Source organism: Dermacentor andersoni, chromosome 1 (assembly GCF_023375885.2).
Source record: "Dermacentor andersoni chromosome 1, qqDerAnde1_hic_scaffold, whole genome shotgun sequence".
Classification (NCBI taxonomy): domain Eukaryota; kingdom Metazoa; phylum Arthropoda; class Arachnida; order Ixodida; family Ixodidae; genus Dermacentor; species Dermacentor andersoni.
The window spans coordinates 122,327,818-122,396,840 of NC_092814.1; the positions used below are offsets into that span (position 1 = coordinate 122,327,818).

Sequence of the window (69,023 nt, forward strand, 5' to 3'; positions counted from 1 at the left end):
TACAGTGTTACGATAATTATGCGTCAAGTCAATGGTGACAAATATAAAGAACGTAAGTATATCGAATACAGTTAAGAAATGTAGAACATAAGATGTAAAATTAGTGATGAACAGTTATGCGCGTATTATTTCCTCGACCAACATTAGAAAATTTTCTAAAGTCGGAGTGCTTGTGACTGAATGGTCCACTTGGTTGAACTCTCTGACTGAACGATTAACATAGGAGTATTTAGAACAGTTTGAATTGGGTCTGTGTTCAACAAGGATATGAGGATGTTTGTGACGTGTAGGTCTTGTACGTGATAAAGAGATAAGTTTATGTGTCAATGTTTACATTGCCATGGTTTAACTTATACAGAAACTTCAGTCGGGATAGTTTAGCTCGATTTTGTAAGGTTAACACACGAGCTTGCTTTAGTAGACTAGTTGGTGAGTCAGTTAGGTTGTATTTATTAATAATAAACCTTAATTAACTTTCTCTGCACCCCCTCCAGTCTGTCAATAAGTTCGTTAATGAAAGGAAACCAAACAATATTAGCGTACTCAAGGATTGATTGAACAATCATGCGATAAAAGCCGACAGCTTTGTGGCGGGTTGTGCCTCGTGAAGGCGTCTTCTGAGGAAGAAAAGTCGCTTTGGTGCAGTCGATGTAATGTTTTCAACACGTGCATTCCATCGGAGATCATGGGATAACGTTAAACCCAAGTATTTATGCTCTAGAACCCTAATCAGAGGCGTGTCATTAATGATGTATAGGTGAAGTCAGATATTCGTTTCTTTCTAGTTATTGTTAATGTTGCCGATTTTAATGCGACTTCAATGCGCATCATCCGCTATGGGGAAGCTTAAAGATGGGTTGTCGAGGAAGACGTGTACTATCCTTCGCGTCGGACCATGAGCTCTGCTGCCTAAATGATGGCAGTCCCACTTTTCTGCGGGGATTGACGTACAGCAGCTGTTTGGACTTTTGTTTCAAGATGCCTCAGTGTCAGTCTGAAATGGTTTACGGGCAACGAAACGCATGGTAGGGACCACATTCCAACATATGTTAAAATCGACGGCATACGCAAGTCACACTCTACAAGAGTTCTTCATCACATTGACTGGCCTAAATACACCTTGCTCATGGAGAAGAATTGCCAAGAGATCCAGGACTGTCTACCTGGCAACATCGAGAAGCTAATTAACGCCGCTGCTCAAGAAGCCACAAGAGCTTTTAGGCCTATTCCTAAGTTTTCTGAATTTGAAGCAGAATTGGAGCGGCTTCGAGCAATCCGCCGTCGCGCGGAACGAAGGTACAGGCGCACCAAGTCCATCTGCGACCTAAGGGAGGCGAGACGCATACAGAAGAAGATCCAGCGTCGGATCAACTCCCTGCAGTCTCTAAGATAGAAAACCTTCTGTGATTCCCTTGATCCGCATAAACCCCTGTCACATATATGGAGAACGGTGCGTGGTCTTCGAACATCACCGCAACAACGCCACCCCTTCAAATGACTGGCTCTCTACCAAGGTCGCAGAGAGACTGACGTAGCGGAGGACTTCTGTTTCAAGGTTGCTGGTCTACCGCCATCGTTCGCTACACGTGATCCCCGTGATGTTCCAATCTCGCGGGATTCTCGTATGGACAATCTGTTTTCCATCGAGGAGTTGCAGGCGGCGTTGGCAGCTTGCAGACGTTCCTCATCGCCCGGGCCTGACGGGGTGACATATGCAGCTCTTGGAAACCTCGGTCAAACAGCCCGGCATGCACTTCTAGACGTGTACAATAATTCATGGCGTGAAGGAGAAGTTCCTTCTGCATGGAAGTCCAGCCGCCTTGTGCCTTTGCTCAAGCCAGGTAAATCACCCCTAGACGTGGCGTCTTATCGTCCCATTGCTCTGGCCAGTTGTCTAGGAAAGGTGATGGAGCGGATGGTGCTGACGCGTCTAGAATGGTATCTAGAACAGAAGTTATACCCTGACGCTATGGTAGGCTTTCGACGCGGACGCTCTTCTGTAGACAACGTCGTAGATCTTGTCTCGTCTGTACAGCACAAAAAAGCCTAACGAGGCTGTCAGCGGCGATGTTCCTGGATGTTAAAGGCGTTTATGACAACGTAACCCATCGAGCCATCCTGGACGCCTTGGGCGATGTCGGCCTAGGCGGCCTTGTTTTTCGTTGGATATTCGGCTTCTTGAAGGACAGGTCATTCTTTGTGCAAACAGAGGATGGTGCGTCATCACAACACAACACCTACCGTGGCGTACCACAAGGCGGAGTCTTGAGCCGCACTCTATTTAACCTCGTCCTCATCGACCTGGTTCATACCCTACCGCCATCCGTCCATGTGTCGATCTATGGAGACGATATATGCATTTGGTCATCAGGAGCGACGCGTCCCCAAGTGCGCGCCAGACTTCAAAAAGCGGCCACACTAAATCAGGTTATCTTCGAGCGCGAGGTCTAGAGGTGTCCTCCGAGAAGTGCTCTATGGTCGCTTTCACGCGCAAAGCAATGAAACCGTACGTTGTCAGAATTAATGGACAGCCGATTGCCTACGAGAAGACGCACCGCTTTCTAGGAGTGATAATAGATCGAGACCTCTCCTGGAGTCCACATATCTCATACCTAAAAAGGAAATTAGTCATGGTAACCCACGTGCTCAGATTTCTTGCGCGAAAGCCATGGGGTGCGTCTGTGAGTGCGATGCTCCAACTCTATAACGCACTGTTCCTCGGTCTCCTGCGCTGTAGCTTACCTGTACTGGGTGGGACCGGTAAGACCAACCTCCGTGCCCTCCAGTCTGTACAAGCTCAAGCTCTGAGAATTTGCCTTGGTCTTCCACGATGTGCATCGACGGCAGCTACAATAGCCATCGCGCATGACCACCCCATCAATACGTATCTTCAAGTCGACGCTTTAAGGATGCATACCAGGCACTTCGCCCGACTTCCATCTCATCATCTCGCCTCCCTTCCTGCCGCTCGACCTCGTTCAGCGTTTAGCAAGATTATTGCCGCCAATCATGGAACTTTACCGTCGAACTTCACGCCTGCAGCACGACCATCTCTACCACTGTGGTACCTCCATCGACTCCAGGCTCTTCTTGTTATTCCCGGTATCAAAAAGAAAACGGAGATGTCATCTTTCGCCCTCAAACAAACCGTGCTTTCATTCCTACATGACAAGCACAAAGAACGCATCCACGTTTACGCGGACGGTTCTGTCTCGTCTAACAGTTCAGCTGGAGCAGTAGTAATTCCCGCAGAGTCTGTCACCCTCAAGTTCAAGACGTCTCACATTACATCTTCGACGGCTGCAGAACTCGGAGCTATCCGTGCTGCTCTGGAGTTTATTGGTCACAAATCATCACATTCATGGTCATCTTATGTGTCTCGAAGGCAGCTCTCCAGTCTCTGATTTCCCCTTTCAATCACGGACCAAATGAGCAACTAGTCGCAGACATCCGACTACTTCACCATCACGCAATAAACAAGGGGCACAACATCATCTACTACTGGATACCGGGTCCCTGCGGAATTTCGGGAAATGACAGTGCGGATGACGCCGCCGGTCGGCCCACGATGGCGCCCATGTTATACCCATACCGCTGTCACGAACAGATGCAGCGACAAGTCTTCGCTCCCTCGCACGCGAGCTTACGCTAACTCTGTGGAACACCAGTGAATTAACGAACACACGTCTTCACAGATTGGATCCAAGTTTTCAACTCCGTCTTCCACCAGGGTTGCCACGAGCGGAAGCAACACTTCTGTGCCGCCTATGGCTCGGCGTGGCATTCACGAACTCCTATTCATTCCCCATTGGAATGGCCGACAGCCCTACTTTCGACACCTGCGGCGGCGAGGAGACAATTGTGCACCTCCTTTATGACTGTCCCTGTTACAAAGTGCCAAGAACAGTGCTCGTGACCACGCTCGAAAAACTGGACAATCGCCCCTTTATAGAGGAAAAAGCTCTAGGACACTGGTCCAGACGGACTTCGGCACTCAAGGCCTTAAGGGCTTTGCTGAAGTTTTTAAGGACACGCGAATTGTGCGACCGTCTTTGAGTGTTGTAGCGCGTAGTATCGCGTTCCTGTGTGAATTTTCCGGTTTTGTTTTTTTTCCCTCGTCTTCTTCTTTCTCCTTTTATTCCCATTACCCCTTTCCCCGGCACAGGGTAGCCAGACGGTACTTACACTGGCTAACCTCCCTGTCTTTCCTGCCCTTTGTCTCCTCCTCCTATGTGCATATATATAGTCATCTGCCACTCCTGTCACCAAATGAAAACAGACTTTAGAGCATTAGTTAGGATTTCGTGGTCATCATTTCAATTAATTTCACGATAAAAGATGCGATTGTCCGCAAAAAGACGGATATTTACGTGACACCTAGCAAGCAAGTCATTCATTTAAATGAGGAATAAAACAGGTCCCAGGACGCTAATCTGGGGTGCACCGGAAGGTACAGGAGCTAAACTAGAAACACCATTATTAATTTGAATGAACTGTGAGCGGTTAGCGAGGTAATTCTCAATCCATTCAACAACAGTACCTTCACCTAATATGGAATGAATTTTTTTATGTTTTGCGCGGTATGTGGTCGAAGGCCTTTGAAAAGTCAAGTAAAATTCGGTCTGTCTGTTGTCCGTTGTCTACACATTGAGATATGTCATATATTAGTTCTATAAGTTGCGTGACTGTCGAAAGTCCCCTGCAGAAACCATGCTGGCAGGGTGATAGTATAGATTATTCGTCTAGGTATGTGTTTTAGGACTATATGTTCAAGAAGCTTGCATACAGGCAAAGTTAGTGAAATAGGTCTAAAACTGAACACCTCAGACGCGTTTCCAGATTTATGAAGTGGGACAACCTTGGCAATTTTCCGATGTGCAGGAAAGGTACTCGTCGTTAAAGATTTGTTAAAATTTAGGCACAGATCTTTAGCGGTCCGTTCCGCATATCCTTTAAGAAATAAGTTCGGTATATTGTCTGGCCCAACATCTTTTTTTTTTTTTTTATGTCAATGTTCAGTAGAAGGTTTATTACGCCTGCTTCAGCGATTTTAAGTCGAGCGATATGTCTACGGACGCACGGCTCTACGTGCGGAAGACTCCCGTCATCGATATTAAATACCAATTGTAAATAAGGGTTAAACGAAGTCACGGTGTTTCGGTTGTCGGCACTCGCAGTTCTAGGGCCGTCATGCTTCGTAGGGTTAAGGTAATTCGAAAATTTCTTAGGCGCGCTCTTCAAAAAATTAGGAAGAATGTTGGCGAAGTAGTTAGCTTTAGCGTCCTTAATTTTATACCTCATAGCACGGCCAGAAAATGCAAATCCCTAACAAAATCAGAGAGACCATTACGGTGGCAACAATCGCAAGAAACGTGCACCCCGATTACAACCGAGGTAGAAGAAAGGCAAGAGCCGAGGCTCTGCTCCGTTCATTCGGCAGGGAGAGAAACGCGCGCTTTGTCGACGCAGCCGAATATGCGAAGGGCCAAAAATACACCGCCCTAGTCATAGACGCAGAGTCAAAAAACAGAGCCACATGCAGTGTATACACCAAACACTCGGAAATAGCGGAGGAAATAGCGATTGCGCTGGCCCTCATAGAACAGGAATGCGAAGTCGTACTAAGTGACTCGCAAACGGCAGTAAAGAATTACGCCAAAGGTCGAATTTCCAAGGAAGCCCTCTCCATTCTGGCCAAAGCGGGCAGATCCAAAACCACGAGCTCGAGGATCATATGGTTCCCCGCGCACGTCACCACGGAAGGCGACGCACTCCCGAACCTAAACGAGACGGCTAACCGGACGGCGCGAAACATGACCCGCCGCGCCGAACAGGGCAACGCCTCTCGCACAATAGCGAACGCTTCTCGAGCAGCACGGGACAGGCTCACCAGATACAACGACATAACCAGTGCATATTTGAACGCCAGAAGGATATACCCACCACCGAGTCCCAAATTGAACAAGAGGCAGGCCGTCGCCTGGCGACAACTCCAGACGAACACCTTCCCTAATCCATTCCGTCTGAAACGTATCTTCCCAGATAAGCATCAGGACGACACGTGCAAATTGTGCCAGGAAGGACCAGCAACACTCAAACACATGCTGTGGGAGTGCAATGTAGTTATAGGAGGGATGGCAGTTACTCCGGAGACCCTGTCGTCGAGGTGGGCCGCCGCTCTGCGCAGCTCAGACCTCGGAATCTAGACGTGTGCAGTCCAGCAAGCCCGTTAGGCGGCGTTGAGGCAGGGCCTTGACGTTCCCCCGTGGGAGGCCTGAGCCCAGGTCGCGTTAAACTTTGCCGGGCGTACAAGAAAGTTGTATCCATCCATCCATGCATCCATCCATCCATCCATCCATCCATCCATCCATCCATCCATCCATCCATCCATCCATCCATCCACTGAAAATGACTTCACTGAGCCTATATCGAGTTGTGTGCACGGTATTAGGATCGGCCTGCAGCTATTTCAGCCCGCTGCACGTGTTTCGATCCAACCGGGGTGGTGGCGCACTTCAGAGAACTGCGGATAACCGGCAGCCACGCGGCGAGGGGTCAGCTCAGGGGAGTTCTCGAGGGGTGGTAATTGGCGGAACCTGCCCATGCGCTTTTCGAGACACCAGACAATGTGCAGCGGCGGAGGCCGCTGTGCGAGGTCCGCTCTGGAATTTAGAGGCGCCGGCAAGGGTCGGGCGTGACCAGCTGACTACGGGGACGCGGGACAATGGATACCACGACGACTGCGCTGCAAAGGTTGTCTGTCCTCGGAGAGAGCACTGAAACCTGTGCGGCATGTGTGTGTGTAAAACCCCTACCCCTTTCTCTCAAAGGCGACCACGAGGACTTTCTACGATGACGTCGAACGACGACGTCGAACGATGACGTCGAACGGAGTGGTTATAAGCGGCTGTTTTGGGCTGCTAGGGTGTGTTCGTCGTCGTGCTCTGTGCTAGAAATGTACTCGTGATCTGTGTGCTCGATTGCTGTATGCGTCGTCTTGCGTGCACCATTTGGGAGCCACGCTAGACTGTGTAAATGTATCCTCATGTTCAAATGTCAATAATGTAAATAAATCCTGCTCGCCTAGTCCTGTCGCCCCAAGTTCCTCCGATCGTCCTACAAGCCCGACTCCAAATCTTACAAATGGCGGCAGCGGCGAGATCGTCGCCAAATCTTACAACGGGCTTTACTTTTAGCCTTTTTCGTAGTCTATTTACTTTTCGTTTTGCTTGGATAATTTTGCGTCTAATCCGCGGATTTACCCGCCGTGGTTGCTCAGTGGCTATGGTGTTAGGCTGCTGAGCACAAGGTCGCGGGATCGAATCCCGGCCACAGCAGCTGCATTTCGATGGAGGCGAAATGCAAAAACACCCGTGTGCTTAGATTTAGGTGCGCTTTAAAGAACCCCAGGCGGTCGAAACTTCCGCAGTCCTCCACTACGGCGTGCCTCATAATCAGAAAGTGGTTCTGGCACGTAAAACCCCATAATGTTTTTTTACAAGGATTAGCTGGGTTTAACTTTTTTGCCTTATTTGGCACGTACTTCCGAGTGCACAAAAATAAGATGTCATTGAATTGATTCAAGGGGGCGTCAATGTCCATAGAGGCAAGATCAGAAAATAGTTCAAACAAAGCATATTCAAAACTGAGGGGGTCCATTATACTGACATCATCAGCATTAGAAAAGTTAAGTTCCTGCGTGTTTTCGGAGTATGTGTAGAATCTTCTATGTGCAAGTGCACTCATGTAGAGGAGTCAACAAATACATTTATTTATTTATTTATTTATTCATTTATTTATTTATTTATTTATTTATTTATTTATTTATTTATTGGTTTATTAATTGATTGATTGGCTTAAACGTCTCAACGTGGACAGCGGCTGTGATAAACGCCATAGTCGAGGGCTTCGGATTAATTTTGATTGCCTGCGTTTCCTTAACGTGCACCCGATGCTGAGTACATAAAGGTTTTTACTTTGCGCCTCCATCACAATGCGGGGGGCCGCGCCTGGCTATTGTTACGTCATGGGAGGCATTCTGCGAGCGATTCAACGATTGTGGTTGGCCGAGAAGAAGAACAGTGAATTTTCCCGACAAGAGAAGGGGGAAAAAGAAGCGCTTAAAATGTGGATCGTGAGTATTGTGGGGGTGTGCTCCTATGTGTGCTCCTACTTGTGCTCCTACTTGTGCTCATGCTCATGCTCGTACTGGCACTCGTGCTTGTACATGTAAACTCTCACCATGCAAATTTGTAGATGAACCCTTTTTCTCATCTCTTGGACGTCGCTCCGTACCTCGCCCGGCACCTAGCACATCACCAGCCGTGGAAATGTAATGGCCGCTCGGACACCGAGTAGCAACAACTGTAAGAAAGCGGTGGGATACGCTACCCTGGGTCCTAACGGTCCGGAGCGATGTCCAAGAGATGAGAAAAAGGGTTAATTTACAACTTTACTATCGAAAGCTGCTGTTGCGCAGCTTTTTGTTCCTTGCCCCCTTGCAATTTTTAATTCTTTTCTCTCTCTGCAAAAGAAAGAAGGGAAAATGCGAAATAAAGCCGAAAGTTAAACCCGCGACGCCATGCTCAATAGCCGAGCGCCATGACTACTGAGCCACCACCGCGCGGGTGATGTGCTCATATAAGGGTGTAAGCATACGTGCATGCAACTTGTATTCGGAAGTTGACCACAGAAACAATTGGAGTCGGATACGAGAGATCATCATGCCACTTTTCAGTGGCTTCCAGGCCACTGAGGCGTCACTTTTAACGAACAAGCCGATGACACTGCTCGGTCACGGTAAGAGCAACCGAGAAGGGTGGTTCTTATCCTGCTGCTCAAGTAAATATATTTACTTGAGTAGCAGGATAAGAACCACTCTTCTCGGTTGCAATCGTTCGGATTAGAAGGTGGTGGGTATAAGGGTCATGGGGAGCTGAGTGAAGATCTCTTTTGCAGTGCATTTCTGTTCCGGCCGACCTATATGTATTCCTCCTTTCTTTGTTGGCTCTCCATTTCTCTGAACATGCTCGAACGATCCGAGCCGCAAGCTTGCGAAAGGGCGCGCACAATGTCGGGTGCGTGTGTGTCTCGGGAATAGTCGAAATGCGCCAGCCGGACGCCAAGGCACCGTAGCTTTTGGATCAGATCTTCTTACTAGTATCCGATCAGTCACGTATTATAATTCAGCCTTTTCAAGTCGAGTACTTGAAGAGGAGGAAATTACTTGAGCGGATAGCCGATGAAAAAGTTACAGTAAGCTTTTTTAGGGTACATATTGCAATTGAGGAATTTCCGCCGGGCAGTCCATTTCATTGTTATGCCGAGGCTAGCCCGTATCATCATATCCGTTCTCAGAATGAGCTACGAAATGCATTGACGTTTCACTTACTATGTTCCCAAGAAGTCTCCCTCGCACACGGCGGAACAAAGCTGCAATAAGTGCGAAGCTAATGCATTTGGCCGCACATTTGCTGGAAGTACGACTCAAAACTGGTGCTAGTATCAGAATCTCTTGTTAAATGAATATGACTTCATTGCTACCAGGTTTAAATTTCGCCAGTGCAACATGTGCCCTAGAGTAAACAATTAAATGAATAATTCTCGCAAGTTTTTTTAATCTGCGAACAATCCACACATGGGCGATTTGTCGTGCCCTCGAGTATTATCCGCTCCTAACCTAACCTAACCTAACCTAACCTAACGCACCCAAAGAGCCTGTGACGTGCTATGTGGTTTACAGATATGGGCCGGCCGTGGCATGCGATGCATTCATTTGCAAAATATAAATGGAATATCGGTGACGCGGAGTCGGAACGTATGCAGCGGAAGAGGTGCGCCTTAAGGCACCTCCCACCTGGCAAATATTTGAGATCGGCCCACCTCACCCATTCCCTCCGCCTTTTTCTCTATACCTGATCGAGGAGCCCTGCCGGTGCATTTGTCTGTTCAAAGTGGCGAACGTTCTTCCGACGTTGGTAAATGGCGCCACGCTTTAGCAGGAGCCCGACTCTGCCAACTCCGGTATTCACGCCTTTCCGTCAAGGTGTCGCCCCATTCCATTGCGCGCCGCTTCTGGTGCTGCATAGGCGCGAGTTTCGAATAGGGATGCAACAGCTGTTTTAAATCAGGCTACAATGCGTATAGTCGTGCTGTTTAAAAAAAAAATTAAATTACGCGGTTTTACGTGCCAAAACCACTTTCTGATTATGAGGCACGCCGTAGTGGGGGACTCCGGAAATTTCGACCACCTGGGGTTCTTTAACGTGCACCTAAATTTAAGTACACGGCTGTTTTCGCATTTCGCCCCCAATGTGCCGTTTATTTTAGCTGTATTTCAGGAATAATAAAGCAAAAAAATATATATTGTGTGGCTAATGGAACCTTGCATTTATCAATCACAAAATCGGCTGTTCGATGCGTTGACGGCTTACCAATGTCTTTTTATATTTACGTAATTGAAGGGGCCCTCGTAGAAGAGAAATACGAGACATTTATTTAAGGATGGATAGAGAGATCTGTGCCTGAGGTCTGCTCTTGTAGCCTAGCGCTCGACGAGAAACGGGATAAAAAGACGGGAGTGAGCGGTGACCTTGAGCGCGCGTAGTGAGTGCGAATAAATGCAAACAAGTGCGAATCAAGGCCCGGGCTAGGAGGCACGCCTCGCTCGTGTCAGGTCTTTCTTTTGGCGTACTCATAACTACTGCCGCAGACCGCAGAGCATCAGACGTCGTGACATCTTGGTCGGCCAGCGCGAATTGAGATTTGCGCAGTAATGTGCACGCCACAGCCGCCAAAACACTTGTTTGGTGGCGATAGCGTTGTGCTCCAAAGCATGAGGTCGCGGACGCGATACGCACATTTCCGTGGAAATGGATCGTGTGCCGATTTTTGGGTGCAAGATAAACGCCTTAGGTTGATGGTGAAAATTAAACAAGAGGCTTTCGCTACGGCGTGCGTTGTGGCCCCTCGATTGCCTTAGAACCTTGGAGAGAGAAAGAGAGAGAAAGAGAGAGAAAGAGAGAGAAAGAGGGCTCTTTATTTAAAAGCACTGAGGTTTGCCGGCGTAGAAGAATCCGCCTACATGCTCCTCAGCAAGGGAGAGGGGAGAGAAAGGCCCTAAAAGCAGGGCAGAAGAAAGTGAAAATAATAACATTAATAACTCCACTTCATATCTTTTTATACCTACTTTTCATACGATGTACGTAGTCCTATGGACAGCTAGAGTTTTGAGAGGAAGCCAATTGATTGAAGGTAATCAAACAAGAAATCAAGTGCTTGTTGCATTGATGGAGAGTGCCACGGATCTATAGTATGTGCCATAGTGTCAAAGGGCCTTGAGTGAGTGAGTGAGTGAGTGAGTGAGTGAGTGAGTGAGTGAGTGAGTGAGTGAGTGAGTGAGTGAGTGAGTGAGTGAGTGAGTGAGTGAGTGAGTGAGTGAGTGAGTGAGTGAGCGAGTGAGTGAGTGAGTGAGTGAGTGAGTGTCAGCGAGCCAGTCAAATAACGATAGCGACTGCATGGACACAATAAACGGCGCGCGGACTGTCTGCCGCAGTAATACTTTATTACTGCTGCGCGACATGAAGCATTTCCGGTTTCTTACGACCCTCCGTAGAGCATTACGTAGCGTGTGGCATTCATGCAGTTCCAGAGAGCGTATTCGGTGTCGTTCTTGTCCGCATCCTGCAAAGTCAAAAAAAAGAACAGAGAGAAATCATTTCAGTATGCCGCCATTAGGCCTCTCCGGTTTTCTTTACATCCCCCGTACACCTGAAAACAGCCTCCAAAGAGTAACTAGTATGTTGCGTATCACAGCGATAGCTTTCTTTGTACTTCGCGCACTTTGGATGGTTGAACGGACGGTGTTCTCGCACGATAAACTGGAGAGATTAACAGGAGTAAGGAGGAGGAGGGTAGAAGAGTGGAGAAGGAAGAACAGGTGCAGGGAAAGAGATAGAGGGGTTCCCGATTGGCTGGCGTCAACGCCAGCAGCCAAGCACGGCGTAAGGTCACCGAAATCGCAAGAGGCTGGCTCCTCATCGGCGTGCGCGTGGTGTGAGTCAGCAGATGTCGCGCATTAGGGTAGAGACTTGGGGAGAGTTGGTCGTGGTTCATGGCGGCGTTGTTTGCGTTGCGCACGAAAGTAGGAAAGGAAGACGAGCAAAGACTCGTCTCTGTCCTTCCTTTCCTGCTTACGTGCGCTACGCAAACACTGGCCGTTATGAAGATATCGCGTACACGGTATAGTGTGATATCTTATTTCATCGTGTCACCACTGTTATCCAGTTATCGCTCGACGCAAGACGCGCCTCTGTCGAAATTTTGTGAATATTGTCACCGATGCTGTGCCGAAAAAGTATTGTCTAAACCTACAGCAAGCTTGCGGTTCGCTGTGAATCATGGGATGGCATGGAGATTCACAGCAGGGTCATCCATAAGAAGCTGTCGATGACTTTCGAAATCATCCTACGATGGTTGCTGCCACATTTTTTTTACCGATTGATAAGGTATGATGGAATGAAATGGTGACAATGAAATAAAAGAAAATTATACGATTTAAACACCAGAACGCATGCGTTTTATTTATTTCTGGTTTATGTCATAAATATACTTCGAAAGCGTGCAAGTATATCAACGAAAAATGTGTGGCAAAGGCCTTCTCACTCGCAAGTTACGAAGTTCACTTCAATATTTGCCACCAAGTTTAGTTCGGAGGGAAAAAAAAAATAAATTATGGGGTTTTACGTGCCAAAACCACTTTCTGATTTTGAGGCACGCCGTAGTGGAGGACTCCGGAAATTTCGACCACCTGGGGTTCTTTAACGTGCACCTAAATCTAAGTACACGGGTGTTTTCGCATTTCGCCCCCATCGAAATGCGGCCGCCGTAGCCGGTATTTGAACCCGCGACCTCGTGCTCAGCAGCCTAACACCATAGCCACTGAGCAACCACGGCGGGCAGTTCGGAGGGAAGAATGAAAGACGTGGAACGCCCGCAAGTCATTCAAGTCCATCCAATAGACCATGGCTTTCTCCTTTCGATTAGTATAGAGTGCGTACGCCACCTTGAACCGTCCATCTCACTAGATCTCTCCTGCTGCCTCATCCCATTCCAAACGTACGTGCCAACTAGGGCTCTCCACCGTCACGAATTTTTACGACAAAATAATCTCAGATTCTGTTCAATTAAGGTGAATAACGCTCCCCATAACATTTATGCTGAAAAGAAAATCATACTTGCATGGCGTTTGTTTAAATGAAACACTCGGTGCCTGAACAGGCTATCCTACAGAAATCTGTGAAAAATCAGTCTCCTTGTACGTCGCTCTGCACTGCATCTTATATGATATAGGCATCGTCTTTTATGTTATAAGCTTAATGAAAAGTATATTTTGCTTGTCATGAAGATTAAATAAAGGAATGTAAACCTAAGTGTTTGGCACTCGTACTTAAAAGGTCGATCCTGCTGAGGTGATAATGTACTCATCACTGTCCGACGGCGCCCGGTTGCGCAGTCCCGGGTGCCGTCCCGTTAGAGGAATATTCAAAAGTGATAAAAGCGGTAGCCCTGGCCCAATGCGACCCTGTGCGCAAGCAAAAGGGCACGCCTTTGTCTGCTGTGCTCCGAGTGGCATCTCGGCATTCGTTTGCTTCCGCTCTGATTGTGTGCTTTCATGTGGTACTCTCAAATTGCTGCCTATATTGTCACGTGGCAGGGTGCCAGTGTTTTAGAGTGTTAATTGTACGATAGTGAGCACTCGGCCAACAAATTGGTTATCTGTCTGCGGTAAAAACAGAGCCACCACGACCTAGAAACCCTTATGCGATCTTGTGACTCATTCGCAAAACATCGCGCTGAGTGAGTTAAGCTATACGATCTACGCAATCTTGCAATGCGAGTATTAAAAATGTTCGATGCGCTTAGATAAAAAATATGTTCAATACAATACTTGACCTGCACCTGTATTTAATCGAGGCTGTAGCCTTATTTCGTAAAACGATAGCCTTTATTCGCCTCATTGGGCAAATCTGGTCAAAACGTATACTTAGGCTAGTTGGTTCATTATGGCAGGAAAATGTGCCAGAGAACACGAGAGACAAGCAAGGTGGGAGACCGAGACGATTACAAGGCGCACACTAACAAATGCGAGTTTATTTCTTTATCATTGCAGAATAAATGCTGGTTTACGTGAAATAAATTGACGATGCACATCAGCAGAAGTACCAAAAAAAAACCTATTGCGCGTACATACAACATTTTGATAGGAACCACACATCCTGCTCTGATAACATAAACAAGGCATGCAGACACAAGATTCGAACAACCGTTTTACCTTGAGAGCTTCCACAATTTCTCTAATCAGCAGATCTGCATGAAACGCTATCTCTTCCAACAAAGGCGCGCAACCGCAGTCTCTACGACGTAAAATTTCGATGTCCAGAGATTACCTTTCGTGCACTGTATTTATGCTCTTTCAACCTGTCGTTTGGCCTACATATATCGCGCCGCATGACAAAGGAATTGCGTGCGCCAATTTTTCTGCAAAGGACACAAATCTGTCGCTACGTTGCTTGGTGCACTGAGGATTGCTCCTTTTTTGAAGACAATGTCTTCTTTGGCGAGTTACTGCCACTTTTCCATTTTGGGTGTGCCTATTTCTAGCCTCTAGCCTTTTTCGTGGGTCAATCCGGAACCTAGTGCAGTCTAAAAAAATGTGACAAAATTGATGACAATGACTGATAATGGTGAACCATATAATTTATTCTGAGAGCCCGCTGATGACGACTTTTTGATGATAATTAGGAGAATTATGATGTGAATTAGGAGAATGATGATGATGATGATGATGATGATGATGATGATGATGATGATGATGACGACGACGACGACGACGACGACGACGACGACGACGGTTATTATTATTATTGTCATGACGAAGACTATGGCGATGATGATGTCTGATGACAAAAAGTTGGAAAGCGATTCAACCTCCACTAGGCGTCAATCAAATGTCGCTCCAGCGCGGCTCTCACAATAAATTGTACGCTTCATACACGCAATTCTCACCCCCAACTCTTTCAGGAAGACATTGGCCCAAACAATGAAACATTCCTTTCCTTCGGCCACTTCCTAACCTTACGTGAGGCCTCCTTACAGCGAAGGACCGATGGAGAAAGCAAGCGTACTCTGGAAGCTCCCTTCGCCCGTCCTCACGTAAGCAACGGTTGCAGCTCGCCTGGGTTCGAGAGGATCTCTTAAAAGCTTTACGCGAACACCATTATTTAATTAAAGAATGGTGCATCGTCGCATAATATTTAAATTGAAGTGCTAATAGAGAGACGCGTACACGCTTTCTTCTATTTTACTGAACGTAAAAGAGTACCACATTATAGCGCAAAACTTGATGTGCTCCAGCAACGCTCGCACGCCGGCGTCGTGCAACGCCTAGCAACGCCACTCATGCCGTACGTGTGGCAGCAACGAACATGCCTGGCAAGACGTACCCTGCTCACATTGGATTGGATTGGAGACAACTTTATTTATGCCTGCAGTTGGGCGCGCGCGCGCCCCGACGAGGGCCTACGTCATCCTCGAAGTCGCCGTTACTCGGCGCGGGCCTCCGCTCGCCGTTGCCGGCTCGCTGGGTCCGTGCCTTTCGAGCGCCTCGAGGACCTGCTGGACGGCCCATAGCTGATCGTCTCGGTCGTAGCCCTTTGCGGCTGCCTCAAGCCGCGGTGGGAGTGTTCTTGATTTTGAATCTTCTGGATATTTGACGCAGTCCCACAACATGTGCGTGTAGTCTGCAGTCTCCCTCCGACAGACTCTGCACGTATCTGTCGGATATGTCTCGGGGTACATACGATTCATCAGTCTCGGTCTCGGTAGCGATCCGGTCTGGAGCTGTCTCAGCACTACCCCCTCCGCTCGACTCAGTCTCGGGTGCGGGGGTGGGAGAGTCCTGCGAGCCAGGCGGTAGGCCTTCGTGATTTCACTGTAATCCGTCATGCGGTCCTTGGTTCCGAACCACGTCGGACGGTCTGTCGCCGGGGCGCGGTTGGTTAGCGCTCGCGCCACTGCGTGTGCCGTCTCGTTATGGTTCACATTGCGTCCCGACGCGTCGCCCGCGTGCGCCGGGAACCACTTGAGTCGTACTTTTCGTTCTTTTAGTTTGAACGCTCGCAGTACGCGCTCAGCCTCCCTGCAGATTTGGCCTTTGGCGAAGTTTCGCACCGCCTGTCTGGAGTCGCTCAGCACCTTGTGGCAGTCTGCGTCGGCGATGGCCAGGGCGATGGCTACCTCCTCCGCTTGTTCCGCTCCGGCGCTTCTCACTCTCGCTGCCGTCCTCGTGGCGCCGGTTGACGCCTCTATAACGACCGCTGTGAAGGCGTTCCGTTGGTATTCGGCCGCGTCCACGTACCGCGCGTGTTCGTCGTTGGCATGCTGGTCAATGAGAGCCTTGGTCCTCGCCGCTCTTCTTCCCTTGTTGAACTCGGGATTCATGTTCTTCGGTATGTGGTTGATTCTGGTCTGGCGTCGGACCTCTTCGGGGACGGGGAGCTTCAGCTCCACCTCGTTCGAGCGTCTAATTCCCAGATCGTCCAGTATCTTCCTCCCGGCTTTGGTCATGGACAGCCGCTCCAGTTGAGAAGTCCGTTGCGCTTCGGCTATTTCTTCGAGCGTATTGTGTAATCCGAGTTGTAACAAGCGGTTCGTGCTCGTGGACTCGAACAGGCCCAGCGCCGTCTTGTACGCTCTTCTGATGAGCACGTTGATTTTGTTTCGTTCGTGTTGCAACCATCTGTGGTAGGCTGCAACGTACGCGACGTGGCTCCGACGTGGCTCCGAATCCACAATATACCGGCATTCCCATGCATACCACAGCGCAGCAGCGCCAGATTTCCCTCTAGGTAATGTAGTGAGAAACTCTATGCCTGCTCATGCATCTCCGCAGGCGGGCGACAGCGCGCATGCGCAAGCAAACGTCATGTGGCTAAGCAGTGACGTGAAGTGTTGGTTCATGGTCAGGAGCGGCGTAAGGACGCATGAAGGTAGCTTCGGAGCTACCTTACGCTGAGGAAGGACCAAGGAAACCTTCACTGAGGGCCCCTCAGTAAGCAAGCTTTCAGAGTGACATAAGGTGGCCTCACCGCAATGAAGCCATCCTTACTGAGGTAAGGAATATTTCGTTGTCTGGCCCATTGTCCTTCATCGATTTCAACTAGAGGTTGAATCGCCTTCCAACTTTTGTTTTCTTTATTTGCTGCCCTGCACAATTTTGCGACCTTATCTGGTGTAGACAAGACCACCTTATAACGCCCGAACTTTCACCCACTTTATTCAGCTTATGTGAAACGGCGTGAGTGTGTGGAATTATGGATGCATTCAGCTTAAAGTTCCGTGCTTTCTTGGGTGTTTTGACGTGATATTCGTTTTTCTGCCATGCTTAGCACCTTTAGTTGCCCCTCACGAGGTCCCAGTAGATTGTTTCTTTTTTTTTTACGTTTTCTTGATTTAGGGCTACCTTTCTCATCCAGGCAGGTTTGTTGGGCCTGCCAGCCAAGAGCTAACAAACGAATTTTGTCATTTAAATCTTCTCATCCTAAGCCTGTAAATCGCAACACTGCACAGTCAACCGATTCTTTAACAGCATCACGCGATCGTCGATTAGTTGGCTGGCCAGTCAGCGCCTTCTAACGCCGCGAAGCGATGAGATTAGCCAGAGTAGCGCATGCGCACAATTTTCACTCGAAACGGAAGTTTCGTCTGCTAGGCTCTTCCAACAGGACACTAGATAGAATACCGATTAACTCAGTGGAAGCTTCCCTGCTTATCAGTGACCGCAAGTGCGCGTGAACCCGCACGTGTCTTTTTTATAACATATGCACGTGCACCGTAAGATAAAGAACAAAGCGCGCAAGAAAGTTATGATGCAGTTGCGTTGCAGCTTTGCGCGTATTGTCCATTATTTTCTTGTGCATGCGCACTAGAGCAGCATACGCTAAAAAAAGAGAAAAAAATATATATTTTCGGGTGCACGTGTTTGTCTGATCTACATAAGCTTGACGTTCGTTTCATTAAATCATCAGTTGTCAGTACGGCTTCGTGTTGGTCCTTTCAAGTGTCGTGTTTTGCTTGCGGTAACTTCCCAAAATCACGGAGTAGGTTTGTTTTTCTTTGTACTTGAGCTGATGTGTATGTTCGGTTTATGTCTTGTCAAACAACATTTATTTTGCGCCATCAAGAAATAAACATTCATTTGCGTGCGCCTTGTGATCTTCTCGATTGCATGCTTGTTTCTCGTGTTCTCTGGTGCTGTTTGCTGTCCTTGTATCTGGTGCGGACGCTGAGCCGACTAACGTATACAGGGGCCCTGCTGGGCCCTTCGCGACGTGCCTCTTGTAACTTGTGGCACGGCGGATGTAAGGAAGTTTATTTGCTCTTCATAGGTCAGCAAATTAGCACATGAGCACACAACTTTGATTTCCCCATTGTTTATCACCAGCGTACTGCGAGAGCTTCCGCGCATTTAATAACCACCGAAACTCTCTTGTTCTGGTGAACGAGGTTGTATGGCAGATTCATTCGTAGTACGTATATAAGCGCCAAGGAATCTTAGGTCCTCTAATTGTCTGGCGCATTTTAAAGCAAGGGATCCGTCGCAATAGCTTAATGGCTATAGTGTGGCGCTGCTGAGCTCGACGTCGCTGGTTCAATCCCGGCAGCGGCGGCCACATTTCAATTGCGCATAAATGCAAAAACACTTCGTGTACGTATACTTAGGCACACGTTAAAGAACTCCAGGTGGTCAAAATTAATCTGGAGTCCACCACTATGGCGTGCCTCGCAATCGAACAGCAGTTTTAGCACGTAAAACCGCAGAATCTAATTCTTCGCGGTAAGAACACGAAGAAATTTTCAATAACCATATTAACTTTTTAAATTCTTGAAACGCGACAATACGGCGTTAAATGGGTGTTTTTATCGCAAACAGCTTTACAGCAAAGGCGGATCGCTGCTACATCACTGCCGGAGCAGCGAGCTTCTGCAACCTTATCTGACTCAATTTATCCAAGTTAACAAGCCATAGTGAATCTATAATAGCTCGTACACCCTAGTACAAACGTAGCCAACCGGAACTACCTCTAGTTAACCTCCCTGCCTTCCTATGCATCCTTTTCACTCAATTTTTGCCGACTCCAGTTCTTCAAAGAATTCCCGTAGAAACTCTTCGCGGAGTTGTCTAAGTATGCGTAAGCATTGTGCCACTTGCTCATCTCCATGCCGCCCGGTGTTGATCATTATCAGTGTTATGAAACCTGATCCGGCCAGTACTAACGGCAGCGCTGCGGCGACGTGAACTGCATGGTGCGGACGGCGGCGCAAGGTGCATTGATAACCCAAGCAAAGTACTGCACGTGGCGGCGCTGATAAAGTTCCGATCATCATAAGCCGTTATCGCTCGTTAGCGCCTTGTCCATACGTGTCGAATCATTATGAACCGTGATGAAACGTACTCCGGCCGGCGGCGGCTGCGTATGGCACGGCCGCGCGGACCGTATCACGAAAGCGCTATGAGATGTAGACAGTGTGTCGAGCGCTGATAGCTCTGCGCGCTGCGTTTTCGCAGCGTCGCGTTGAAGAGAGCCGCGCAGGCCCATATCTTGACAGCAATCTGCGAAATGGGCAGGGTGCGGCGTGTGCTGAGACCTTCGTGGGTGCTGCGTTCTCGCCGCTTCGTTCGCGTTGAAGCGACAGGCAGCACGAAGGTAAAGTCGCTCTGGGGCTCTGTGGGCTCTATATGGAAAGCGATCGTCTTACGGGATGAAAGGACGGACGGGCGTTTCCTCGTTGGGCAAGCATAGAAATGCTTACGCATTTAAATCTGGAACGGTGGAAGCCGATCAGTGGTGTAGCCTTCGCGAAGCATGCGAGTGAGCTGCGCGAAGAGTCCCCTATATACAACATCACACAGGAGGAGGCTCCACCTAAACTTTTCGGGCACCGTGCTCTCGAGAGAAATACTAAATGAAATGAAACGGGCTCTTGACCGTACATACCTTCACTTGCATCACTGTAAGAGCAACCTGAAAAAAAAATGGCCAGGTTTCAACGTGTCTTGAACATAGTTATACGAGCGAAAGTTCTGTTAAGCATGGTTAGACACGGTCCTTCAGTGCTTCGTTCCGGCGAGCTATATTGGCAGGGTGCTCAGCCTCATTCTGGCGCCCGCGGCGAACAGTTGACGCGCTCGTACCGGCGCGTGCTTCATCCACGGCGAGACTGATGCGACGATGCTTTCTTCACTATTGGCTCTTTCAGCATGGCGGACACTAGATGGTCGAGTGGCCGTCCTAGTCCGTTTGCTAATTAACCCGGATTCGATAATTAGGCGTTAAATGAGTGGTTTTAACATAAACGTTGCAACGGTAGTATTGGAGGAGTATTCAGCAAGAGGCAAAATCAATTTGCGCGGTTTTAAGAACCCCATATCCCTTGTTGAGACATTATTCGTCGACGAAAATTCTTTTTTTTTCCCCGCTTCCATACTGATACTGCGCACACGATAGGTGTCCGAATAAGTGCCCGCGTGATGCTTCCCGCTTCGTGTGGTTTCTTTCCGCCAACAGGTAGCCAGTGCACGCCTCTCATCATTCTGTCTCCCGATGATCATGTCTCGGCGACCTGCCGTCGCTTGCGGTACAAACGCGTGATGACGGGTGGAGCGACTCACCAAGGGTGCGATCGGAGATGGTTGTTCGGCGCGTTCGTTCGGTTACCGGCGCGCGCGATTGGCCTACTCCGCGCCGACGTCGCCAGCCGCGGGGCGCCGCCCCGTTTTTGGTGACGTCAAAATGACGACACGCTCCTGTCAATCATCCGCCCACCGAGCATTTCGTCCGAACGCGACGGGAGTTGAGAAGTTTGGAGCGATCATACGGCTTCGCATGGCGCGTCTGGTGGATTGGATTGGATCCAACAGGCGGCCTTTTCGGCTTTCTTTCGGCTGCGGAATAGCACGTTTGAATCCAATCCATAGTTTAATTCGAGAAAATGGCGCTTCCGTTGGGAACTTTTGTTGTTGCGCTGGCGTTTCTAGAGGAAGGAGGAGAGCGGGTGGCGGTGCGAAACGCGTTTGAAGAAATGGCAGAAAGTGAATTGCGGCGTCGTTTTTGTTTCTCGAAACAAATAATTCGTTGGTTGTACAGATAAATCGACAACATCATTGGTGCCAGCGAGCCACTGGAATGTTGTCGCTGCCCCTTGAAAAGTGCGCCACTCCTCCCGTCGTTTTCTTTTTCTTTTTTCTTCTCGCTGTGCGCGACACCACCTAGGGACGACGCAAAGAACCTAATAGTTATAAATTGCAGTAGTGACACGTACTACTATTTGAAAACGTGTTTGGGCTTAAAAAGATAAAATACGTTTTTTTAGGTAACGATTTCATTCATTTGGAAGACGAGAAACATTTCGTTTTGTAGTATACTGTCTGCAAGCAGACGACAAACGACGGAAGTAAACTTCCGGGGAGGTCACCGCTTCCTGATTGGCTGCTCTCTCCGCCCCGCTGTCACAAATTTTGCATACTGCAACTTTGTGACGTTGCAGCAACTGAACAGAACGCGTATCGAACAAAATATCTCCGATCGCGCCCCAAGTCTTCTCAGCGAGCTGCTCTACGTCATGGCGGCGTCGAGAATAACGTGGGCAGTGCTTCCAGCACCTCTTGCGCTCAATGTTTCGGTATCGAAGCGACAAAAGGCGATTTTTGTCGACGCATTATCCCAACAACGGATGGCGTTTTTAAAATCGTATGAATTGATTTTGCCTGCCGCGGCGTCCTATACCATCGCAATGCTGGAGTGAAAATCAATAATTATGCAGTTATTCAACGAATGTGTTCATTAGCGAGCCGATTGTGACGGCTAGTACTTCTCTTGTTTCCGCCGCGATGAAAGAACGAATAGCGAACCCACCATCATCACATCGGTTAAAGCGTATTTTCGCAAAAAATTGTTTCCATGGAAATTGGTCACCCGATATATGAACACCTTGGCTTCTAATACGATTGTCGTGCAAAGTATGACAGTTTAATTGATAAATTTTGCCTTACACGGCTGATGTGTAGGCACACTTTCCTGGGCTCGAGTCCCGAGTAACACTTTCCCGTATTTAAAGGCATGAAAAACACACTCTTAATCACCGAGTATACAGGCCAAAACACGTCTCTTTCTCGCCACTGTCGAAGTTGCGCAACCAGAGGCTGCATGCGACCACCAGGAGACGTCACCGCAATCGCATGGACAAAATACTAAGCGACGACAATATAGCTTATTTGACGTCTGTGCGACACTCGCGTACTGACATGACGGCGTAAGTTAATACGGGACGCTCGACAGACGATGTTAAGCCCTTTGAATTGGGCCGAGGGTCTATCCGAGCTCGTCGTGGACGCCAGACAAATGGCACACTTACGTTGTTGTTGACGATCTGCGCCCCGTCGATGCACATGTCGGTGAGGGCGTCCACAAGGTTGCGTCCCTTGAAGAACCGCTTGGACCGCTTGTCGAGCAGCGCCACGACCTTCACGAAAGCAGAGCAACCCACGCGTGGCCACTTTAGCGAATCCCTGCCCGAGTACGGCGATGCGCGCAGCTTCTTTTCTTTTCGAGATCTTCAACAACGTTTGTTTCCGCGTGCAGGATGCGCGTGCTCTTAAGCGGATCGATGTTCTTCAAGAAAATAATACGCAATGATCCATGTATGTATAGAACTCTTTACGGTACCAAGCCGCGATAATACTTTGGTGTCACGGCCTACCCGGCGTTCGAATATCGTCCTCTGTAGCAACGAGAAGCTGGGCAAGTCGTTGCGCGTTTATGTGTTTAAACGCATGGCGCCGAAATAAATGTTTCTTCAGTCGTGAGAGAGCGCGTTGTCCTTGTTTTCCTTGCTCGTGTACTCGTCGTTTATAGCGATTAGCATTCTTCGGATACTTCGTCCATTTTACGGTAGGCGTGTCCGTGTCTGTATAGCCGTTTTCTCGGACGTTCCATTTAAAAAAGAAACTAAATTTTCTCCGGTGCTGGACGAACTCTAACCCGTGTCAAACGCGTTCGTCAAACACACCAACCCGACGCTTTAGTGCGCTGCACCACCCGTTTTCTCTCTCTTTCGCTCTCCCTCTCTCTCTTTTTGTTCTGTTCGCTATTGTCTACACCACGAATGCCCGCGAGGAGGATGGGATTAATGGTGCCTTACTGCCTAACCGCTATCGACTTGCTACGAGCGCACTCCGCCGGTGCATGTCCGACTGATAAAAGGGAGGAAGAAGGCGCGCTCTTCTATAGCTGACAATAACTAAAAGTTTTGCACCTGAAATAAAAGCCTATGAAAGCGCGTCTTCGTTTATTAGATATCAAATATACTGAACCCTACTTCTACAGTGCCAACGGGAAAACACTGGAAGTGGCTGGGAGGACTCGTTTTAGTGAAGTTTTCCACGTGGCGTCTGAAGCACATGCCATGGTCTGCGGTCGCGCTGCGGCGCATGCGTGTATTAATGCGACTAACACGCTTACTCTAATTCCACTACTACGGATTCGGAGTAAAGCTATATTCGGAAATACGGTTTGCCCGCAGCATTGCTAATGGTCACCGCATTGACTTCGACGGTTATTGTGAAACGGGTGCTGCCGGAATTTTTTGCCCACCGTTTAGAAAACAAATCCCGGTCCGCCCAGGCTGTATTCCGATGGAGCCGGAGTGCAAATTATGAGCCCGAGCACGCCGATTTCATCATCATCATCAGCCTGGTTACGCCCACTGCAGGGCCAAAGGCCTCTCCCATACTTCTCCAACTACCCCGGTTATGTACTAATTGTGGCCATGTTGTCCCTGCAAACTTTTTAATCTCATCCGCCCACCTAACTTCCTCCCGCCCCCTGCTACGCTTCCCTTCCCTTGGAATCCAGTCGGTAACCCTTAATGACCATCAGTTATCTTCCCTCCTCATCACATGTCCTGCCCATGCCCATTTCTTTTTCTTGATTTCAACTAAGATGTCATTAACTCGCGTTTGTTCCCTCGCCCAATCTGCTCTTTTCTTATCCCTTAACGTTACACCTATCATTCTTCTTTCCATAGCTCGTTGCGTCGTCCTCAATTTAAGTAGAACCCTTTTCGTAAGCCTCCAGGTTTCTGCCCCGTACGTGAGTACTGCTAATACACAGCTGTTATACACTTTTCTCTTGAGGGATAATGGCAACCTGCTGTTCATGATCGAAAAATGACTGCCAAACGCACCCCAGCCCATTCTTATTCTTCTGATTATTTCAGTCTCATGATCCGGATCCGCAGTCACTACCTGTCCTAAGTAGATGTATTCCCTTACCCCCTTCCAGTGCCTCGCCACCTATCGCATTCTGCTGTTCTCTTCTGAGACTGTTCAACATTGCTTTAGTTTTCTGCAGATTAATTTTTAGACCCACCCTTCTGCTTTGCGTCTCCAGGTCAGTGAGCATGCATTGCAGTTGGTGCCCTGAGTTACTAAGCAAGGCAATATCATCAGGGAATCGCTAGTTACTAAAGTATTCTCCATTAACTCTTATCACCAATTCTTCCCACTCCAGGTCTCTGAATACCTCCTGTAAACACGCTGTGAATACCATCGGAGAGATCGTATCTCCCTGCCTGACGCCTTTCTTTATTGGGATTTTGTTGCTTTCTTTATGGAGGACTACGGTGGCTGTGGAGCCGCTATAGACATCTTTCAGTATTTTTACATATGGCTCGTCTACACCCCGATTCCGTAATGCCTCCATGACGGCTTAGGTTTCGACTGAATCAAACGCTTTCTCGTAATCAATGAAAGCTATATATATAAGGGTTGGTTATATTCCGCACATTTCTCTGTCACCTGATTGATAGTGTGAATATGGTCTATTGTTGAGTAACCTTTACGGAATCCTGCCTGGTCCTTTGGTTGACGGAAGTCTAAGGAGTTCCTCATTCTATTTGCGATTACCTTAGTAAATACTTTGTAGGCAACGGACAGTAAGCTGAACGGTCTATAATTTTTCAAGTCTTTGGCGTCCCCTTTCTTATGGATTAGGATTATGTTAGCGTTCTTCCAAGATTCCGGTACGCTCGAGGTCATGAGGCATTGCGTACACAGGGTGACCAGTTTCTCTAGAACAATCTGCCCACCATCCTTCAACAAATCTGCTGTTACCTGATCCTCCCCAGCTGCCTTCCCCTTTTGCATAGCTCCCAAGGCTTCCTTTACTTCTTTCGGCGTTACTTGTGGTATTTCACATTCTTCTACACTATTCTCTCTTCCATTATCGTCGTGGGTGCCACTGGTACTGTATAAACCTCTATAGAATTCCTCAGCAACTTGAACGATCTCATCCATATTGGTAATGATACTGCCGGCTTTGTCTCTTAACGCATACATCTGCTTCTTGCCTATTCCTAGTTTCTTCTTCACTGCTTTTAGGCTGCCTCCGTTCCTGAGAGCATGTTCAATTCTATCCATATTATACTTCCTTATGTCAGCTGTCTTACGATTGTTGATTAACTCGGAACGTTCTGCCAGTTCTATTCTAGCTGTAGGGTTAGAGACTTTCATACATTGGCGTTTCTTGATCAGATCTTTCGTCTCCTGCGATAGCTTACTGGCATCCTGTCTAACGGAGTTACTACCAGGGTTAGAGGCTTTCATACATTGGCGGTTCTTGATCAGATCTTTCGTCTCCTGCGATAGCTTACTGCCTTCCTGACGCCGATTCAGATGCACGTTAAAATTTTTTTAATAAATAACAAAAAAAAACGCAGCGTCGGAAACGTTCGGGAGCCCGACCACCTCCAGTACGATGTTCCTCATAACCCAGAGGACATGGGACGGGAGGTTTCACCAATTTCTTTTTAGTCGCCGGGATTGACACGCGGTGTGATTTTTGAATAAAATTACGTATGTACACATGGAGGCCCGCTTCATGCACAGACTGCAAGAGTGACTTATTAAATGTATTGTCCGGGAGTCATCGTTTCCTCAAACATTATTTCCATTGAATAAGCATTTTTTTTTTTGCAAACGTTAAACGTATTGGCTTAAATTTGGTAGTGATGTGAAGTAGAGGTAAAAAATCGAGTTCCCTAGGCTCTTGGCTCGAACCCCGTGTATGCCTGAAAAATGTTGGGGCTTGGACGGGGTTCGAACCGCGAACCATCATTACAAGGAACTGCACCAATTTTGTAAAAAAAAAATTGCCTGTGAGAGATAGCACAATTTTAAACCTTGAGCTAAAAAACTCCACGAGGCGGCGGCCATTACTTTCTCGAGAAATCAAAATTCTTAATTAATTACTCACGTACAGATTTCAATTTATGAATAGTAGCTGGTGAGTTCGGAAGACCAATTTACTTGAAAATAATTCTTGAGACTGCACCTTTCTCGCGTTATTGATTTTCGAATTGTCCGACGAAATCCATTTTCGTTCTAGCTACTTTTGTGCTACAATGCAGAAAGTGTTGCGCAGAAAGTGTTGTATATGAGCTTCCGCTGTCCTGTGGGAAGAAATACATCGGACAGACAGGGAGATGTCTTAATGACCGATTACGGGAACATTGCCAAACTGTGAAAAATAAGCAAATCGGTCATCTGTCAACCCACTGTCAAGAATGCGGCTGTGCGCCGGTCTATGAATCCTGTCGGGTTCTTGCAAAGCACAAAGATAAAGACGTGCGAGAGATCATTGAAGCGCAGGCTATCTGGCGGAATAGAGACACGTGTGTTAGTGCCCCTTCAATCGACCTGTTAGATAAGGAGACGGCTTTTTTGGATGGATAAGATTTGGATGAGGTGGCGCCACTGTGCATGGTTTATATAGGTGTACTTCCTGAAAATCAAGTTGTTGAAGCTAGCGCATTGTGTTGTCGTCTCCCTTCCGTCCTTGTTTGCTGGCGCTAAATATGCTTTCAATTTACCAACACGCCCAACAAATGGCAATGCTACAGAAAACCTCGTTTTCTTAAAGAGTAGCGGTAACAACAGTGCATTTTTTACCGCAACTATGACGGCACATGTCCGAAAACCGGTGCTGGTCGAAAACTGCCGAGTGCTGTTGGGTGGCGTGATAAGACTAAGAAATTTTGAGCATATAGTGGTGTAGGTTGACGCAAGATTGAGTAATCTGTAATCGTTGGCAGATGCCTTCTTCTAGCAATGGATACGAGTGATGATAAGGAAGAGGGGGAGGACGACAAAAAAAAGAAAGGGTTGGCCGACACTGACATCCACAAGCCACTTAAATGTACGAATGAAGTTTAAGTTACGGAGGTCTGTCCCGCAAAACATTACACAGATCTGGAGGTCATTTTGCCAAAACACTCTCTCAAATATTCTCTCAGTGCATTCCCGAAATGTGTTTTGTCCTGATGCGAGTCTAGGAGACTCGATCAAGGTAACGCGATTTCGGGACGCCTTATTCGGGTTATATTGCTGTAAAGCACATTGCTGCGAAGTGGCAGCAATGTGCAATTTTTTGTTTGTTTGTTTGTTTGTTTTTTGGTTTGTTTGTTTGTTTGTTTGTTTGTTTGTTTGCTTGCTTGTTTGTTTGTTTGTTTGTTTGTTTGTTTGTTTGTTTGTTTGTTTGTTTGTTTGTTTGTTTGTTTGTTTGTTTGTTTGTTTGTTTGTTTGTTTGTTTGTTTGTTTGTTTGTTTGTTTGTTTGTTTGTTTGTTTGTTTGTTTGTTTGTTTGTTTGTTTGTTTGTTTGTTGCGCCAGGCTAGCAAAATGTCACGTTTGAATGACTTGTTTGAACTGCGAGGCTTTGCGGATTCTTGCCAGCATTCGCAAAATAACCTGGCAAGCAAAATTAGGATAATCGAACGTTCGTTTAAGAACTAGCTCACCAGCAAATATAAACACTCACATGTTGTTGAAGAATCGTCTCAGCGCACTTGAGTAAATGTACTTTCATTTCCCTCGGCATATCTGCAGAGTGAAATCAAATGACACGAATGTTCACGTATCTACGTTAAAAAAAAAAGTTCTAAGGTTCTACTTCGGAAAATCACTATCTACCTATGAGGCACGCCGTAATAAGGGACTCGGGATTAATTTCGATTTCCTGGGGCGCTTTACTGTGCACCTAAAGTTAGGTACGCGGGCGGTTCTTTTCTTGCCCCCCCCCCCCCCTTTTTTTTTCTTGTTTGCATTTCGCGTCCATGGAAATGCGGCCGCCGTGGCTGGGATCGAACCAGCGACCTTTAGCTCAGAAGCGCAACGCCACTGGGCTACCGTGATGGGGCGAGTGTTTACGTTGCAGCGAGTCTTTTTTTTTTTTTAAACTTTCATCTCGCAGTTTCGTAGTGTGGTTTGCTGGGCCAGTTGGTGCATGGTGAACGTATAAGGGGTTCCAGCAAGTACGGACACGAGCACAAGTAAGAAGAAACGGACAGGACAACCAGCGTTGTCCTGTCCGTTTCTTCTTACTTGCGCTCGCGTCCGTACTTGCTGGAACCCCTTATACGTTTCATCTTGCATTTACGCTTAAATTACTGACGCCATCAACAAATCTATGGCTCCATTGGAGCCCAAGAAAGAGCATACAAAGTTCCCTTCGGAAACCTCAACGAATGATGTGTTTGGCGAAGAAATGTGACCGCGCTTCACACTCCGCAAGCTTTATTAAAAAAAAAAAGGCGGCCACTTCCACAGATCGAGTAGCATTCTCGACCCTCTCGAAGTCTGCTGTTAAATGGGCGCTGAAGAGAAACACTAAGTAAATTCATATTGATGAAGCATTCTTTCAGAACTCTATTTTCGTAAATTTTGCGGTAATAGATTGATTACTAAAAGAGAAAAGAAAGAGCAAAGCTTTCCGCTAAGTAACTGCCCAACAAGGGCAATTAGTGAAAGTTATTCAGACACTAAAGAAAACAGAACTTGGAGTCGAAAGCGATTGAGATATTACGGACAAAGAAAAATATTTTAAAAAATAAAGAAACACGGACGCGCTGTGAAGGCTGGAATGGCACTCCTTGTGCTATTGGGTTTGATGTGTGCCGTACTAGGCTTTGCTACATGACTAAATGCGATTCTACGTGGCAGTCGGTTTCGTCATAACTCTTACAGGCCAGAGAAATTGTGTTTGGGACGTTGACTTTTTGTTTACCTTATTGGCGATGAAAAAGCCAAATTCCAATTTTCTGTAGTACTAAACAAATCTTTATCGTTGTTCTGCACATAAATATATCATTCTGAGTGTATTGCGGGCATTTATTTAATGTGCCGATTCAATCAAGCACTTAGAAAAAATTGCCATTTTGGAAATGTCTATCCAAATGCAACTAGGCAGGTAAATAGCTAAAGACATGTGAACTCAAAGCAAATAAGTCTAGCTGCAACACAGAACGTTACTTGCCTTGCTTCATTGACAACCTCAGGCACTACAACGATATATTTTATGGTTTCACGCCTACTTACCTGAAAAAGTGGACAAAATTCATGCATCTTTTGTATAACACAGCACTCATAGTGCATAACTAAACGTATGAAAAGTAACTGGTAACCTAAATAAACCAAGGTGAACGTTCAATAATTCACGAGTAGGTACCTTCTCGCTCAGGTGGCTCATGGGACAGATGTGCTGTGCCAATAATCTTAGTCGAACGAAGGTGGTAACACTCATTGTGCAAGGCCTCGGAGAAATGCATGCAGCAGTACGACGATACCGGCTTTTCTGTTCTTGCTCTTGCCACACCAGTCGATTAATCGCGAATAAACATTTAATCGATAAATTGGAGAGTTGGACTTGTCCCGCACAAGGCACTACTGGTAATAAAATCACCTCCAGCGCTTGTTGAATGGGTGCCGCAGTGCTGCAGTTGACCTGCCCCCATGACTTTAAGCACTGGGCTCTGTCTTCGTAAAGCTGACTATTCGCGCAGCTACCTGCAGTTTCTCGACTGATTTCGTCTTCCATCCAGAGTTGCGTAGTGGCAACTCCGGAGTTGGAAGGATTCCGGAATCATACCACATTTTCAAACATCCAGAATGGAATGGGAAAGGAATGGTGTCAGCAGTTAGTCAGATCGAATGAGACTGGAATGGGACCCTGAGATTCGGTAATGGAGTTAGAATGGGAACGTCGTTATAAAGCCCTAATTGTTTGGTTTTTTTATATATATGTTCAAAATGTTTTACATTTTGCTACAACAATACGAGCTCTGTGTTTGGGTGATTCAGTTCTGCGCCACGAGGTGGCTGCACCGTGCAGGTCGCTCACGTTTCCGTTAAATCCCTTTCATCACAGAGATAATATAAGTGACGGTACCAAACCGATAAATTTGGCAATTAGAATAAACTAGACTTGGCCGATTTATTACATTTTCAGTTTTTACCGAATAACGGCTCCTGGGTGACCCCTATGTGAGTGCATATTTGCTCACACGTCTGATATCGTAGTTCTGCACATATTCTATACTTCTGAAGACGCGGAAACCTTTTTGCGTTACAAGGTTCAAGTCAACTTAAAGGGCTTCTCAGTAGGTCTGGCCATATTGAGCTGACAAGTGGAGCGCATACAATCCGTGCTAACGATCGTGTCTGCTAAGTTTTACATTCTTACGTGCCGCGAAAAAGAGCTTAAATTTCAAACCAAACGCCCTGCGCCCTTCTCCTCGCGGGCACCGCAGTCGTAGCCGGAGAGTCACAGCACTGGCATGTGTTCTCGTAGCCGGAGAACACAGCACTGGCATGTACGTAGGTGCACCGCAAGTGCACCTACGTACATGCCAGTGCTGTGACGTCGCTCATAGGGACACGTGACATGGCGAATAAGGCAACAGCAGTTACTTCTTTGATGTGTTGCTTCAATCGACGAATTGAAGTTTGGAGAAATAGTAAAACACACAAACCGAATGTCTGCGTGTCTTTGTTTTACTTCGTACCGTAGCAACAGAGATGTACTTCCGTTTTGTCTGCTTGTTCCCACATCGTGCAGTCACACGCGCTGAGAGCGAAACTGCATCACTTTCTACCGTGTTCGAGCGCGGGATCGTGCTCTGCGATCCGCTTGTGTCTGCCTCAGTGTTCGTGTGGCGTTGACTTATACCGCCAGTCAGGTGTTTTCGTGCACAGCGCGCAAAATCGTGCGCTGCGCGAAACGAGATAAACGCAACAGCTCGCGCCTGCGACCGTCGGTGGAAGTGCGTTGCGCAGCAGAAAAGCGCGAGAAAAAATAAATAAATAAGGCGGGGCCCTTGACGGATGAGTTACGTGATCCTCCAGCTCCGATATGGGAGAACGCAGGGAAGAAATTTCGCTTGCGGAGGCTACAGGGGGCACGTGGAGAGAGTGTCCTTATTGGCGGTGACGCTCGCTTCCCGAAGTCATGGGTTCGCGACCCTGAAATATTTCTATCTTGGCTATTAATGAACCATTTTGAACATTTCTTGCGGTAGAACGCTCCCTAGAGGGCACGCAACAATTTCCAGCGTATAACCGAAATGGTAAACCAATGTGTCTGGGTGAGGGGCCCTTTACAGACAGCAACGTTCAGTTCTCAAGAATGGTTCGCTTTAGTGAGATCATGTTTGACCTACGACACAAGGGTGCAGGGCAAAAAGCATGTCCTATGGGGTTGCGCCAGTGCACGGTGATTTTGAACGGGCGCCATGTTTTTTGTCATACAGTCGATCAATTATCCAGAAGGCACGATAACATGCAGTGAGAGAGGTGTGCTGTAAATGATGGTGGCCGGTAAGACGCCAGTAAATGTGGAACGAAAAAGATCGCCCTGCGAAATATATCAATGCGTTTCGCTTTTGTTTGCATCAAAGTGACAGAATAATATATCATAATGCATGGCATGCGCAATGGCGCAAAACTGATTTTGTGTTTTTCTTTACTCGAATAAACATAGCTTTGCAGGAATTGAAGATTTTTGGAAATGGGGGATTTTATTTGGAAAACATTTTCCGTGGAGGGACTTCGGCAAAGCGAAGTGCGTGAGAAGTTGTTACCACAAATTGACATGCTTTGGAGATATTTTGACCTCAAAAATGAATATGCTTTGACATGCCGTCGCGGCTTAGAGGCTGTGTTGTTGCGCTTATGCATGGTGTGGCGCCGCTAAGCACGAGGTCGCGGAATCAAATCCCGTCCACGGCGGCCGCATTTCGATGGGGGCGAAATTCAAAGAAAGCGTCCGTGTACCGCGCATTGGGTGCACGTTCAAGAACCCCAGGTGGTCAAAATTAATCCGGAGTCCCCCACTACGGCGCTCCTCGTGATCATATCGTGGTGTTGGCACATAGAACTACAGAATCTGATTTTATTTTGAATATATTTTGCGATCACGTCATATATTCTTGACCTTTTAGCCACGCAGCGAATATATGTTTGTTAGTGCTATTTGACGGCCAATGCAATAAAATTTTCAGCTATGATTAAAACACGTCACGGAAAATGCTCACCTTGTATAGTACGCACTTCGTGAAACAGTAGAGTACTCACCTTGCATATGTTCTAGCGAAATATAGTTTCTAAAGTACAAGTCCTGCATTGACCAGGCATGTGCTCCGCCATCTCAGTGTGTTCGTGAGATGCTTCTTTTAAGGGCTAATGCTAAAGTTCTGACAGCCCATACACAGGTCTTCGCCGAAACTAAATGGAGAAAATACTTATTTCGAAAGCAGTGGATATTGCAGAGGTCACAGAAAACATCGTGAAGCAGAGCTAACAGGCCACAAAGAAAGAGGTTTGTTGTTGAGCGAAAAAAAAAGTACATAATATTATTTGTAACATCGTTGAGACTTGAAATATTGTTTTCAGTTAATAGGCACGCAAATGCAAGCACTAAGCAATTAAAAAAGGAAAGCGTTTTATTAACTGGCATTGGAGGATTTCAATGTATCAGCTCAGCCACTCCGGGAGTGGGAATGGCTCAACTGTCATCATTCCGAGGATTTAAAAGTAGTGGAATTAACGCGCATCTCCGCTCTCCGGAAGGGAGTGGGATAGGGCCCCCTACGGGAGGCAACTTTGCTTTTATCACTGTGTAAGGTGGCCTAGCCACCCGATTTTAGTTTTTGCGCCTTTCATGAATTACCAAGCCAATTCTCACCGTAACAGTGTCTTTTTCCGCATTGCAGAAGGGTAATTTAGTAATATAGCTCAAGTTGTTTTTACTATTTAGCGTCCATTTAACGTACTTTGATTAAATGTCCGGTCTGCGGAACTATGCATGCTCAGGACATGAACGTCCCATTCCCTCAGCGTTACTTATCCACGAAGAATCCTGGTGTGCGAGCTCAACATAGAACCATACATGTTTTTTTGTTCTTATTGTGCCCGCGAGTATAATGCGTCGTCAGTACATGAGGGGTCCTGGGCACACAGAGATAAGCGCATCAGCCATGAGTTGATAGACACGAGCAGTGCAGGTGTTCTTCGGCGAATAATCTTTTCAACTGTTCTATCAAACGCCGCCAGAGGCAGCGTATTAAGTGCGGAGCACATTAGGGACCCGGGATGTCGTCTGTCCAATGTCGTTGGATCTCAGGCACCCTGGCTGATAGCGAAACTAGTCAAGAGAGGGCGCCACAGCCTCTCTGAATACGATACCACTGATCAGGAGCTTACAATACAAGGCCATGAAATACCCCGAGTGGCCGAATACAAATATCTCGGGGTATGGATAAACAAAGGGCAGATGTACACGGAAAAGCACGAACAGTCTCTCATAGCAAAAGGGCGAAGAGATGCCGGGATAATGAAACATAGGGCATTGTGGGGGTACAACAGATATGATGTACTGAGAGGTATTATTTAGAAGGGAGTAATGGTGCCGGGGCTTACTTTCGAGAATGCGGTCCTGTGTTTAAGGGCAGAGGTTCAGTCGAGACTAGAAGTAAATCAGAGAGCTGTGGGAAGATTAGCACTAGGTGCCCACGGGAAAACCACAAACGAAGCAGTGCAGGAAGATATGGGCTGGGCATCGTTCGAAGCACGGGAAGCTCAGAGTAAAATCCTATACGAAAAACATCTGAAGAAATTGGACGATAACAGGTGGGCAGCTAAGGTGTTTAAATACCTATACAGAAAGAGCGTTGACTCACAATGGCGGAAAAGAACTAGGAAGCTAACCAGTAAGTATACAGGACACGAGGACGAACAAAGACAGAGCATTAAACGACAGGTTAAAAACGCGGAAGGCAAAAATTGGATAAATTCAATGGAAAAGAAGCATAGTGTGGAACTATATCGATACTGGAAACAGCAGATCAGGAAGGAAGCGTTTTATGATAACTCAAGAGGCAGTGCCCTACTCTTTGAAGCTAGATCAGGATGTTTTAGAACGCGGAGCAATAAAAAGAAATTTAACGAAGAAGAAGACACATGTACTGTGTGTGGTAAATATGTAGAAACAATGGAACACCTCATACTAAAATGTGATGGTATCAAGCCCGATGTCGATGCGGCCACAGTCGCCCTTCCTGAGGCCCTAGGGTTCAGAGATAATAATAGTCATGTAAATAAATATGCGGTGGAAATTAGCAAAAGGCGATTGGAGGATTGGTGGCTCAAAAGCAGAGAGGTGACGTATGGTTAAAAGGGTACGAAGACGTATTTAAAGAAAATCGAGAAATTCAATAACACACAACACAGATAAAAATAAAAGGCAAAATAAAAATTTGAGCATGGTGGCAACTGCCATCGCCCCGTTTCAAAGGAGACGCTCCTACCTTCCATCCATCCATCCATAGAACCTGCGAACAAAGCGCCGGTCTTTCCCGCCACAATCAAACGCCGAACAGTTGGCACAGATCGGGCGTCAGCGGGCGCTCGCTCGCGAAAGACAGCGAGGGCCGATTCGTCTGTGCGACAACGTGAAGCAGAAGCCAAGCGTCAGCGAAGAGGCGAAAATCCCCAGCTTCGTTAGGCAGCGGTCGAGGCCCAACAACAGCGAAGGAAAGGGAATCCTGCGGTTAAAGCTCAGAAAGCACGAGGGAAACGGCAGAAAAGGCAAGCTAACTCGAATTTTGTTAAAGGTAAAATACAAGCTGCACGCAAACGTAAGCAAACGAATCCCGAACTTCAAGTCCAGCAAGCTCAAGCGAAACGGCAAGCGAATCCTCAACTTCAAGTTCGAGACACAAGCAAAACACAAATAAACAGAAGATAAACACAATGTACAACAATAACACAAGGGAAACACTGGCGAATCACTCCTCCGCACTTCCCACAGCTTTCACGTTTTTTCACGAGAGGCGGCTCCCGCCCTCACTGGTAGCGTCGAAATAATGCCATGTACTACATGAACTGCAAAGGAACTGCTCTGAAGAACTATACCCAAATTTATCCGAAGTTGAAACTGCGTGCTCAGTGCGCCTAGGGAGGCGTGACCGTCTCTGGTAGCCGATATAGTAAATCTCTGAGCAGGCGAACGCAAAACAACGAAATATAGTACTAGCCTCATCGACCACGTCTGTTTGCTTTGCACGAGGTTGGGCGTCAACATCGCTTTTAGGCACACATTTCCTTTCAGCTTGAGGTCTGCACGAGTCTCGGCCCAAACGCTTCTTGCTGCCAGGAAGTACATTTATGCTACCAGGCGCCCGTCTTTCACAGTACAGCATCGTTTGCTATCGAGCTATTTGCTCAGGAAGAGCTGACTCGCCAAGCGGACCCGTAGCGAGCACCGGATCCTCGGGAGCGCAAGTACAATACTGCGAAGGCGGCGGAAGCTCCAGTTTTCTTCTCCTAATTGCAATAGTCCAAAGAACACGTGCTTGCACTGATGTTGTGTACTTTGAACACAGGAAAGGCTGCCACCGCTTGTGAGATGCTGAACGGGCGCGTTTGTCTTCTCTAGCAGGAGCGCTACCGCGGGTGGGAGGTGTGCCCCACCCCCCCCCCCCCCCTCCCCGCTCTACACTTCAGGAAAATATTCCTGGCTACGCCACTGGGCTCTATGGGTATTCGCAAGGGATACTACACCTGCGAGTGTGACCGATATAGTCGAAATACGCGTTTACCGCAGAGCAGCGCTGGTCCGGCTGCAGTGACCCCGCAGGGTCTGTCGGCCAGAAAGGTGGTCGCCATCAGCAGCAGCGTGAGCGCCGGCCGTGGAAGGTTGCTGCCATCCATTGTGAGCAGTTAGTGTGATGGCCGCCGTATTGAGCGGAGCACTCGACCTGGACACATAAGCAAGATGGAATAACTTATATTCTGTGCTCACACATAGGAGCCGCCTGGAGAAAAGGGGGCCCCTAAGTCGACCTTGCATTTTCTTTTATTGGCATGCCAGGCACCCGCGCTGTTTGATCAGATTGAACACATATATACCGCATTAAACGACCGTCAAGCTCAAATGGCCATGTGTGCGCACGGTACCCGCGACGATAATGATTACAGCCGCGTAGAAGCATCGGAGCGACAATGGGGCACCGAGCGAATATTTACCGCGCCCGTTGTCGCGGTCGTTCAATCGATCTAAGGTTAAAGATAAATCACAAATAAAGAAAAAAAAGAAATATGCATATATATACTAAGTTCGCCATACATGGGCAGGGTGGTATGCTTCACAATATTCCGCAGCGAATTAGAACGTGAAGACTGCGTACTACTGGATCACGCATTGTCATTCGTTTAAGTCGGTGCCCGTACGGAATGGGTCGCTCGTTTTCTCTCTACTTTGTTACCCTTTCCCTCTCTTTAACGCTGGAGCTCGATGAGAAGAAAGGCGACGCACAACGATGTTTGCAAAAGTAGATATAAACGCCTGTGTTTGTCACACTCTATTCACGAAATAGCCTGTGCGCGTGCTATATGTGCGCTCGGATGAAAAATACGTACAAGCTGTATAGGAGACGATACTTGTAATGAAAACGCCAGCGGCCGAATTCATAAAGAACAATACGCATGACGGCATCTTTGTAGGAATGTTCGATTCAGCTGCAAGTTAGTGTAACGTTTCCGATTTGCACGCTTCTTTGAAGCAAACGCTATCGTCTGCTAAACAAAGTTCGTTCCCGTCAGTTAATCAATCGATCATTTCTTCTTTTTTTTATCCTCAAGCAGTTTCTCGATCATTTAAGTCGGTTAACCATGTATTTCATTCACCATTGAAGAAATAGTGTCGGTTGAAGTAAGTGGATTGAACAACTGCACCTTTTACGAAGCTCCCAGTATAAGGAACTAAGACACAGTGAGTGTGCCTTATATTATATACTCAAACCAATACGAACGTTTCCAACATAAACTATATTGCTTATGCTGAACTCGACATTAGGCTTATCAAAATGCTTGGGAAAGCATGGCGTTAATTCAGCCATCTAATCGTACTCGCCCCTTCCGCAATTCTAAACAAGCCAAATTAAGAATGAATTAGACTGCACTGCGTGCGTGAGTCGTGGAAAGTACTCACAGCAGAGTTTCTGGCGCTATGTCATCGTGACTTGGCTTCGAAGAGTTTTCGTAGTGGACTATGGCTGGCTTTAACTGCGAGCCCGACGTGGAGGCAGCCGCCTCTCCTGGCGTCTTAGAGAAGGTATCTGAGGTTCCTGATCTCGAAGCAGAGGCGTAGTAAGGGGAGGAGAGGATATATCTCTGAAGACCCCCCCCCCCCCCGCTTTCTGCCGGCTTGACTGGGCGTAAATGGTAAAGAAAGCTCCAGTCACCAGCAGCCCGAGCTCATGTACCCGATGCACTAAATTGTCGGCTGCAGCTTTATCAACATCTTACGTAATAATTTCATAAATGTGCGGGCAAAAAAATTAATTCGCTAAGTGGTCGCTAAACTACTCGCCTTAGCGGAACGTTTCATGTGCGATGCGCTCATGTCCCATCATGGTTTGTGTGTCGTCAGTATATATACAGTGTTCCATTTATCAGTTTTGTATCGTTTGTATTATTTTTGTATCAGTTTCGTGGTGTTGAATAAAAGCACTGCCTCCTAGTCCTAGCTAAGCGCCTCTTTATCATTTTGTTGTTGTTTGACTTCATGTCACAAATACAGTGTCTTGTTTTACCTGCACAGAATCTTACAAAAAGATAAATTTTGTGAGGATATTTCCCAATATTCTATCAGGTTATTTGTCTTTGTGACCACTAGGGACACGGTATCGTGCAAAATATGGCATATAATAAGGGCATCTTAAATAACTGGTTAATCAGGAATTATAGAGGAAACATTGCAATTCGGGATTTGAGGACCCGAAGTCATATTATTAACTCAACAAAAACTTCTTCGCTAGGCAAAATCGTTTTGGGTGTTAGAGCCTGCAATACTGTGGCACTGCGGGCGGCCCAGTATGGCAGTACCAAAAGAAATATGAAATATTGCACCAGTGACGTCGATCTCTCTATCCTCTCCATTGGGAGCGCAGACGAACATATAGCGCAAGCTTTCGCTGGAAGGGGCTTCAGCGCGTCCTTCTCTTTTTTTCTTTTTTGCATGGTGACACCAGGAATCGACGCGTAGCGTGCTCTGTTCTGTTCCCAACCTTGTGGCGGTACCGCAGCTCGGACAATGACGTTTGCCAATAGCAGCAAATAAGGAAAGGCTTTATGAATCGAAATGAAGAGATCTCGTAATTGCCATAGAATTGGCGCCCGCGTAGCAGGGAAGCTGGTGGCGTTTTCTAATATTGTGGGGAGAACAGCGTCGCTGACACGCTATTTAATTTTCGTTTGGTTTCAGGCCTGCCCACAGTCAAAATACTGCACGCCGTAGTAGCTCCGACGATTGTTGTGAAGTTGTTGTTCGGCACCGATGACTGTCGGGCTTCAATTTTGCAAATGCACTATTGCTTCTAAAATTGCTAATTAAAACTTTATTAAAATATTTTTGCTACTTGTGAGCCATATCGTCCAGGATGCCGCATCTGTATTGGCTGGCAAGCTTTACAGTCTGACAGCAGATGTGCAAATGCTCTTATCACAATTAAGTTATCAGTGCAGCACCCTGTGTTATTTGGTGCTGAAAATAAAACAGCGTGTATATCTGCTACATTCGCGATCACTGTGAACGAAAGCGAAGGGAAGGGGGAAGGGGCGGCTGTGCCGCTGCTAGATGGCTGCGCTGGTGCTAAAACATCACCCCCTCCCTCCCTCCCCGGAAATGTTCCATATCCTCGCCTTCCTGACAACATCCGGGGGGAGGGGAGGGGACAGAAGACATTTGGGCCTCGGGTGCCAGACGACCTAGCTACGCCACTGTCTCGACGTCCGGCTTTTCAAGAGGCACGTACTTTCTACCGGTTATGCATGGCGTGACAGTATTTTGGACTTCGAGACTGCTGATTACCCTGAACTCAACGACGGCCGAAGCACGAACCTCAATAATCACTATGTAGAGCAGACGCATTGCTCGCAGTTAATGTAAGCATATTGAGCGGCAAGTGGCATGTTGTTTTTTTTTTTTTTGCGTTTGACAAACGTATGAAACCCGTGTATAACAAACGACGAACAGAAGTTTCTCCTATATGATTCTGACTGAAACTACTGGGCATATTTGTGCGTCCTGCATCCTGTTACAGAGAATCATATCGGTTGGGATTGCTTTTCCTGTTATCTGTTTTACACATTACATGGCCAGCTTAACACAGTTTATTTTTAAATCTTAACTTCCATATCAGTTAAAGGCGTTCGATTCTTATTCCATACTGGGGTCCTTATTTCAGTTTTGATGTTGTGCTCCCATCCCAGGTTTCTTTTCTTTATTAGAGCATAAGATATTGACCCTTTTCGCGGAGCAGTTTGTTCTAGAGAAACGAGATGGCGCTTTCGGCGGCGTGCCGCACGTTGCCTCAGCGACAGCGCACGAATACGAAACCACTAGCGCTTCCACCTTGCTTCTGTGGGATCAGCGGTCGGAAATGCCACTGAGTTTTCGCTAATACACTGTGCTTCAATCATGCCGGATTGAATCATGTGGATAGAGGACGTGCGCAGTAGTTGGCTGCAAAAATAGTGACTGGCATATTAAGGAATGGAACGAATCTGTGTAGCCAAGTTCGCGGACCATTGCAGCAACTTTCCGTACGTGTTACCGGCACTTCGAGATGTACGGCTTTCTTCGAGGTTACAGAAATTGTATCGGTTATTGGTTACAGAAATCGTATAAATGCATCGCTAACCTTTAAAGAAAGTGCTTCAGCCCCGGAACGTCGGCAATAGCAAGAACCACTCGTTAAACAATGACAAAGGGAGTAGTGCCGCTTCCTGTCATAGTACGTTTCGCGCACAGTATCTACACACATCTTCCCCAACTGGCATGGAATCTTAAGCCTACTCTATCGACAACGTGTCAATAAGTGAATGGGCGCACACTTGAATATATGGGTACCACATACGCACGATAAATGGCGAACTACACCGAGAGCGCACGAATGGTCGAAGCTGAATGTTTCGTGACGGTCCACAAGAGTAAGCGAGTAACTAGCGATAATACATCTTTGTTACAAAGTATTATAATGTACAAAACGGCTACGTTTCAAGCCTTGTTCGCAGCATGAACAAATCTATCGGAACTGAGCACACCCGCGGGCTATTAGGCAGAAATAGTCAGATGGTGGCCGCACCAAGAAAACTTACTGAGTCAGAAATGTGACAAGCCGCTGCTTCAAAATATTTGCCAAATAAAGAACGAAGAGCGAAACGCACTGATCCTTATTCAATTCATGAGCGGAAAGTTTGGACATAGCTTAATCAGTTTCCAAAGCGCTTTTGCATGTTTTCTCAAGCTGTAATCAAAGCTTCGTGTCGTCCACCCGCTCCCCGTCTACGATATCTCCCGAAACAGAGGTTTGCTAAGCCCCACCGGCGTCACACACACCCATTGTAAACGCGGAGGCAACGGAGGCAGTTGAGGCAAGCAATGGACCCGTCATCACGTGATTAAAAATGGCAGCGCCTATGGAATCGCCGCGAAAAGGGTCAATACAAATAGAATAGTTCCTCAGCCAACGAAACCAATGATGTTCTTGAGCGGGACTGGCAGTTCCTTGGACTGAATCACACAGTTTTATGTCCTACGAAGAATGAAAACAATAGCGAAAGATAGGTACAATACAAAATTTAAATTTCCTTTATGTACCACTAACATGCCCCCACCATGCCCCCCCCCCCCCCCTCAATCTTTCGTAGCCGGACGTCTGCGAAAGCATCGATGTTTTTTGTTGTTCGATGCTTTGATGACCTTCTGCCATCAACTCACTGTGGCTAACCTCGTTGCTGTTTGTTCCGAATATTATGTTATTCGTTATTTTCTGTATCATTCTATTTATTACGTTTAGCATTTATGGCGAAGCCAGTCCGTAGACCGCAATGCCCTACCTTAGTACAGTTTCACCCAGAACCCCATAGGTGAGTTTTCTTAACCTAAGATCACATACTGATCTGATTTTGTACATTAGTGCGCATACTGCTCCGAGTCTTTTGGCTACATATTGTATGTGATGGAAAAATGAGATATGTTCAGCTAAAATAACACCAAGATACTTATTTTGGTAGCATACTGCATGCTTTGGCAGGAACACCCAATGCAGCACTTACTATGCAAGTATAGATGTTCAGTCGCACTTTTTTGTACGGCTATGAAAGCAGATTAAATGTGCTTTTTTCTTTGTTCACAAATATATAGTTGCTTTCTAACCAAGTGATTATTTTATATATATATATATATATATATATATATATATTATATATATATATTCTTTTAGTTTCTCGCGTGACTTGGTTACGTCTTCACTGAACATTGTGAGAGCAATAAAGTAATGGGCAGCAACCTTTATTTTTACAATACTTGTTACTGGTTGCATGCTACAAACACGCTTTAGTGTGTGTTCTATACATGACGTCGTAAGTTTGTTACGCAAAAAATTTCTTTTCGTGTAAATCCTGTAAGCTTATTTTCTAATCCATAACTAAACATGAGAGTCATGTAATCACTGATATAATTTTTAGTACTGCAAGAGGTATCTGTGTTGAGATCACCGAGCAGAATTAGATTGTCTCGATTCTTTTGCTAGTGTTGTTAAGAGATTCTGTAATTCACGCAAAAATGCGCCTATATTTTTGTCTGGTGGCCTGTAGACCGCGCAGATATCAACGATGCATGCGCACTTTCTACTGATAACAGTAGTACCTGTTCCTCTCTAATTGTTATGGACTGTCGTTCGGACAGCCAATTGTTCCTGACGTATAACTTATTTTGCTGTAGCGCAAGCTGAACGACAAGGACTACAGAAGGGCACATTTGACACACACAGCGCTGTGTGTGTCAAATGTGCCTTTCTGTTCTTGTCGTTCAGCTTGCACTACAATAAAATAAAATATTCCGTAGCAAGAAGCCCCTGTAGACATCCTCATTGTGTATTATAACACCTCATCTTCTTCTGTCGTGGCGGCATACCCAAGAGTGTTGAAAAGTTTTTTTTATCTTTTATAATTTAACATCGGTATCATCTGCGCTCACTTCAGTCACAATAATTACATCCAATGAGCTTACGCATGGCTCCAAATAAAGCTCTAACAGATCGCAATTTTTGTGTATACGTCTGACGTTGATATGAACCAGCTCAAGATATGCAGATTTTTCTTCCTCGCAGATGCATCTCTGCCAATAAGTTACCCACTATTTAATTGAGCTAGATTCTACTTCCACGTCTATGTAATTTTGGTTAAACTCGCTTCATTTTCCGTTCTGATAACACCGGCTCCTTCTCGTTTTCGTACAAATACTTTCCCATTCTTCACCCAAACGAACTTGGACGATTTCTTTTTTGGTGCAAAATTTGCCATTCACAACTTATTTGCATATATGACGTCAGGTTTTCATTAATGAAGATTTTTATCTGACTTTAGCTGAAGCCTTTTGGCTAGCTATGTATTTCTCATTCATCTGTTAGGGAACCTGACCAGTATAGGTGGAGCTGCGCGGGTCCGAACTCTAATTCTGTGAATGTCATCTAGCTGCCCATCCAGTTTCTTAGTCGGACCCAATTTGTCAGCACAGGGGTTCAAGAGATATCTCACGTTTTTATTGTTTGACTGAGGCATTTCGTGGATTTCGATATTACTCCTCCGAGAGTGCTCTTTGAAACTTTCCATCGTTAGTTTCATCTGTGTGACCTCACCTGCTAGACTTTCTGATTTAGTACTTAAGTTCATGGCTGTCTGTAGAATTTTAATCTCTTCCTTTTGTGCTTGGATCGCCCTCAGTGGTGTGTCATACTGTGAAGAAATGTGTTTAAGTGAGCCCTCCATTCCTACAATTTTAATGCATAAGCATTCTTTGGCGACTCACACAGGAAATCGCCGCATCTGAGTTCGTCTTGGCGATACCTTGAGCGATTGGTATATTTTGTGGAGTTCCACAGGGGTGTGTTTAATCTCTCTTTTTACCATCGCCATGGCGACTTTCCCAAGAATACTGAACCATCGAACACACGTGAAGATGTCTATATATGCCGATGATATCTGCATATGGGCCTCCGGCTACCAGCATCGTCGCCTCGCACGAATAGCCCAGGGTGCAGTAAATGCCATTCAGGGCCATGCACTTGACAAGGCTTGCTTTATCACTTTCAGCAGCGAAATCATCATTTACGCTATTTCCTGGGTTTAAAAGAAAATCTACACGCTTGAAGATGAATTTGAACGGGTACCAGATTCGACAAGTCACCAACGTTCGATTTCTTGGCATTAACTTGAACCACAAGCTACCCCGGTGCTGCGCTGTTGACCACAACTATCATAGAGGCTTCATGTGCTAAAGCGACTCGCTGGCATACGCTGGGGCAACCGCCCGACGTCGATGCTACGGCTACATCAAGCATTCGTTACAAGTCGTATCCTATACCAGCTACCTCTGATGCCACCCTCAGATAGCCAATACAAGCACTTATAAGCCATACAAAGAAAAGGTATTCGGCCGTGCTTGGGAGTCCCTCAGGCAGCATCGAACAAAAGATTGCTCTACGAAGCTGAGTCACGCCCTCTACGACTTCAGGCTTCCCAGACTCTCATGACCCAGCAACTACGTTTGAGTGAGTCTTCGCCCGGCAAAGCCCTCTAAGACGTGTAGGTAACCGGCTGCGCTCACATTTTTATGCAACACTGAACAGGCTTCGAGTATTAGGATTACGCTGCTCGAGAAAGAGGAAAAAGGTAGACTCATCCTGGACATTCAAGGATATCACATGCAACTTAAGTGTACCACCACTGCAGTCAAAGGGCTGCATTCTAGCTGCAGAAGCCAAGTCACTAGTTCTGGAACATTTGAACACGACTTTTCCGAATCACCTCCAAGTATACACAGATGGTTCTGTTAAAGTATACGAAGATCGCTGCGTAGCTCCATTCTATATTCCCTCTCCGAGATATGCGTGGTCTGGCCATCTGGACCGTATAGCTTCGTCGACAGTTGTGGAAGGCGTGGCAATAGCTGCTGCTCTGCGCAAACTAAACACATTGCCTCCACAGAATGTGGTCGTCCTTACGGACTCAAAGGCTGCGTTACAACAATTCTACCGTGGTATACGGTCCATCAAGCTTCCGCGCAAATCACTAGCCCTCGGGAAGGAACTCGGCAACAAAGGCTTCACAGTAAAATTTCAGTGTATTCCCTCCCATATTGGCATTGTTGACAACGAAAAAGCTGATGCTCTTAGCATACGCAACGCTCCATCATCCTCCCAAAGTCAAGGGCCCAAAGGGTAATCAAGTTAAGAAATCTGACATTCGAAATCACATTGGGTTCCACCGCATGTGCCATACGTAACAGCAAACATTGAATACTTTCTGTGGTCGTGCCCAAAATTCCAAGATGAAAGCGACACTCTCCTAGAAAATCCGTCACAAAAAACCTTCCGCATACGTGCCTGCAACACCTTGTGTTTCCCGAAGGACCAATTATAGCCCGCAAAGAAACTCCATGTCTCCTTATCGCATTCTTAAGAGAGACTGGTCTGATTGACATGTGGTGGTAATTTGGTAACGTTCGCGGTGGTAATTTTCCAACCTATCACCTCACGCTCAGAAGCCGAATGCCTTATCCACTGGGCTAAACACCCACGCTTGTAGAAAGCGAATATGAACCGTATGATGTGTTGTACCGCGTTGGCTATGTTGCCACGCAACACAGATAAATCACTGAGTTGATAACTATGATAAGGAGTGATTGTACACGTGCCATCACACCATATTCCCGTTTTACATGTCACAGTACGCCATTGGATGGCGGTGTCCGTGTGACAGCACGTCTGGAAACGTGACGACGAGGATCGCTCAATCCGCGGAGCGGTGTGGTGGATAGCGAACGTGTGCTTGCAGTGCTGCAATGCCGCCCAGGCGAGAGACGCTCACGACTGAAGAGCGGCGGCGTAGGAATGCTGAGCGGTAGCACAGATTACAGCGGAAACGGGAACAACCAGATGCACAGAGGAGTCCTGTGGCCTCCAACAACCCTGGGGCGAGCACGGAACAAGAAGGACGAGGACAGGAACAACACCAACGGCAACAAGGCGTTAGTAGGAGGGCCAAGACACGTTAGAAGGTCAATAAAGCGTACATTTAATAAACCGTATACACTGCTTCGTCTATCGCGGTAAACAACATACGTCGCGTGGTATGCATGAAAATTGGCAAGTGGCACAATGCTTACGCATACTTAGACGTCTAACTCCAGTGGAGTTTCTGCATCGTATTTTTATTTTGTTCCTCCAACTTAAACAGCGTGTCATTACGTTTCATCATTTCTGCTTCGGCAGTTGTGCGCAATTTTCCTAGGTGTTCTAACACTTTGTTGAACTTCGACGACAGTGATTCAATTGAAGCCATGACATCATTCGATGAAGGCTCTTTCGTCGCTCCCTTTTCATTATCGTTCGTTTGCTGGTCATGCGCTGTCTTTCGGGTCCGAGTGCTGGCCGTGTTGCAAGTCTGACACGTTCACAATTCGAATGCCAGAATTTCTCATGCTTTTGTAGGCAGTTTTAGTTAATCCTGCGCACTTGCCACTACAGTAATTATGTCGGCATAGACCACATGTAATTCCATCGGAGGAAAGAGCCTTCATGTGCACAAGACAATCAGCATTGTTTTCTATTTCTCTCATGTCAGCAAAATCAAAGAACGAAACAAAAGTGCAAATAAAGCAGAAGTGCAGTTCAGCAATGATCCATTGATTGAGAAAAGCAAAAGGAAAAGAAGAATATGGAAAGTTCGTACTTAAAAAAAAATAGAGACAAAGCGTTTCTTTCGGACAGCCGTTCAAAAGGGCCCCACTGGACTGCAACGATGCGATGATCCTCTTCTCCTTTAAGCGTGAAGAGCCCCGGTTGTCACTTGCTCATTCGTTGCCGATAATGACGCCATCCGGTCATGATGGTCAGTGCATATTCTTTCGTTCCTCCTTGCCGTGCCGCATCACGTTCCCATGCAGGGCCGTCGGATTGCCTAAAAAGATTCGTGAGGCCGCAACATTCATATGGGGACGAATAACCAGCGAAGCTATTTAGGCTGCATACATGGGCTGCATACATTATGAAACGATACAGTTCTTTAATATGGCACTCTTTCCCCCCTCTCATTATTCACCAAACAGGATTTCAAACAAATAAAGCGCATGAAGGCCAACTTACCACACTAAGTGTCATTATCGGCAACGAATGAGCAAGTGACAACCGGGGCTCTTCACGCTTAAAAAAGAAGAGGATCATCGCATCGTTGCAGTCCAGTGGGGCCCTTTTGAACGGCTGTCCGAAAGAAACGCTTTGTCTCTATTTTTTTTTTTTTTTTAAGTACGAACTTTCCATATTGTTCTCTTCCTTTTATATATATATAAAATCATAAGAAGCCAACAATGACACCAAGGACTACATAAGGAAAATTACTTGTCCTTACTAATTGAATTAAAGAAATGATAAATAATGGAAATGAAAATGGATGAAAAAACAACTTGCCGCAGGTGGGAAACGATCCCACGCCGTCGGATTACGCGTGCGATTCTCCACCATTGAGCTACCACGGCGCCGTTTTCTCCTCTACTTTCTTGAGCATTTATGTTTTCCTACTCTAACTAACCCTGGGAGTGTTTTGTCATTGATTTATTTCAGTTATTAACTACAAGTAATTTCCTCTATGTTGTCCTGGGTGTCATTGTTTGTTAGCATCTTATGACATGATTAACAAAAATCGATGCATTATAATAATACTTACTCTACACTGTAGCGGGATGCATTGTCGCCGTGTTTTTCTCTTCTTTCTTGTATTTTTAACGTATAAGGGGTGGTTCCTAAAGTGCAGCAAATGTTGGGTTCATTAGAGAACGCCAGACGGGGACCACTTGTGCCCGCTTGCTAACACGCGAGAAAGACGCCGCCCGCTACATTCACATGACAGCGGGCGACAGCTGCTCCAGGAAGTTCTCGTAGAGAGATGAACGTGAGCTCACGGTAGGAGGCCACAATGGCGGCCGGGCAAATGAGTAGGGAGAAAAGATGCGAATACAAACGAGCAGGAATATCGTTAAACTATAGAATATTAGCATCTTGATATGTGGTTATGTGACACTTTGACGGAACTGTAGTTTGATGATTACTTTTAGTTTCGCTAGATGCCTGGCGTAATCAAACGCGCTTCACCTTCAGCCAAATATGAGCGCAGTCATATCTCCTCTGCGTTGCGTAGCTCTCGAGATGCATGCCGGGAAAAGTATCGCCGGTGCATTCTGTTTGTAGATGTCGTGTCGAGCTTTGTTTCATCGCTTTACCCACGTTTTTACGCTCTCCAATTTGGTGGCTTGCGCTTACCAAGCGTGTTCTGTGTTTGAGTCACTCGTGACCCGTGGAACAGTTACCAAAAAGACCCGTAAACGTGCGCAAGCTGCTGAAAAGATGCCTTGACGCCGTGGAGTAGGGACATGTTTGGTGTGCTGCGTGGCCACTGCAACGAGATGCATTGCCGGTGGCCAATGGTGAGAGTACTTCGCTTACCAGACAGTGGCGAGCACCGGTTGTGTTGTGGCTGCTTTTGTGCACCTGATTTATAGGTGCACCAAATTATTGAGGATATGCCCCTTTATTAAAAATTACTTGAGTAAATGTTACTATGTAAATGCAGAAAATTGTGAGAATGTGCTTCTTTATTAAACGTTACTATGCTAAGAGTGTACTTCAGCTACGCTTCGAATACATTCTAAAATGTGCGTTGAATTTGTATTTTTTTTCTTTCTTTTTCTATCTCCCCCAAGCGGTAACGATCAACCCTTCTTTCCGGTTCAGTTTTGGCACCAGTTGGAGTACATTTTAGGGATAACGATTTGGGTTCAGGGTCAGTACTCAGTGCCAGCCGAAATTCCAGTTAGGGTTCAACTTTCGGTTCGGGTTCCGACCCGTCTGCGCTACGTGTGCCCTTGTCTATTCGGCCTCCACCTGCCTTCGTTTACAGCGTGCTGTACCTACACCGATTCATGAGTGGTACAAACGCTTATGGAAAACAACGTCCTGTCTGAGAGAGAGAGAGAGAGAGAGATATGCAAATTAGAGAAAGGCAGGAAGGTTAACCAGAGCTAACGCCTCCGGTTTGATACCCTGCACTAGGGAAGTAAAGACGGAAGGAAGAACGGGGACAATAAGGAAGGCGTGAAAAAAAAGAACGGGATCATTATAGTCTTTCTAATAGGCCACTGCCACGTAAAAAGGTCAACAAAGCCTTGACCGACTTTATAGGCGACGACAGTTCATGTCGTCATTCCAAGACTGTCTGTTCTGAAAGTGGTCTGTCGTTAAGGCGTACCAACACGGCGACTAGCAACAGCCGGTGCCCGCTGTATCGAGTACAGTGGCAAAGTACGTGTTCTATAGTCTCCTCGCAACCGCAGTTACTGCAAGCCGCGCTCTCGTCCATACCGACTCGGAAGGCAAAAGATCTTATGAAAGCGACACCAAGCCACCGTCGGCAAAGTGCTGTTGTCTCAAGTCAATAGTCCAGATGGGGGTCGAAGTCGAAGGGACAGGTCCAGTCGGTGCAGACGTGCGCTTCAAGCTTGGTGTGTCCCATAAAGATCTTATGGCTTCATTTGCAAGCACACGAATTTTTATTGCTGCGTCTGTTCTTGAGAATGGTATGGAGTCTTGCAAGCCCTCCTCATGTGCAGATCGTGCTGCTGCATCGGCATGTTCATTGCCCATTATACCACAGTGGTTTGGAATCCACTGTAACGTGATGTCGTGTCCTTGCTCGACGAGGTGGTGAAGCAGCAGTCTGATTTCTAGAACTAGCTGTTCGTGGGGTCCGCGGCGTAAGGCAGAAACAAAACAATGAAGAGCAACCTTGGAGTCACTGAACACGCTCCATTTCTTTGGCAGTTCATCAGAAATTGCGCGAAGTGCACAACGAATAGCAGCGAGTTCCGCGGCAGTCGATGTAGTCTGGTGAGATATTCAAATTTTTACGGTGGAGGTTTTTGCAGGAAAGATCACCGATCCTGCAGACCCATTCACCGTAGTTGAAGCGTCAGTATATAGATGATGATGCTCGTTGTATGTCTCGTACAGCGAGAGCAGTGAAAGCTGCTTGAGCGCTGAAGACAAGAGTTGTGCTTTTGTTCGTATTCCTGGTACCATTAGCCGAACTTTTGCTTGAGCCAAGGACCATGGGGGAAACGGAACTCTCGCTGGAGCTGTATGACCTGATGGAAGGTATGCGCGATAGGACAGGATGGCCTCACAAAAGGAGGCACGTGGTCAGTCCTCTGGCAGTGAGGCTAGATGATGGGCAGGGGCTCGAGCAAGGTGTCTTACGTTTGCTCTGAGCGCTTCCATGACTATATGGGTCTTGGCTGGGAAGTCGTGTGCAATTGCAATTGTTTCAGCTGTTGACGTGAATCGCGGCCCACCGAGACACACTCTAAGTGCCCGGGCCTGGACGCTTTCGAGTGTACGGATATTAGTTCTGCAGGTGTTAGTCAGCACAGGCAAGCTGTATCGCAAATATCCAAGAAAGAGCGCCCTGTACAGTTGCATCATTGCATGTACTGACGTACCCCAGGCTTTTCCTCCAAGAAACTTGAACACATTAGAAACATCCGTCAGGCGCTTCTTTAGGTAGGCCACATGATGACTCCAGCAGAGGTCACGATCGGTTATTACGCCTAAGAATCGGTTAGTTCTGACATAAGGTATGCTTTGACCGTGGATAGAGACATCGTATGATCTCATTGTCTTTCGGCTAAACGCGACAAATGCGCATTTTTCTGACGAGATATTGAGGCCTTGTTCATTTAGGTACGTTGATGTTAACGTTGCAGCTTTTTGAAGCCTTGCGCGTACCTGCGGCCGTGTCACACCAGATGCCCAGACGCAGATGTCGTGGGCATACATTGATACTTTGACCGTGTTCGGCAATCGTTCCACGAGACCAACGAGTACAAAGTCGAAGAGAATGGGACTCAAGACACCGCCTTGCGGAACTCCATGGTGCGTGTAATATTGCGAGGTTGGGCCAGCTTCAGTGTTAACAAATAGAGTCCCCCTATGTAAATAACTGCGTGTTCAACGATATAACTGACCGCCTAGGCCCACCGATTCCAATACCTCATGTATGGCGTCATGAAGAACGTTGTCATAGGCTCCCTTTATATCTAAGGTCACTGCGACAGATAGTCTTTTACACATATTCTGATGTTAAACATAGGCTACCAGATCGATAACGCTGTCGATAGAACATTGGTGACGTCGAGAGCCAGCCATGGCGTCTGGGTTGATATTGTAGTGTTCGAGGTACCACTCAAGTCTGGCTAGGATCATTCGCTCAATTACCTTCCCAACGCAACTTGCCAGCGCAATTGGTCGGTATGAAATAATCTCCAAGGGAGACTTTCCAGGCTTAAGAAGCGGCACCAGGCGGCCTGATCTTCCAATCTTGAGGAACCTTGCCGTCCTGACGGACTCATTATAGATATTAACACGTGTACATGTTTATCTTTCTCGGGTGACCACGTTTCACCGTTTAACGAATGTTATCACGCAGCGCAGGACATGCCTGCCTGTATAGGAAGTTTCTGGAATGTTATCGATGGTTCCATTTGCTGTCTGTCACCGAAACTTGTGTAATCCGATTGCATGTATGCCCGACGCGAATACTGTAGAACTTTCTGGAAGACACGCGGGTCCCAGCGATTAGTCTGGAACATTCGACGACTGATGTATAAAAGCCGACGCGCTTGACCCGTTGATCAGATTTTCGACGATCGCAAACCGTGTTCGCCGCTATCGTTGTGCTATAAGTGTAGCCTGTTTTTGTGGGCACAGGTTCGCCCAATAAAAGTTAGTTTTGTCTTTGCAGTATTGCTACTGTGTTCTTCAACGTCACCACCACGTGACATCTGGTGGAGGTGCTTTGCGTTCATGAACCGGACGCCACCACAAAGCCGTGACCCAAGCCCGCACGCGGGAGACACCACCAACGTCGCCAAGAACCAGCGAGGTAGCCGCAGGCTGCAAGGACTGCCCCCGGAGCACGGACTTTTGCCTAATACGACCAGGAAGATCGTCGCCCAGTCAACCCCAATGGCAGCCCCAGCGTCCCCCATCGTGCTGCAGCAGCCCAGGGAGTCTCCGACGTTCCGCGGTTCAACATTCGAGGACCCGGAAACCTGGCTTGAGACATACGAGAGGGTCGCTACTTTTAACAGCTGGAACAACGACGACAAACTTCGATATGTCTTTTTCGCATTGGAAGACGCCGCCAGAACATGGTTCGAGAACCGAGAAGCCGCCTTAACGACATGGGACCTGTTCCGAAGCGGCTTCCTGCAGGAATTCACAAGCGTCCTACGCCGAGAACGAGCCTAAGCACTACTAGAAACTCAAGTGCAGCTGCCTAATGAGACCACCACGATCTTTACAGAAGAGATGAGCCGCCTATTCCGCCACGCCGACCCGGAAATGTCCGAGGAGAAGAAAGTCCGCCTACTGATGCGTGGTGTAAAGGAGAAACTTTTCGCCGGAATGATACGAAGCCCACCAAAGACTGTCGACGAGTTTCTTCGCGAGGCCACATCCATCGGGAAGACACTGGAAATGCGGAACCGGCAATTCAACCGCCGCACGAACTCGACAAGCTACGCCGGAGTTCAGTCACTGGCCACCGACGACCTGCGCGAGACTATCCGAGCGGTCGTGCGGTAGGAGCTGCAGAAGCTGTTCCGTCATCACAGCCTCAAGTGGCTTCGATTGCCGACGCCGTACTGAGGGGCTCCAACAACAACTCCGAGTAGCCCCTGAATCGCCGCAGCCTCAGCCGCAAGCGATGACATACGCCGCTGTAGCCCGCCATCCCGTTCCCCCTCCGCGCCCACGGCAGGGCCCAGTGACGACACAGTTCCGTCGTCCACCACCACCCCCGCCGCCAGCACGCCAACCCGTCACCCCACGCGGCAGTCCAAGGAAGACTGACGTTTGGCGCGCCCCCGACCACCGTCCGCTTTGCTATCACTGCGGAGACGCCGGGCACATCTACCGCCGATGCCCATACCGGGAGATGGGACTTCGAGGGTTCGCCGTTAACGCGCCGCGACCACAGATTGGCGAACGACCTCGCGATATCGCCGACTACCTCGCCGCCACTCAGTGGAGCCCTCGACGACCGTCCCGTTCGCCGTCACCAGGCCGCTACCTGTCGTCGCGGCGCCGACCATACGCCGGCCCAGCCCGGGGCCGCTCTGCGAGCCCATATCTGGAAAACTAAAAGCAACAACCGATGGAGGTGCGGTTGCTGTTCGTCGAACTGACGAAGATCCTCCGCCGCCGATGAAGACGACGGAGAGACCATCTCGACGACATAATAACGACACGCCGCCGTCCCGACGAAGTCAGGAAGCCAAGACTACACCGACGAAAGACGACTTGACGACGCGACGTTCCAGCTTCAGTTCAACACGACGCAGCCGTGATCCGACGCCAAGACCTAACTGCAACGTCAGACAAAGAACCACCGACCTCGACGTGCTTCTCGACGGTCACGCAGTTACCGCCTTAGTGGACACAGGGGCCGATTACTCCGTAATGAGTGGACACATCGCCGCCCAGTTGAAGAAAGTTAAAACTGCACGGGAAGGCCCTCAAATTCGAACCGCTTGAGGACACCTCATTACGCCGACTGGAATCTGCACGGCAAGAATTACCGTTCATGACCGGACTTACCCTGCCACCTTCGTTATCCTCCAACAGTGTTCATGAAACGTCATTCTCGGCATGGACTTCCTGAACCAACACGGCGCAATCATAGACCTTAGGTCAAAATCGATAACGCTGTCGGAAGATCAAACGATACCGCCGGAGCGCTCTCGTAGTCACCACGCCTTGAGTGGGCTCGAAGATCAAGTGAGCATACCGCCGCGCTCCAGCATTATTATTTCCGTCGGCACCGAAACACCCGCTGACGTAGAAGGCGTCATCCAGGGCGACCAATATCTACTGCTCGACCGTGAAATTTGCGTCGTAAGAGGGATCGCAAGAGGGATCGAGCAGTGCAAGAGGTCCAAGGCTATCCTCATACTCAAGCACGGAAAGCCGTTGAGTTTGGAGAACCTACGCCCAATCTCTCTCACGTCGTGCGTGGGTAAGGTCTTGGAACACGCCTTCCTGAACCGTATCAACAGCCATCTAGAAGAGACGGAAGCCTACCCCCCCACCATGATAGGCTTCCGATCCCGCCTGTCCACGCAGGACGTCATGTTACAACTGAAGAACCAGATCCTTGACGACAGGACAAGACTACACCTGGGGAAAGCATTCGACAATGTCTCTCACGAGTCGATCCTTAAACAAGTGTCTCATCTGAACCTGGGAGAAAGGGCCTACAACTACGTGAGGGACTTTCTGAACGATTGCAAAGCCACCCTGACGGTTGGCGACCTCGAGTCCGAGGAACGAACCCAGGGAAGTGCAGGTACCCCCCAGGGCTCAGTCATATCTCCTCTCCTTTTCAACTTAGTCATGCTGGGTCTCCCCAGCAAACTACGGGAAATCGAAGGAATCCACCACGCTATATACGCAGACGATATAACAATTTGGGCGGACCGCGGCAGTGACGGCCAAATTGAACACGCACTACAAACGGCCATTCACAAAGTCGAAGAGTACCTCCAAGGAACGGACCTCAAATGCTGCCCGAGCAAGTCCGAACTACTCCTTTACCGGCCCACGCGCAGAGGCATGCCACCAAAGAGCTACACAGGACCCCGGGAGTACGAGGAAATCAGCCTGTACACCCAAGACGGAAACGCAATCCCTAAAGTAAACAAGATCAAAATCCTCGGAATGATCATTGAGGCCAACGGAGCTAACGGCGAAACCGTGAGGAATATCGAAGGCAAAGTCACCAGCGCCACGAGACTCGTAAAGAGAATAACCAATAGACACGCGGGCATGAAGGAAGAAAACGTCATTCGACTGATCCACTGATTCGTTCTCAGCCACATCGCCTACGTAGCCGCCTACCAAACTGGTACGTCGCGGAAAAGAACAAGATCAACACGCTCATAAGGAAAACGTACAAGATAGCCCTCGGCCTCCCGGATCCGACGAGCACCGAGCTCCTGGTTCAGCTGGGCATATACAACACCCTAGAAGAAATAGCCAAAGCACAACGCATCTCGCAGCTCGAACGCCTGTCAACCACCACGACGGGAAGGTACATTATGAACACGCTGGGCATAACGTACCACAACCAGCACGGCCAGAAAATGCAAATCCCCAACAAAATCAGAGCCGCCATTACGGTGGCAACCATCCCAAGAAACGTGCACCCCGATTACAACCGAGGTAGAAGAAAGGCAAGAGCCGAGGCTCTGCTCCGTTCATTCGGCAGGGAGAGAAACGTGCGCTTTGTCGACGCCAAAAATACACCGCCCTAGTCATAGACGCAGAGTCCAAAATCAGAACCACATGTAGTGTACACATCAAACACCCGGAAATAGCGGAGGAAGTAGCGATTGCGCTGGCCCTCATAGAACAGGAATGCGAAGTCGTACTAAGTGACTCGCAAACGGCAGTAAATAATTACGCCAAAGGTCGAATTTCCAAGGAAGCCCTGTCCACTCTGGCCAAAGCGGGCAGATCCAAAACCACGAGCTCGAGGATCATATGGTTCCCCGCGCACGTCACCACGGAAGGCGACGCGCTCCCGAACCTAAACGAGACGGTGCACCGGACGGCGCGAGACATGACCCGCTGCGCCGAACAGGGCAACGCCTCTCGCACGATAGCGAACGCTTCTCGAGCAGAACGGGACAGGCTCACCAGATACAACGACATAATCAGTGCATATTTGAACGCCAGAAGGATATACCCACCACCGAGTCCCAAATTGAACAAGAGGCAGGCCGTCGCCTGGAGACAACTCCAGACGAACACCTTCCCTAATCCATTCCGTCTGAAACGTATCTTCCCAGATAAGCATCAGGACGACACGTGCAAATTGTGCCAGGAAGGAACAGCAACACTCAAACACATGCTGTGGGAGTGCAATGTAGTTATAGAAGGGATGGCAGTTACTCCGGAGACCCTGTCGTCGAGGTGGGCCGGCGCTCTGCGCAGCTCAGACCTCGGTATCCAGACGTGGGCAGTCCAGCAAGCCCGCGGTGCGGCGTTGAGGCAGGGCCTTGACGTTCCCCCGTGGGAGACCTGAGCCCATCATCATCATCATCAGCCTAGTTACGCCCACTGCAGGGCAAAGGCCTCTCTTATACTTCTCCAACTACCCCGGTCATGTACTAATTGTGGCCATGTTGTCCCTGCAAACTTCTTAATCTCATCCGCCCACCTAACTTTCTGCCGCCCTCTGCTACGCTTCCCTTCCCTTGGAATCCATTCCGTAACTCTTAATGACCATCGGTTATCTTCCCTCCTCATTACGTGTCCTGCCCATGCCCATTTCTTTTTCTTGATTTCAACTAAGATATCATTAACACGCGTTTGTTCCCTCACCCAATCTGCTCTTTTCTTATCCCTTAACGTTACACCTACCATTCTTCTTTCCATAGCTCGTTGCGTCGTCCTCAATTTAAGTAGAACTCTTTTCGTAATCCTCCAGGTTTCTGCCCCGTACGTGAGTACTGGTAAGACACAGCTGTTATAAACTTTTCTCTTGAGGGATAATGGCAACCTGCTGTTCATGATCTGAGAATGCCTGCCAAACGCACCCCAGCCCATTCTTATTCTTGTGATTATTTCAGTCTCATGATCCGGATCCGCAGTCACTACCTGTCCTAAGTAGATGTATTCCCTTACCACTTCCAGAGCCTCACTACCTATTGTAAACTGCTGTTCCCTTCCGAGACTGTTAAACATTACTTTAGTTTTTTGCAGATTAATTTTTAGACCCACCCTTCGGCTTTGCCTCTCCAGGTCAGTGAGCATGCATTGCAGTTGGTCCCCTGAGTTACTAAGCAAGGCAATATCATCAGGGAATCGCAAGTTACTAAGGTATTCTCCATTAACTCTTATCCCCAATTCTTCCCAATCCAGGTCTCTGAATGCCTCCTGTAAACACGCTGTGAATAGCATCGGAGAGATCGTATCTCCCTGCCTGACGCCTTTCTTTATTGGGATTTTGTTGCTTTCTTTATGGAGGACTACGGTGGCTGTAGAGCCGCTATATATATCTTTCAGTATTTTTACATACGGCTCGTCTACACCCTGATTCCGCAATGCCTCCATGAATGCTGAGGTTTCGACTGAATCAAACGCTTTCTCGTAATCAATGAATCAATGAGCCCGGAGCGCGTTAAACCTTGCCGGACGTACAAGAAAGCTGTATCCATCCATCCATCCATCCATCCAAGAGGTATCGCTCGACTCCACGGAGGGAAAGCGGAAGTTATGCTACCAACTTCAGCCAAGAGTTCAAGCACATCAACAAGGGCACGACAATCGCGTACATTGAGGAAATTGTGGAAACGAGCAATGCCTTTGTCCTCTCGGATTCTGCCGCATCTACCCCGATGAGCATAGTCCCCGAACCAGACTTCGACGTAAATCTAAGTCTTCCTATGAGTAAGCAACAACAGATCAGAAGTCTTCTCCGACGATACAAAGACTGCTTTTCGACGTGATCGGGGATTCGACGAACACCAGTTGCAAAGCATCGCATAATAACCGAAGAGTGCGCTCGACCACTCCGCCGGAGCCCTTACCGAGTTTCGACGCGAGAACGTGAAGCTATTAGGCAACAAGTCGACGAAATGCTGCGCCACGACATCATCCAGCCGTCGAAAAGCCCGTGGGTATCTCCTGTAGTCCTGGTGAAAAAAAGGAGGGAACCCTACGCTTCTGTGTCGATTATCGTCGACTGAACAAGATCACGAAGAAGTATGTGTACCCCTTCCACAGACAGACGACGCATTGGATCGGCTCTGCAACGCTAAATACTTCTCGTCGATGGACCTCAAGTCTGGCTACTGGCAAATAGAAGTCGACGAGAGAGATTGCGAAAAGACCGCCTTCATCACGCCAGACGGCCTCTACGAGTTCAAGGTCATGTCAGTCGGACTGTGCTCGGCGCCTGCAACGTTTCAGCGCGTCATGGACACGGTGTTAGCAGCATTGAAGTAGCAGACGTGTCTTGTTTACTTGAATGACGTCATTGTCTTCGCCGGAAATTTTGACGATCACCTTAGGCGGCTTGCGACATTATTAGAGGCCATCAAGTCATCAGGGCTCACTCTGAAGCCGGAAAAGTGCCGCTTCGCTTACGTTGAGCTTCTGTTCCTAGGCCACGTCATCAGCAAATCTGGAGTACGCCCCGACCCGCAGAAGACAGCTGCCATAGCAAAGTTCCCGCAGCCAATCGACAAGAAGGCAGTGCGCAGATTCCTTGGTATGTGTGCCTACTATAGGGGCTTTGTCGCGGACTATTCACGCATCGCGGAGCCGCTAACACATCTAACCAAATGTGATGTTGAGTTCAAGTGGGAAACGCCGCAGGCCGACGCATTTCAAGAACTCAAACGACGCATGCAGTCACCGCCGGTACTTGCACACTTCGACGAGGACGCCGATACCGAAATCCACATTGACGCCAGTAGCCTAGGCCTCGGTGCCGTCCTAGTCCAGAGGAAAGACGGACTTGAACGGGTGATATCTTATGCTAGCCGGTCGCTGTCAAAAGCGGAAGTCAATTATTCTACGACTGAAAAGGAATGCCTCGCCATCGTTTGGGCCACAGCAAAATTCCGCCCTAACCTCTATGGCAGGCCATTCAAAGTTGTCAGCGACCATCACGCGTTGTGTTGGCTAGCTAACTTAAAGGACCATTCAGGACGGCTGGCGCGGTGGAGCCTCAGACTGCAAGAATATGACGCCACAGTAATATACAAGTCCGGAAGAAAACACTCTGACGCCGACTGCTTGTCACGCGCCCTGTTACGTTTCGCCTACAACGCGCGGTAATGCCGGCGCGGATGCAACGGACGCCGGGGCTTTGTTCAAAGCGGCGGACATTTTGGCCCGTTCGACGCCGCCGAAACGCCTACCCGCCAAGCGTGTCCAGGCGTGTTTCAGTGCCACGTGTCTTCGTGTGTGCGTGTGTGTGTGTGTGCCCTCGCTTGTCAAAGCGCGGCAGCCGGGGAGCGGAGTTCCCCGAATGAGGAGCCTGGAGGTCTCTCGGCTCAACCGTTCGCGCCGTCGTGTGGGCGGTTGGCGATGCGTCACTACACTCGGTTCAGCAGGTCTCTCGGCCCGACAGTTCGCGCCGTCGTGGGGTCATGCTCCGCCGTCCCGTGACCTTCATCCCGTGACCTTCATCCCGTGACCTTCTCTTTTGGACCGCGACGCCGAGGGTATAAGAGCAGCTGCCCCCGGACGCCAGGAGAGAGGCTCCGATTTGTACTGTTGAGTTACGTGCTCTCCCGTCTCTCCACTTCGGTCGAACTGACCGGCCGCTCTTTTGCTATGTTAGAATAAACAAGTTGTTCTGTTACCAGTCTTCTCATGCTTTGCCGGGACCTTCGGATGCTTCCAGTGCCCCAGGCCGCCAGGCCAACGCTACCCTTGGGGCTTGCGACCCATTGGCAATAACGGGCGTCAGCACCGAGACCCCAACAACTCGTGCCAGCGGTGCGATTCCAACATCTGGTTGCCAGCGGTGAGATCGCGACAACGGAGGCCAGCAGCGAAGAGATGCGGTTGACTGTATGCTGAGCAGCACAACGACCATCCGGGAGCAGTGCAACGAGCCCTGTGTGATGACTGGTTGCCTGCAGCGGAACGACTGCGCTGAAGTCTTGGCTGCGAGGTTTGGTGAGTGCGGGACTTTCTTCTTCTGAGTTTTGCCAGGCTTTTGTTAGTGTTAGAAACAGAGCTGGTAATTGTGGTTGTCGTTGCTGCCGGGTTAGTTTGCGGCAAGACAATAGTAGGCAGTAGAGAAAGCGGCATTCAGAGCAGCCATGGATTTGAAGTCGTTGCGCAAACCGATATTGCTGGAGCTTGCAAGAGAGTTGGGTCTGGATGTCTCAGACAAACTCAGAAAACCAGAACTGCTAAGGGCTATTCTTGAGTTAGAAGCTGAGGATGACGAGCTGTCGGATTGCCTTGAGACCATTGAGGAGCGGGCAAAAAGACATGAGCGCGAACTTATAGAACAGAAAGAAAAAGAAGAGCGTGAACACGCTTTGGAAATGAAGCGTCTCGAGTTAGAGATGGAACGCGCTCGTAATGGAAGTCAGGCACACGGTGCAGGAGAACGAGTATTGTTCAAAATGAGTGACCTGATGCGGCCGTTTAAGCTTGGAGAGGACATTGGTTTGTTCCTGGTTAACTTTGAGCGAACGTGCGAGAAGCAGGGGTTCTCTCGGGAAACGTGGCCACAGCGCTTGCTCACTTTGCTACCCGGCGAGGCGGCCGACGTAGTCGCTCGCTTGGAGAGAGAGGAGGCAGAGGATTTCGACAAAGTGAAATCGAGTCTGCTAAAAAAGTACCGGCTGTCAGCGGAGGCGTTCCGTCGGAAGTTTCGGGAAAATGAGAAAGGCAGAAGTGAGTCATATACAGAGTTTGCGTATAGGCTTATGTCAAACATGCAGGAGTGGCTCAAAGAAGAGAAAGCGTTTGGTGACCACGAGAAAGTTCTGCAGTGTTTCGGGCTAGAACAGTTTTATAGTCGGTTACCTGAGAACGTGCGGTACTGGGTCTTGGATAGGCCAGACGTTAGTACGGTGGCTAGAGCCGCTGAGTTAGCCGAGGAGTTTGTGACGCGTCGGGCTCGCGGAGCTAAGGACGGTCAAAAGGGTGAATTTGGCTCTAAGTTTGAGAGGCCGAAGTTCACGTCCATGAGAAAGCGGTTCGAGACGAGGCAAGCGCGCGTGTGTTATACGTGCCAGAAGCCGGGTCACTTTTCGGCGCAGTGTCCGACCGAACGTGAGGAGACGGCGGCAGCCGAAGCCGAACGCAGAAAGCGGTTCGAGATGAGGCAAGTGCGCGTGTGTTATACGTGCCAGAAGCCGGGACACTTTTCGGCGCAGTGCCCAGAAACAAAACCAAAAGTCGTGTTTTTGTCTATATGCAGCACTGACGAGAACATGAAGCTTCTCGAGCCTTACATGCGAGACCTCCTCGTGAACGGGAAAGAGTGCCGAGTGCTTCGCGATTCCGCAGCTACAATGGATGTAGTTCACCCCTCTTACGTAGAACCCGATATGTTCACGGGCGAGTGCGCATGGATCAAGCAAGCAGTGGAAGCTCATAGCGTGTGTCTGCCCGTAGCAAAAGTGCTTATTGAAGGACCTTTCGGAGCACTTGAGACGGAGGCCGCAGTGTCATCTATGCTGCCCCCCCAGTACCCGTACTTATTTTCAAACAGGTCCGATCACCTCCTGCGCGAGAAGGGGCTTTTGTTTGGTGAGGCTAGCGTTCAGGCCTTAACCAGATCGAAGGTTCGGGAGCTCGCTGCAAAGGCGGTAGTTGCGGGGCCGACGTTGTTGAACGATGAAAAAGGGTCAGAGGCGCAGCAAGCTGGTATTCAGGGCACGCCCGAACGGGATAAAATTGAGCCTGTAGCGTTAAAGGCACCAGATACTGGAGAGGAAATTCCCGATGCGGGAAAGTTAGAAGAGCTTCCGGTCGAGCTTCCGGGACTAGGCTCAGTGACAAACAGGAAAGACACCGATCAAGTCATTAGTGACTTAATAAGTAAAGCATCGCTGTCGCCTGAGCAGAAAACCGAACTACACCAGCTCTTACAAGAGTTTCAAGGTCTGTTCTCTGAGAGGCCTGGTAGGACTTCTGTCCTTACTCATGACATAGAACTTACCTCCCCAGAGCCAGTACGATCCAAGGCGTACCGGGTGTCACCCCGCCAGAGCGATATTATGGAGGCTGAGGTAACGAAAATGCTACAGCTCGGTGTTATTGAAGCGGGTAAGAGTGATTATACCTCCCCTTTGATTTTAGTTGAGGTACCGGGCAAGGAACCTCGTCCTTGCGTCGACTACCGCAGGCTTAATTCCATCACTAAGGATCAAATTTATCCGATCCCTAACATCGAGGAGCGCCTTGAGAGAGTGAGTAGCGCTCAGTTTATTTCCACCCTAGATCTTGTCAGGGGTTATTGGCAGGTTTTACAGAAGAGGCTAGTAGGTATGCGGCGTTCATTTCACCAATGGGGACATTCCGTCCTAAAGTTTTGAGTTTTGGTTTGAAGAACGCGCCATACTGCTTTTCAAGCCTCATGGATAAAGTGTTGCGGGGACAGCAAGAATTCGCTTTACCGTATCTAGACGACGTAGCGATATTCTCCGCATCCTGGCCTGAGCATATGGCGCACTTGCGGGCAGTGCTAACCCGCCTGCGCGATGCGGGCTTGACAGTCAAAGCTCCCAAGTGCCAGTTAGCACAGGCCGAGGTTGTCTACCTCGGACACGTGATTGGTCGGGGTCGACGCCGCCCCTCTGAAATAAAGGTGGCCGCTGTGCGAGACTTCCCGCAACCGCGTACGAAGACCGATATTCGGTCGTTCTTGGGTGTCGCCGGCTACTATCAGAGGTACATCCCCAGGTACTCTGATATCGCGGCTCCCTTGACGGATGCTCTAAGAAAGACAGAGCCGCAAACAGTCGTCTGGGATGAGACGAAGGAAAGAGCTTTTAGCGCCCTAAAGAGCGCCCTAACAAGCCAGCCTGTGCTACGATCGCCCGACTACACAAAAGGGTTCGTTGTTCAGTGTGATGCTAGTGAGCGAGGCATGGGCGTTGTACTGTGCCAACGGGAAAATGGAGAAGTAGAACACCCCGTCCTGTATGCTAGTCGTAAGCTGACCAGTCGTGAGCAGGCGTATAGCGCCACCGAGAAAGAGTGTGCGTGTATCGTGTGGGCCGTTCAGAAATTGTCATGTTACCTAGCCGGCTCGAGGTTTATCATTGAGACGGATCACTGCCCTCTCCAATGGCTGCAGACCATCTCTCCCAAAAATGGCCGCCTCCTGCGCTGGAGTCTCGCTTTGCAACAATATTCCTTTGAGGTGCGTTACAAAAAGGGGAGTCTCAACGGTAACGCCGATGGCTTAAGTCGAAGCCCCTAACGTGGGAATCAGCCTCAAAATTGCTTGTTACTGATGTTTTTCTTCCTGAGGCAGGATTTTTAACTTATTGCTTTTGTGTAGTGTTTCAAAGTGATGATGTGCTTTTTAGTGCAATTTTTCCGATTTGTGGACGCGTTCTGAGTGCTGCCAAACTACTGTAAGGAACTAGGCAGCAGCATAAAAGGGGAAAGAGCCTGGCAGGGCTTAGTGAGGGTTGTGCCGTGCTTGCTGACTGAGCGGTTGACTTTCGGCGTAGTTCTAACGCTTGCCGGAAACGAGAACAAAAATGTCAACTCTCCCGAAGTCACTTTGCAGTGTCCTGTGTGAACCTGAACGTGAGAACGAGGCCTTCTCTGTGCGCTGCGCTCAAGAAACGCCAAAGGACGCCCGACTTCGGTTATGAGCATCATCGAGCGACATCCCTCCGGACAGCGGATGCAGTCCCCTGACCATCGGGATCTCCTTCCCCCGGCGGGGCGGTCTGTTACGTTTCGCCTACAACGCGCGGTAATGCCGGCGCGGATGCAACGGACGCCGGGGCTTTGTTCAAAGCGGCGGACATTTTGGCCCGTTCGACGCCGCCGAAACGCCTACCCGCCAAGCGTGTCCAGGCGTGTTTCAGTGCCACGTGTCTTCGTGTGTGCGTGTGTGTGTGTGTGCCCTCGCTTGTCAAAGCGCGGCAGCCGGGGAGCGGAGTTCCCCGAATGAGGAGCCTGGAGGTCTCTCGGCTCAACCGTTCGCGCCGTCGTGTGGGCGGTTGGCGATGCGTCACTACACTCGGTTCAGCAGGTCTCTCGGCCCGACAGTTCGCGCCGTCGTGGGGTCATGCTCCGCCGTCCCGTGACCTTCATCCCGTGACCTTCATCCCGTGACCTTCTCTTTTGGACCGCGACGCCGAGGGTATAAGAGCAGCTGCCCCCGGACGCCAGGAGAGAGGCTCCGATTTGTACTGTTGAGTTACGTGCTCTCCCGTCTCTCCACTTCGGTCGAACTGACCGGCCGCTCTTTTGCTATGTTAGAATAAACAAGTTGTTCTGTTACCAGTCTTCTCATGCTTTGCCGGGACCTTCGGATGCTTCCAGTGCCCCAGGCCGCCAGGCCAACGCTACCCTTGGGGCTTGCGACCCATTGGCAATAACGGGCGTCAGCACCGAGACCCCAACAACTCGTGCCAGCGGTGCGATTCCAACAGCCCCCATCAATCCCCCGCCGCAAGACGACGAGGACGACGACGCCTTCCTTGGAATAATAAACGCGGAAGACTTCACTAAACAGCAACGAGCAGACCCGGAGCTAAAAGGCCTCGTCTAGTATTTGGAAGGGAATACCGACGTTGTCCCTAGGGCATTTAAGCGCGGGTTGTCTTCGTTCACGCTACAAAACAACCTGCTCGTGAAGAAAAACTTCTCACCAGTCCGCGCCAGCTACCTTCTTGTTGTACCATCAGTGCTGCCTCCAGAAGGACTGCACGCCCTACACGACGATCCAACCGCTGGGCAGCTCGGATTCTCCCGGACGCTGTCGAGCATACAGGAAAGGTATTACTGGCCACGTCTGGACGCCGACGTCGCCCGTTACTTCAAGACATGCCGAGACTGTCAGCGACGCAAGACACCACGGACAGGGCCAGCAGGATTACTACCGCCGATCGAACCTCCTCGCCGACCATTCCAGCAGATTGGGGTGGATTTGTTGGGACAGTTTGCGACGTCAACATCCGGGAATAAGTGAATCGTCGTGGCGACGGACTATCTCACCCGCTTCGCTGAAACTAAAGCTCTACCAAAAGGCAGCGCAGCCGAAGTGGCGAAATTTTTCGTCGAGAACATCCTGCTGCGACATGGTGTCCCAGAAGTCCTCATCACCGACAGAGGAACGGCTTTTACAGCAGAGCTCACCCAAGCCATTCTGCAATACAGCCAGACAAGCCACAGGAGGACAACTGCCTACCATCCGCAAACGAATGGTCTCACGGAGCGCCTGGACAAGACCCTCGCCGACATGCTAGCAATGTACGTCGACGTCGAGCACAAGACGTGGGACGCGGTCCTGCCGTATGTAACCTTCGCTTACAACACGGCGGTGCAAGAAACAACACAGATCACGCCGTTCAAGTTGGTTTACGGCAGGAACCCGACGACTACGGTCGTCGCCATGCTGCCGCACGTCATTGACGAAGAGAATGTTGACGTCGCTACCTATCTCCAGCGCGCCGAAGAAGCCCGACAGTTCGCCCGCCTACGGATCAAGAACCAGCAGCGTACCGACAGCCGACACTACAACCTACGACGACGCTACGTCGAGTACCAGCCCGGTGACCGTGTTTGGGTTCGGACCCCGATACGCCGACGAGGATTCAGTGAGAAACTGTTGAGACGCTATTTCGGACCCTACAAGGTCATCCGACGTATTGGCGCACTAGACTATGAGGTCGTGCCAGACGGCATTCCGCATTCACAGCGGCGCCGCGCACGATTTGAAGTGGTCCACGTATTGCGTCTTAAGCCCTTTTACGCACGCTGACGAACTTCCTTAGTTTGTTGTTTCTTTGCTACGGGTGTGGTTGTTTATTACTTTCGTTTGTTTGCAGCATCGGGTCGATGCTTGTTAAGAGAGGGATATTGACACATGTACTACATGTTTATCTTTCTCGGGTGACCACGTTTCAGCGCTTAATAAATGTTATCACGCAGCACAGCACGCGCCTGCATGTATAGGAAGTTTCTGGAATGTTATCGATGGTTCCATCCGCTGTCTGTCAACGAAACTTGTGTAATCTGATTGCATGCATGCGCGACGCGAATGCTGTAGAACTTTGTGGAAGACACGCGGGTCCCAGCGATTAGTCTGGAACATTCGACGATTGATGTATAAAAGCCGACGCGCTTGACCCGTTGATCAGATTTTCGACGATGACCGACCGTGTTCGCCGCTATCGTGCTATAAGTGGAGCCTATTTTTGTGGGCACAGGTTCGCCCAATAAAAGTTAGTTTTGTCTTTCACAGCATTGCTACTGTGTTCTTCAACGTCACCACCACGTGAGAATATTACGGAACACACTTCGTGCCCGTTCACCAAGGTGATATAGTATACGGTCAGATATCTCATCCGGACAGGGCGACGACGACCGATTACATACATAGGTCGAGCGCCGCGTCAAGCTCTTGCGTCGTGAAAGGCAGATCCATGCGTGAATCTCGTGAGTCTGAATATGGTTCTATGTAGGCGAATCTGTGCAAGTTGCTTGGCCCGCAATCATAGCACAGAAGTCTCCCGCCACATCAATGTCTTGTCGCCGCTGGAATCCAGGCTGTCCCAGCTAACTTTAGCCAGAGTCTAAAAATATGCGAATGTGACGTAGCTGAACAGAACCAAGGTAATGTTGTTTGCCGTCGCTTGGAGATACTCAAATTATGCTTTTCATTCCGCCTAATTATATAATTAGTATTAATTAATTAATCAACTTCTCGAATGTTATAATTAGATTAAAAGTGTCAACGAGCGAATTGTAGAGCGACATGAAAAACTCCCGATACAACTTTCTGTTGCTCAATGCGTGCTACATAAAAGTTTTTTTGCTAGCGTGAAATAAGCCCGCAAATGCACGCAACATTCATTATGGGAAAAAAGAGGTGAGGCGTGCAGACAGGACACAAGAGTAGAGAAGTGGACAACACGAACGCCGACTATCAACTTTTTTTGCATAATGAATATTTTCCAACTAGCTCAACTTTCTGTCGTTCCACGCAAAATTGCCGCGCGACTGGCAAGCCGCTCGAGGTACTTTGCGTGCATGTGCGGGTGCTATCGTGAACTATCCTCCGCACACCCACTCCTTTACACAAGGTGTCTGTTGCACCGGGCACCGCGCATATATAGGATGTCCTAGCTAACGTCAGCCACTTAGTGGTTAAAAACCTGCACGCTATACGTCTGAGACCTGCCGTGTTCTGTCACCAGTCCTCTTCCGCGAGCAGGTTAATTTTTCTGTAGTAATTAGCGGGATAATTATTGAATATTGATTAAACAAGTGGCTGACTTTTTTGGAGATGGTTCCTCCAAATCACTTTGGGTACCGCTGGCGTCCTGGCGTGCGCAGAGTGAACACTAGGCGTACGACACGTAATCACGCGACGCTTTTCGTATTTCGCGCGCTATTACGCAAAGCGAGGGGGAGAAATAATTACGCAGGACATAGCCTACTGAAAACAACTGAATAGGATGTTTTCGCACGCAATAACAGCTTCCCCATAAAATTCCCACCCCTAATTCAAAAATTAAAAATTACTTTATCTAACGATTTCTCGTTAACCAGATAACGCATAAACTTATCTTGATGGCGGAAAAGAACTCATGACTGAACTCCACTGGGTCCATAACCGTATACTGTATCATTTTTTTAAATATTTTTTTCAGAGCATGGCTACCCAGTATAAACTGAGATTCTGAGGCAAGTACATCTGTACAGTCAGCCCACGTAGAAAATCCTTTCAATGAGCAGTTTATTTTTAGCCTTGGTGAATTATAGATCTGTGAGTCTGAGTGCGCCATTCCATGAGTTTGGGTAGGTCTGATGCCGTGATTCCGCGACTCTGAGTGAATCTGCGAGTGCGAGTGAGCCCGAGAGAGTGTGAGTGGTGAGCCCGTGTGTGCGAATGAGCCTGCCTGTGTGATTATAGTGAGTCTGAGTCCGACTGGGTCTACTTTTGGTGAGTTTTAGTCCGGGTGAGCCTGGCTCGGTCTGATTTTTGGTGAGCCTTAGTCCGAGTCTCCCCGGCAGAGCCAGGTCCACTAGATGAAATCATACAGAATAACCCCCCCCCCCCCCCCCCCACAACTTCCTTTTCACTAGTCACGTTCTATGCTTTAAGAAGAGACAAGAAGCGTCAACGAATGTTCAAAGAGGGAGTTCACAAATTTTCATGAATATTCTATCGTACGCTGGTGACCTGCGTTCTGTTGAACGCGCTCACGATAAAAAATTAATCGATGACCATCGACCGTCGTCACATAAGCACGGTTGTCGCATTTCTTTCGGTCTTGGTGAAGAAGCCGTCTTCAATTTACTCGAAACAGAACTACCTTCATCGCCCGTGCTGATCTTGGAAACAAGGTTGAGGTCAATTTGGATGTGATATTTCAAATCCTGGCCCAAAATCAAACAAGTGTCCTTTGTTTAAATTTTCTATCCTAGATAGAAATGAAGATAGAAAACGCAGGCGGGCAACAAACATCGCGGTAATGAGGCTCATGCCCAAGTCCACACTCAAAATTTATTCACAAGAGCTCTAAATCACGCAAGCAGCTTCGGAAACATTATCAAGTGTGCAAGACTACTTTCGTGTCTTTCTTTCTTTCTTTTTCTGGACGTTTTCTACAATCCTGAAGGTACCGCTGGTGGAAGATTTGCTGAAATGAGAACGTTTTTTACGCTCATTGGATTTCTTAGAACCGCTCGAATCACTAAAAAATTCGTGTACCGCTGAGTGCTTCCCCCATAAACGTCGTTTGAAGCAGCGCAAGTGTTTCTGGGGTCTTTCCATTGAGGAATACAAATCACAAGGATATTCGTTATCTGTTGAAAGCAGGCGTCTCGATTTCGCAAGAGTAGCGTGACAACAGTTGAGACAACCGTCGTGAGAAACTAGACATTCTACGATGGTGTCGGGTTTATGACTGACTTGTAAAGTGTCCACCTGCACCCACATTTTTACGAAGCAACGCATTACGAAGAGCGCCATAAAACCAGTCCGTTATTTTATTTATTTATTTTTTACTATATAAGGGAACCTCTTTTTATCTATTTTATGTGTGAGTTCCGTTTATTTTGCAGACCTATGTCTAGGACACCGAACAAAGATTCTATGCGCTTCATAAAACACGATCATAACACCTCCGAGTGCTTGTATAGGTCATTTCTATACAAAGCCCGCAATCAACTGCCACAGTTTAAACTTTGCTTGCACTTGCCCATTACATGCCGCTTCGCATTTGCATGGATGCTAAGAGAAACTGACTGCCATATTTACTTCTCCCAAGGAAATTAAATAAACACTGTATACGCGTTTTCGTAAGACCGCTGAAAAGAGAGAAAGAACGATCCAGCCGTTATCCCCAAAGCGCATAACTAATCAACAAATTTTAAACATCTATTCTCCTTCCTTTCCTTATCTCTACTTTTTTACCACTTTACCTCCCCCTCCCCTCTCTCCCCAGCGTAGGGTAGCCAACCGGACCTTTTCTCTGGTTAACCTCCCTGCCTTTCCCCTTTCCTTTCTCTCTCTCTCTTTTAAACATTGCCCGCACGTCAATTCTACCCTACCTGCCGTCCATCTAAAGGTTAAATTCCGCACGACATTTAGTTCTCCTAGGGTACTGGGAAAAAATACGCATAACGCTTTCGAGGGCGTGCAATCACACAAACGACCTCT

At 48.2% G+C, this 69,023-nt stretch overlaps 1 protein-coding gene across 1 annotated transcript; it reads right to left on the reverse strand.

The window, feature by feature from the left end:
• Nucleotides 1–11,528: 11,528 nt before the first annotated feature.
• Nucleotides 11,529–36,221, reverse strand: LOC126544039 (uncharacterized). The gene is made up of 5 exons (XM_072285906.1): nt 36,047–36,221; nt 27,934–27,995; nt 22,474–22,581; nt 20,058–20,084; nt 11,529–11,682 (listed from the first exon to the last, which is right to left on the reverse strand). Exons 1-5 carry the CDS (start codon nt 36,156–36,158, stop codon nt 11,599–11,601), a joined length of 393 nt encoding a protein of 130 aa, XP_072142007.1. The 5' UTR covers nt 36,159–36,221; the 3' UTR covers nt 11,529–11,598.
• Between the last annotated feature and the right edge of the window lie 32,802 nt (nt 36,222–69,023).

Excerpts from the sequence above, each read along its gene's own strand:
- LOC126544039 (XM_072285906.1), bottom strand. The coding sequence starts at position 36,158 with ATGGATGGCAGCAACCTTCCACGGCCGGCGCTCACGCTGCTGCTGATG. Across the intron at positions 22,582-27,933 it reads AGACGATTCTTCAACAACAT|GTCGTGGCGCTGCTCGACAA; the intron begins GTGAGTGTTTAT and ends GCTTTCGTGAAG. Across the intron at positions 20,085-22,473 it reads CGCAGATCGTCAACAACAAC|GTTGCTCTTACAGTGATGCA; the intron begins GTAAGTGTGCCA and ends TTTTTTTTTCAG.